This window comes from Chionomys nivalis, chromosome 3, assembly GCF_950005125.1.
Source record: "Chionomys nivalis chromosome 3, mChiNiv1.1, whole genome shotgun sequence".
NCBI lineage: Eukaryota > Metazoa > Chordata > Mammalia > Rodentia > Cricetidae > Chionomys > Chionomys nivalis.
The window spans coordinates 119,636,897-119,707,059 of record NC_080088.1 but is presented as its reverse complement, the minus strand read 5'-3'; the positions used below and the strand labels follow the sequence as shown (position 1 = coordinate 119,707,059).

Genomic DNA, 70,163 nt, shown 5'->3' with positions numbered 1-70,163 from the left:
CAAGAGAGGCTTTATGTCCTCCTCTGGGCTCTGCACACATGTATGTATCGCCTGATAAACTCACAGCATCATACACACACAAAACTGGTCAGAGACACTGGAAGTGTCTATCATACCGAGTATGATAGAGTCGTTTTTTTTTATTAAGTTTCCTTTCTACTAGAAGACCCTATCTGATGTCTAATTGACAAAAACTAATCTTCACAAACAAGCCCCTTTCAATTTGATACTCAAACACATTACTATAAAACCATAACTTTTTCTTTCTTACTTATTCCTAAGATCTCAAGTCAATATCACATCATAAAACACAATATAGGTTTAAAAGTCCCAAAGTGTTTTATTCTTTTTAATTTCAACACTTATAAAGATTAGTCTCTCAACTGTGGGCTCCTATAACATTAAAAACACAAGTTAAATACTTCTTTATTCCAAGATGGAAGAAATGAAAGAACCAAGACATTGTCACAATCAGATGCTGCTGCCTATGATTCCAGTCTTGCCCCTTCTGAAACACCCCCAGATACACAAAGGTTTGAATCAACAATGCCCAGGGGTCTCCGATGTCTTCTACCAAGCTGAGGGCACCCATCATATCACTCATCATGTACTCCACGCTAAAGCAAGTCCCCTGGACACATGTCTCCATGAAGCAATGGCCTCCTTGTGTGAGAGAAGAAAGGCAGCAGGGGTGTGGCTCAACTGGGAAGGACTTGTCTGGAGTGTTCCACTAAGAGACTGTGGGTGTGGCTCAGTGGCAGAGTGCTTACCCAGCATGCATGAAGCCTGACATAAAAGAATCATCCTGAGTTGTCTGTGGTTTTGATGTCAGAGCCAATAAAACAGCCGAGGTCATCATGGCTAAGATTCTGTTTTCTAGGGATTTCTGCTTCCATTTTGGATGGTCTTTATACACGCCCAAGGTGAGGGTGGGATTTATTCCTATCAATGGAGATCCAGATTTCTCAGTTCCTTCTGCAGAAGAGCCCTTCTTCCCAGTTATGTGTTCTTGGTAACCTGGTCAGAAGCCACTTAACCATTCTGATAGTTGGTCTTCTCAAACACCGTTCAGGCCGTGTGAATCCAGAGGAAACTCCACAGATGGGGAGGAGCGCTGACAGCAGGCTGTGAGTGTTGCTCAGTGAAGGAAGCTGTCAGAAGACATTTCTACAAATGCCCTTGACATGCCCAGAAGTGTTTCCACAGAGGGTCTAAGGTTGGTGAAGTTGGTCATGAAGATGAGCCATCATGGGCCATTAGAAGGAACCACAAGAGATAAATAGAGGGTGAAGGCAGTGACCATCACAGCAGCTTCCTCCCCACAACCCCCAGTTCCTGATGTGAATTGAGTTTCAGAGTTGAACCCATTGAGTGTAGATGAAGTGGCTTCCTGGGGAACTGAACCCTGTGGTCAAATGGTGGACAGAGCAATGCTTCCCCCAATGGACATACACTCCTTACTCAGTGGGGGCCCTGGAGAGGAGGGAGCTCCCGACCTCAGGCAGAAGATTAAAGTTGAAGACTGGGCTTGAAACCCAAAGTGTCTGTCATCCAGCCTTGGCATTCCCCTGGCCAGGATGGATGCTAAGTCAGAACCAAGATGGCACCCACAGGAAGAGCATGGTTGAGCACTGTGCTTAGGGCCAAAGGGCTCTTGGACAGGTCCAGTCTGGAAAAAGCATGACACTGCTCAACATGGCTGTCAGACACAGTGGTATGAAAGTGTCAGTTGTGGTCATCTTAGTCCATCGGAGAGATGATCTTCAGTCTCCCTGTTGTCACGGAAACCTGACCCAGGTACCTTATGGCTCCTCCGTAAGGCAGCTCATCACTCATTCCTGTAGCCTGCTGTTAGCTTCCGTGGTCCTTCTCATTGGGAAGGCTCTGCGGGGCCACACCAGGGGTCATTCCATCATAGAGACATGGGATGTAGTCATTATATATCACATGTAGACTTGCTTTATAGTGTGAGGTACATGATGGGTCCCCTCAGGTTGGCAGGATATATGAGGGATCCCTGGGCATTGGTTGTTAAAACCTTCTCTGTGTGTCTGGAATGTTTCAGAAGAGGTAAGATTAGAAGAGTAGATCAGCATAACCAGGGTCACCAGGGGCTCAGTCAGAGCACAGTGCAGAGGGTGATTTGTTCCCAGGTCTAGGGGACATGCATCTTCTCACACTCCGGGACACTGGGGCTCCTGGTTCTCAGGGCTATTAGAGAACAAGGGCTGGAAGGACACACACACATACATGCATACACACACACACACACACTCACACACACACACACACACACAGTTATTAAGAGAGTGGGCACTGGGGACAGGAGCAGGCTTTGGGAGCAGGTGCCCTGTGCAATGCCCTGAACTCTTAAGTAAGCAGGGTACAAGAGTTGAGCACACATGGTTGTCTTTGGATCTGACAAATGAGCCGCTGGTTCACAACACTGAACTATAAAACCATTAGGTCTCTGTGTGGAGGGTGTGTGTGTGTGTGTGTGTGTGTGATTCCAGAGCTCAGGAGACTCAGGCAGGAGGATGCCTGTGAGTTCCAGGTTAGACTATGCCACATAATGAGGTCTTGTCTCAGAAAGAGTAAAAGGAAGCAGACACCCACTGTGATTTAACTCAGTGCATCATAAGATCATCGTCACTGTAGACAACCATGTGTCTGTTTTTGTGACCTCCAGTCTCACATTTTTGTCACGCACCTCTTCAAACCCCAGCCTGCATGTTGCAGCCACCATGCATCTTCATGTGCACTGCTCACACTCCCATGTCCCCATAGCCATCTGCAGCTGCAGAACAGCTTCTGAGTAGATGAGGCAGGTCTTGAGTCTTATCTTGGGGACATGGACAGAAGGAACCAAGGACACTGTTTTGAGTTTAGATGTAAGAAACCTGGAAGGAACCAAACCATGTGGCATCATCGCTGTCGTGGATTGGCTCTGCTCTGTCCACTGATAAGTGTTCAGTGTCTGGACCCCTGGACCATGTAGTATGTGCTCAATAAATGCATCTAACTGAACCATGAAAACAGAGAGAGAGAGAGAGAGAGAGAGAGAGAGAGAGAGAGAGCGAGAGAGAGATCTGGCTCGTCTCACATACCCTCATGGCATCTGCTGTGGTTTATTGTTGTTGATCAGACATTGGACAGAACAGGTGCACAGACAGAAGTCAAACTTGAGTTCTCCCCTCCCGTTCCGAATCTCATGTCCCCCAGAGAACACTGTCAGAGGATAAGGTGAATGAAGCAGGCTATGAGGAAGGCTATCTGTGATGGGACAGGATGGAAGAGTCGGCAGGCAGGATCAGAAGCCTGGAGTCTGACCCCAGGTTAAACATTCCCCGGGGCCTTGGGCAGCATCCTGCCCTCTCTGGTCAAGGCCTGCACATCCCCTGACTCTGGAGCCTTCCGGGCTGATGCTGCTGTGCTCACAGGAGATGAATGCCCTGTTCTCGTTCACCTGGGGAAGAAGAGAGGCAGAGTACATCAGGCCTACACCTCAGTCATTCCAGCCCTGAGGCAGGAGGATAGTGAGCTCAGGGTAGCCTGGTCTACATAGCTAAATCCCACATCAAAACAAACAAAAACAACAAAGAAAAATAACTAACCTGTTATTGTGGGACAGGAACTTCCGTCTGTAACAGAAAACGCACAATCGTGTCATGAGCCTGCACTGCTACTTGGAGGAGATGAAAATGAGCCCTGGGGGTGTATACCGTGCCTGGCCACCTGGAGCCCCTCAGAAGAAGGGACAGTGCATCCCCATATTGGGAAGATGGCCATCGGGACTTTTGGGGATGGACAGAGTCTTAGCTGGTTGAAGGTGTACATAGCCCTACCCGAGTTTCACTCATTCAGTAACAGATCTGCCAAATGAGAGACAGGGCCAAGCCACAGTCTGCTGTGTGACAGTCCTTAAGGCCACAGCAGACACAGCTGTCTCCTTCCTAGGTCCCTTCTCCTTTTTTTCCTGATCTTCTGGGGTTTGCTTCCCACATCCATGCACCCATGCTAAGCTCCATCCTGAGTTCACGCATGACCTCATCTCTTCCCTAGCATGAGAAAATCCCCTGCCCCATGAAAGGAAAGGTCCAAGTGCAGGTCCCTCTGTGTCTCTTTGACTGTGACACAGTCTTGTTGAGTCCTGTTGGCCACATGACAACGAGACAGGAAAATGGGCTGCTTTAGAGCACTGGCTGCAGAGTCCAAGGGAATCCCAGCCCACCTCTCCTTAGCTAAGCATCCCTGAGCCAGTAGCTTCAGCTTTCTTCCCTTCTGACTTCTTCTTTTTGTTTGAATATTCTATGCTTGTGTGTGTGTGTTTGTGTTTCTGAATACGTGTAAATTTGTAAATATATTTGTGTGCAATCAACAGAGAAGTCCATACTTCTCAAATGCTGTCCACCTTAGCATTTTGAGGTGCACTGGACTGGACTCACCAATACGCTATGCTTCCTTATCAGTGAGCCCAGGGGTCCTTCCAATCCTGCTTTCCAAAATTGGAATGGCAACTGCACATCTTCCTGTCTGAGTTATTTACATGGTTCTGGGGATGATATGAGGCTCCTTATCTTTACTTATGTGGCAAGTGTTTTATTGGTTGAGCCATATCCCCAGCCCTGAGCCTTCTCGTATCACCAGAAAGACAAGGATGTTATTAAGCACACCTTGTAGAGCCCTAGTGAGGATCCAGTGAGCTACTCTATGATACAGAACACAGGACGAGCGTGTGTGCAGATCCAGAGAGATACTGTATGATACAGAACACAGGACAGAGCATATGTGAGGATCCAGTGTATAATAAAGAGTACAGGAAGGAGTGAACACAAAGCAGAGAGTCAGAGGAGAGGCTGTCCTTCCTTAGGAGGCCGAGTGACAGGAACTCTGCAGGGGGGATGTGACAATCTCTGAGAATAACTGTAAAGCAATCAATGTGGCAGAAAAACCTATAAGCCTGGGCATCTTTGTCTGAATATTCTTGAAATGACTGCGTGACTAGATCTGTGTGCAAGAGGACAAGACAATGATAATTTCTCACCGGCACATCCCAGGGTCCCACTAGGGAACCACCCCCTCTTTTAAAGCATGCGTTTCCCAGCCAGGCTGCAGCCTCTTCTGCCAGCTGCTGCCAGCCCTCTGAGCTGGAACCAGCCACGTTCCCTGTTGGGTCAGCCGGGTCCAGGATCACAGGCCTGCAGAGCAACATTCAGAGAAGGAGCTGACCAGCTGACCAATTCTACAGATACCACTGCACAGGGACAGGGGAGGAGCCCAGCAGAGCTCTGCTATCCAAAGTTTATCCTGAGTTCCTGTCCCAGAGCATAGGGAAGGCCTGGAGAGATCCTTGGACATGACTTGGAAGGGCTGTGTTCCGATCCTCTACCCTTTAGTAGCTCTGTGTCCTGGGTCAGGCCCCTCAGCCTCTCTGGTCTGTGAAATGGAGAGAGTTGAACCAGCCCATCTCAAAGGATGAGGTGTGAGGGTAGAGCACAACACACAATCAAGACATCTAACAAGTCTACTGCATTGTTTACTGTTCATTAGTCCAGCACTGTTCTGTGCCTCGCAGCCCTTACCATACTGTTACAGCTGGAACAGCTCAGTTCTGGCTCCATGCGCTCCCTTCTCTGCTGTTTGGGTCTGGACAAGGTCAGAGCCTTGGTTTCCCCATCTGCACACAGGAGAACCCACCCCTGCCTCCCAGGGCTACAGGTCCTCAATCAGGTGACAGCAGAACAGAGCCCAGCACAGTGACAGAACAGGAGATGCTCCATTGACATGGAGCTCCAACCTTCCCATTTCCACTGCTATAGACTGGACCCCCTGGTGAGGAGCTGAGTCATGAGGGGAGCTGAGTCATGAGGGGAGCTGAGTCATGAGGGGAGCTGAGTCATGAGGGGACAGGCTACCTGGTTCCTCTGAGCTGTCTATGCATGTAATTGGAGATTTCTTTGTCTTGAAAGTCATAATGCTTTGTCCAGTAGATTCGAAGCTGCCTGTACTTGGTGACCAGTTCCAAGACTGTCCGGAAGCCCTGGGCTGTGTTGAACTCAGTGTCTCCACTCCCACGTTCCCAGGCGTAGACTGTGAGCAGCTCCAGGGCATACTGTGGGGGCAGCGGCTTCCTTAGCTTCTCCTTACACTGAGAAGAGAAAGGCGATGAGAGAAATGGGTCTGTGAGGTGTTGTGTGGGGACCACTGATGTCACTACAGGCTTACTGACACACAGTCATACCCGTTCTTGTAGATTCGGTCTATGTGCACTACCACACTATAGCCAAGGGCTGTGTGGTTGACATGGAGACCGTGTGGTCCATAGAGACTGAGCATTTACCAGCAGGCACAGGAGGAATCATGACACAGTGATTGACAGCCAGGGAGTGAGGATAGGGGCGGGATAGTAATGGTGCTCACCATTGATGGTTTTATCACAGGCTCTGAAGTAACTGGGAAAGGCTAGGGAGATGCCCCATGGGTAAAGTTGCACCCTCTCCTTGCAAGGGTGAGAACCAGTGCTCAGATCTCAGCAAGCACATGACTGTCAGGCTTGTTAGGAAACCCACTCCTCATCCCAGCCTAAGTGGATGGAAATGGGGATCCCCAGGACTATATGATGATCCAGAAGTGTTGATTCAACACACTGTGGGCTCAAGTGTGAGACCCTGTCTGGATATAAAAGGTGGAGAGTGACTGAGGACCTGGCATCGCTCCCTGATCTCCACATGCTTATGTACACACATGCACACACATAGACAGGTGCGCCCAAGAGCAGGTATACATATACCACACCCGAACTATCTCTCACACATAAAAAAACTCCAGAAACATTGCAGGATGGATATGTAAAGAAAGCATAGCTTGACACATCAAGAAAATCTAAGCCATAGTAGGTACCAGTGCATGTTTAAGAAGAAAGAAAGAAAGAAAGAAAGAAAGAGAGAGAGAGAGAGAGAGAGAGAGAGAGAGAAAGGAGAGAAAAGAAAAGAAAAGAAAAGAAAGAAGGAATGAAGAAAGAACTAGAAATCCAAAGATAAAGTAGGGTGAAATGGTGTACACCTTTATCCCAGCAATGGGAGGCAGAGGTAGGCAGAACTGTGGGTTCAAGGCCAGCCTGGTCTGCATAGTGAGTTTCAGGACATCAATAGCTTCCTAGTGAGACCCTGTCTCTAAATAATGCAAGAAAGGAAAAGAAATCCAAAGTTCACAATGACTCATGAACAATGAATTAGCTGCAGCTGAAGAGTGAGTTAGCTGAACGGAAACTGAACTAGAAGAAACATTCCTAACAACATGGGAAGCCCTCCTTCCTCCCAGGTCCTCCCTCCTTCCCTCCCTCCCTCCCTCCCTCCCTCCCTCCCTCCCTCCCTCCTTCCCTCCCTCTCCTACAGCATCTCCTCCCTGACTTCCCCTTCACCTCTCAGCTCTCTTTCCCTTCTCACCACTCCTTCCCTCCCACCTCGCTCCTCATCTTTCTTCCTCTGCATCACCCCTTCCATTCTCTGCCCTGTAAGATGGGGTCCACAGTGGCTGGACCAGATGCCATACCAGTCGGTACCAGTGCTTGACCAGGCGGATGAGACTCTTCAGCTTGGGTGGACGATCCTTCAGGAAGTTTCTCTGGAGCTCAGTGAAGCAGGTGGAGAACTCGCCTTCCTTCCTCAGGGAGGTGCACTCATGGATGAGGCTTCTGTAGATTTGGGGGTCAGGTTTCCTGTCAGTGCTGACATGACCTGTAAAGGAGGCTTTACTCAGCTAATTCTCCAGCCCTTCTCTTGCATTCCTGGGTCTATCGTGGGGTGACAAGTTCACAGGGTATGGGGTTCAGTGAAGCGATCAGAGTTTTAGCAAGCATCACTCCCCATACATCCATGTGTCGTCCCTCACCTCAGGACTGCATACATCATGTGGCCCTGGAAAGTTCCTGCCACCAACTGGTCCTGGAGACAGTGGTAGGAGGAAATAGCACACTGAGGTCACACACAAGAGAGCCACACGGTCATTTAATAATGGCCAACCATGCCTTGTGCCAGCATCTTCTGCACACACACACAGAGGAAAAAAATGAGAGAGAGAATGGAAGGGGGCGCTGAGACTCTGACTGCCTTACCCAGGACATCATAGGCTGGCAGCACATCAAACTCCACCTCCTGTTGAAGTCGGGGGAAGCTCAGTGTGAAGCTGAGTGCCCGGGGGTTGGGCAAACATGAACTCTGATCCTCAAACTTCACTCTAATATGTCCCTCACGCTGCAATGCATACAGCTGTTTCTGAATTTCCCAGATGAACTCTCCGCGTCGGTTTAACTGCTCTTCGAAGCTGGAGAGATTACTAAGGAACACTACCAGGTCGGCGTCTGACCTGCCCTTGAGTGCTGTGCCTTTTCCCGAGGAGCCGCCCTGAAAGACAAGGATGAGAATGACAGGCGACAGGCAGAGCCGTGGCCAGCAGTCCAGGCCCTCAGCAGCCTAGGGGTCCACAACACAGGGAAATGGTTGGGTGGAGAGAGCCGGCACATGCGCAGTGGAATACTAGTCAATCCCGCGCGTGAAATCAGGATCTTCTATGTAGGAAAATAGATGGTTCTGGATGTCCTCATGGTAGGAGAGAGAAGCCAGAATCAGGATGACAGACATCAGTGTTTATCTCTGGAGTCTAGATTTTAATATGGCTCTGAGTGTGTGTGTGTGTGTGTGTGTATGTGTGTGTGTGTGAGAGAGAGAGAGAGGGAGAGAGAGAGAGTCTTTGTCTTGCTCAATACTGTTCTCCCTTACTATTTTTCTCAAACCCTGTTTAGTATATATGTGTGTGTAATTTAGATTTAACCCTATATATGTACATGTAAGCTAGCTTTAACTCTGTGTGTGTATATATGTAGATATTGTCTAAGAAAATGATCTAAACAATCCCAGTGAGCCCTGTTCATGGTGTCTACTTCTAGACTAAGAAAAAAGTCCCAAGTACTTCAAATTAGCATGTACTTTTAGATGATGATAAAAATATATGGTTAGATCTGCTACAGCATACTGCATATGTGATTCAACTCTACTTTAAAATATATTCTATATAATGATAAAAAATTTAAGGTTATAAAGATCTATCTCAGACTAACAAAAGCTAACTTAGAGATGTATACCACCCGTCCTTCCTGTGAGCTGTTTACAAGGGAGCCCTAGCAAAGCAAAATTAAATTAAATCAGGTGTAAACTAAACGTAGAAGATTATTCCCTCCCTACTGTGTGACCTTCACTATTGTCAGTTTTTAGTGTTACACTTCTAACAAATAACTACTCAGATAAACCCAATGCACAGAAGTCCTCAAATGCTCAGAAATCTGCAGAATATTGCATTTAAAAAGTTTAACTAAAAGGTTTGTCATAAAAAAGAGTCATGCCAGCTCCTGGCCCCCCATTCCCTCCAAAGAAGACGGATCTGCACAGAAGAACCTCCACCTGGAACTTGCTTCATAAGTGGCAGCGCTAGTCACTGAAGGAAAAAAAATGTCTTTCACCTCAACTGCTGCAAAACCCTTCTCAGACTGTGATCAGCAGGACCCTGGGGAATAAACTGCCTCAGGCCGCCTAGAACAAGGGTCAGCTGCTCCCCTGAGTAGCCCTTATTCCACAGAAGTCTGTGGAGTCTTCTGGGGCCTTGCAGGCCTGCCTCCTCCAGCCAGAAGATGGATGCTACCCTGAAACCTCTGTGACCATGGGGGACCCTGTGGTGGCCACCTAGGTAGCCAAGCAAGTAAGTCTCTGTCATTTCTAATCATTAATTCAGGTAAAATTTATTCCTCTCAGGACCTGACGCTGTTTGACAACTCTGCCACTTTTACAGCAGCAACCAAGGCTTCAGCCGCCTTCTCAGCGCTCTGTATAAAAATTCAGGTCCCAGGCCTCACTCTCCTGGAGCTAATGCTAAGTCTAGACACAGCTCACCTTGCTCCCAGACTCAGAAAGAGAAACTCATAAGACAGATTTCTCCTGGGTGTTAGGGAGATGCCATGATGACAGGGAAGGAACAGGTGCTTTAAGAGCCACTTCTGTAAAGATAGAAAAGCTTAAGATATGAGGATCTCAGAATGTTTTAGGGCCTAAGAAGGTGTTTTAAGGTGGGTAAATGCAGGGTATTAAGGTGTGTAAATGTAAGTTATAAAGTGTAGGCAGGGACTGCTTATTCATTTCCTGACCACCCAGATCCAAAATAATCACACAGAAACTGTATTACTTAAAACACTGCTTGGCCTATTAACTCGGGCTTCTTATTAACTAACTCTTACATCTTAAATTAACCCATTTCTATTATTTTGTATTTTATCACAAGGCTCATGGTTTACCAGTAAGTTTCTGGGGCAGGCGTCTGTCTCCTTCGGCAGCTACATGGTGACTCTTAACTCAGCCTACCCTCTTTGTATATCTGTGTTCAGATTTCCCATCTGGCTCTATTCTGCCCTGCCACAGTCACAGAGAAGCTTCCTTATTTTACAATGGTAACAAAACATATTCATAGTATAAAGAGGGGAATCCCACATCAATAAAGCTCTGAGGAAAAAGGCTTAAGAGCTGATAAAGAGAAAGTGATTTGAGACATTTAAAAGAATGAACCACATTCCAGATCTCTCTCTCTCTCTCTCTCTCTCTCTCTCTCTATCTCTCTCTCTCCCCCTCTCTCATTACGCTACTGTTACACTAAGACTCCACAGCTCATAGTCTTAACAGTAATCAATACAATTCTGATAAGCTATCAACCTAGCTTGGGCAGAGTACTAACCACTGGACTATGCCACTATATTATCATAGCCACAAGCTCAGGATGCTGAGTTCCCTTTGGTTGTTTCCTAACTATAGACTTAAAAGGTCCTTTTCCTTGTGCTAAAAACATCTGTCTCGGTTTTCTGGATAGAAGAAAGAGCATTAATGCTTTCAACCAGCATCACTTCTGGTGAGTGTGCTGCTGTTTCTATGATTTAAATTCCAATACTGATTATATGCAGTAAAAATTCTGATGTGTCTAAAACTTATGTGTTTTTGCAAACTCAAAGAATTCTTGTAAGTTCCAGGAAGACGACTTGGATTCACCTCAGACAGGTCAGACGCACTCCAGATAAGTACTGCCAATGGACAGCCTGTGCCTCCCCAGCTGTCCCTGGTCTTGACACTCCCCTCTCTCAATGACCAGAATCCAAGAAAAAAATCCCCTAAACTTAACCTTGTCCTCTGCTCTGCCAGCATGTTGCCAGGTCCAAGAGGCGCAGACAGTTCCATAGATCCTGGACAGCAGTGAAACCACCAGCTACCCCAGGACATGGCCAGCACTCCAGCTTTCTCAGGTTCCCCACATATGGTTGACACCCCACGAAGCAGCAGGAAGCAGTCTCGAGAAATCGTGCCCTCACTTCCCTAACCTGTAACACCTAACTCCTCAACCTTTTAATAAATAAAGGGAAGGAGTGTCCGCATCCAGACACATATGGTCCCTGCACCCCGGATACCCGACAGAGTGTCACCCAGGCAGTACCCGGTTCCTTTAAGAGGCAGAACTCTGCCTACTTCCACCTTTCCTTCCTCTTCATCTTTCTCTCTGCATCCCTCTGTACTGCTCTCTCTTTCTCTCTCCTTTTCTCTCTCTCTCTTTCCACAAGATCGCTCTGTGTTTTCTTCCTCTCTTCTCTCTCTCCCTTCCCTTCCTCCAATAAAACTCCCCATGTAAGCTCTGTCTGAATGGTATTTCTGTCTCTCACCTGCCATGTCGCCCCTTGGCCGGCAAAGGTCCAACCTCCCACCATTTCATAACACCTCCCTAAATTAAATGCAGAGCACACTCACTAACACACGTGTACACCCCACAGAGCTCAGTTGGCATTACAAAATGACATTTCAGTAGCCATGACAGCGACTATGGGTTAGGTACTGTTGTCATGAGGTCCCATTTGGCAGGTGGGAAACATGGACAATGAGGCTCCATCAGTCCAGTCATCCAGCACGTGGGGCCTCTGTTCTGCTCTCTACCCTGTGCCACATCTGGGGTGCACATGAGAAAACTGGGACACAGAGAGGTAGGTGACCCACCCCCACTCAGGGCTGCAGCCTGGCTCCTGAGGGTCCACTTCCTCCCCACCCGGGTCAGCTCAAGCAGAGGGGGACTCACCTTCACCACCTTGGAGACCCTCACAGGGTGGGTGGTACCTCGGAAGCATCTCTCCTTCAGGAAATCACATATGGTGTTGATGGCTGCTCTGACCTCAGTTCGGAAGATGGTGTCAGGTAGGAGGTGGTCCTCTATGAACTTGTCCAGATCTCTGGCAGGGGTGTTGCTGAGTTTCTGGGTCATCCTCGGGCAAGCTGTGTTTGCTGACTGTGGCACTGCCGCTGGGGCCAGCTGCACCTTATATCCACAGCTAGTTTCTGTTTCCCAGAAGGGGCGGGGCTATGCGGTCACAACTCTGCCTCTGGGGTCTATGGCTCCTGGACTCCCTGACACTCTGGTGCTTCAGCGAGGCCTTACTTTTGGATTCTCAAACCCTCATTCTGCAGGAAGCATTTTAACATATTGTTTTATTTTTTCCTTCTTGGTCTTCTACTGTTACTGAAAGAAGAATGGTTTATAGTCACCTACACATTTAACAGCAATACAGACACTCACTAAAATGTGAAGCGCAAGTGAGAAACATCCAGAAGATGCTGGCATCCAGTTTCACCACTGCTGTGGTCGGTGTGTGGCACATGACTGGTCCATACCATGACAATACGCAGGCCATGGCGAGCTTGTTCAGCCTTCAGGTCCTGCAGTTCCCTGGGTTCTCAGGTGCACGTCCATGTGGCCATCATCCAAGACATCATCCACAATGGTTTCACTGCCCCCACACCCCATCTGTCCATCATACAGGACAAAGGGTTCATATTTCTTTAATGTGGGGTCTCACTATGTTGCCCAGGATAGACACGAACTTGGGTATTTGCGGCATTGGCCTCCCAAGTTCTGAGGTTACAGGGGTCTGCCATTCTGTCCAGCTGCCATTATCAGTCAATTTCGACTCCTAACTTCAATAATGTAAAGTGCTGACTTACACCCAGGACAAATCACCATGAGGAACTAGCCTGTCTCCATCCCTAACTCTCCCTGCCCAGCAGGAGCGGATGTTCATCATGGCAGGGTGGCAGTTGGTCCATACTTGTGATCCCAAGTCCTGGGAAGCTGACACAGAAGACGAAGAGTTTCAGGCCAGCCTGAGCTACATGATGAGACCCTGTCCCAAAAAACAATCATGCATTCACGTGCACACACACACACACACACACACACACACACACACACACACCCTGAGTCACTGCTGGAATCTCTGCAGAGAGCAAGGGATGGAAGACAGAGGAAAATTAACTCTGTCTTGGTTGGGTTAATGCCAAGTTGACACAAGCTAGTTGTCTGAGAGGCGGGATCTTCAGTTGAAGAAATGCCTCCATCATAGTGGACTACAGCCAGGAAGCAGCACCCTCCATGGCCTCTGCATCAGCTCCTGCCTCCAGGTTGCTGTCCTGTGTGAGTTCCTGCTCTGACTGTCTTTGATGATGAACTGTGACAGGGAACTGTGAGTGAAATAAACCCTTTCCTCCCCAAGTTGCTCTTGGTCACTGTGTTTCATCCCAGCGATAGGATCCCCACGACACTCTCTGTGCACTAATGGCCACCACTGCCAATGGCTCCTCACCAAGGGAGAGGGTTGTGAGCGCCCCTCCCATCCAGGCTAGAACGTTGACCTTCTTGACCTTGTGCAGGTGACCACAGCTGTGTGACTTCACAGTGGCAGCTGTCCTGCTGTGTCCAGGAGACTCTGATCCGCCCTTGTCTTCTCCCACCTTCCAATCTTTCCATCCCCTCTTCCTCGATGTCCCCTGAGATGGGAGGAGGGGGTGCAATACAGACGCCCCGCTTGTGGCTGAGCACTCCACAGACCCTGTTCCCTTCTTCAGTTGTAACTCTGTATAACCACCATACACCACACAGAGAGACCTCTCTGTTGACGTCAGAGAGCTGCATCCGTCCACAGGAGCAGAGATGCAGAGGGCAGCCTGGTACTGTGTCCATTTGTCAAGATAGCTCCAGTAGCTTCATCCCTGGGGCCTTTGAGCTCAGCCATAGGTTCTCGACCAGATGTGCAGAACCAGGTTGGAGTTTGCTCTCGTGGAGTGGCTCTCAAATCCAGTCAGAGTGTGGCCAGTGACCCCCATAACATCCATGCCACTGTTGCACCCATGGCTGTATCTTGCCAGGCCAGTCCTTATTGGTAGGGTTCACAGACTGTTGATGACTTTAAGGACAGAAAGATCGAACAGTGTTGTTCACCTGGAATGTTGTGGCTGGAAGATGATGATGTGACTTTGTGACGAGTAGATTCCTTTCTAGTCGGGGCAGAGATGGACTCATTGACCTGGAAGTGCCTGCTCCGTGGTTCATAACTGAACCCTGGTTTTGCCAGAAGAAGGCATTTCTCCTGCACAATTCCCTTTCATTGCTGTCTGGTTGGCATCGCTTTCTGCTCATTTATGGGTCAATGTTAGCTGGAAATGAAGACATTTCTCTACAGCCTCTGCAGTTTCTTGAGTTCAGCTTCAAAAGTGACACAGCTTACTGTAAACACAGGGACACGCTCACCTTTTTCTACATAAGATTGTAGCAGTCAAGGTGACAAGGGCTTTTACAGAAGGAAATGAAACTGTCCCACAGAAGCCATCATCCTGTGCTTCTTGTCTTTCCTTTGCCTTCCGAGGAGTGAAAGAAGAGAGAGGTTTTTGTTTTGATTTGTTTTGGAGCAGTTAAATTCTTGGGCAGGGTCAGGCATAGTGGCGCACGCCTTTAATCCCAGCACTCAGAAGGCAGAGGCAGGCCGATCTCTGTGAGTTCTAGGCCAGTCTGGTCTAGAGAGTGACTTCCAGGGCAGCCAGGGCCACACAGAGAAACCTTGTCTTGACAAAACAACAAAACAAAAATAGTGATTTTTATTTTAACCTCAGGCTGTAAATCTTAAATTATTCTTGATGCTCATCCGTGGTGAGCCTGCCTTAGTGTCAGGGACTGGAGGACTTGGACTGCCTTTTGTAGTAACGTGTTCAGGTATGTATGGAACATGCACAGTTTTGCGGGTCAAGCAGCGTGAGGGATGTGCCCATATGTCCCATCTGTGAGACCTACTTCACTGTCACTTGGCCACCTTAATGTTTTGGAGAATATGCATGGAATTGAAATAGTTGTTTTCCGACTGAGAACCGGTCAGGCTGAAGGCTCGAGTTCATTTGGAAGGGCAAGGTCTAAGGATTAGGAGTTCAAGGCCAGCCTAGGCTATATACACATAAATACTGTCTCAAAAGGAAGATGGATGAAGGCCTACTCATCTGGCTTTCTTTAAGAATCTCAATGTGAGTATCATAGCTAGAAGATTCTGGAACACAGGGGAAGGAAGAGGTGGTCTTCTGGTGTGTTAAACATCAGGCTGGGAGGGTGGTCGTCCAAGCCCTTCCGGTCAGCACATTTGCAAGTCATGGTTTCCTTATCTGTGTGATAAATGAGTGGACTGTACAAAACATGCACTCAGTTCTAGACTCTCATGTGCATGCACACACATGCCTCTGTGTGTGTGTGTTCGTGCGTGTGTGCAATGGGAGCTTATGTGGAGGCCAGAGTTTGACACTGTTAAGCCCTGGGCAAGCACTCTGCCAACCGAGCCCCATGCCCATCCTGGCCTTGCAGAAATCTGAGAACAACAGAAGTCACTGCTCAGATGGTGGTGCACAGCTTTAATCCCAGCACCGGGGAGGCAGAGGCAGGAGGATCTCTGTGAGTTCAAGGCCAACCCCCAACCTCAGAAAAAGTCACCGCTCTACCTGCCCTTTGCTCAGCTTCATTTGTGACATCACACCAAGTACCAGGCTCACAGGTGACGTTAAGGGGTGACATCCATTCTCTCCCTGTCGGCATCTCTCAGGTCTTTTCACATATTAATTTCCAACATTTGTTCTGTTGCTATGGAGATTCATATACCTTCTTTGAGACCATGCTCCCTAATAGCCTAAAGTCCTTCCATGAGGTCCTTCCTCCTGGTGCCCTCCCCCCATTGCCTAAATAGCGCTAACTAACCAATCAGGGACCGGGGACTCCACATCTGAGATATAGGGGGTTCCAGGAGGCACTGTGGGTGTGAACAGAAGGGGATCATGACAGGACAGTTCACAGGCAGAGTCCCCAGGGCCAGGGTTCACTCTAACCTCCTGACTGCTGAGGAAACAGAACCCAGACCTGTGAACGTTCAAGCACCTGGGAAGAGGGTGGTGTTCCTGCAGCGAAATCGGACATAGAGGTCAGGAAGCCTTGACAGGAAGTTACCAGATGAGCCCCACATGCTGACACACCCCAGCTCAAAAAGAATGTCCTGCTGCTGACTTTGACCCCTAGGGTGAGACGTCCCAGTTGGCCAGTCTTCATACAAACCCTGGCACATACGTGTGTGCTCACAGCCCCCTCTCTGCACTGTGGTATCATGCCTAAGCCTCCCTGCCGGTGTGTCAGAGCCCAACTGGTCTGGATCCAGGGTCTTAACCCTGCTAGAGGCCGTGACCTTAAACCAGACCCTTTACATCCTCCCGGCAGGGAAGCAGCAGGTGCTCCATCCCACAGGGGTAAGGAAGCAGTTCCCTGGCTCTGGCAAGGATTTTTGTTATTGTTTTAGAGGCAGTCTCTACAGTAGCCCAGACTGTCCTAGAGCCCTCTACGTAACCAGGCTGGCATCAGGTCACCAGAGATCCTCCTGCCTCTGCCTTCGGAGTGTTGGGATTAAAACACATGTACCACTGTCAGACCATTCCAAGGGTTTGGCATGATGGTTCCAAGGATGTAAACCAGACACGGGGGTGACCAACAACTGACTTCAATGACTGACTGAAGAAAGGCCATGATAATTTGGCTCTGGATCTGCAACATCCCAACTCTCCCTCCCAAAGTTCTACTTAGTTCAGCCTTGCAGAGTCTTAACCCCTACACCCCCCATGACCATGGCTTTTCTTCTCTTTCTTTCTCCCCTTCCTCAGGACAAGATCCTGGGGAAGGGAGAAGCAGGGTATCTTACTCTGCCTGGGACCTAGAAACTGCTCCTGAGTTGCTACCCCAGGAAGGGATGTCTTAGCCAAGGACAAGAGCACACAGAACCTCCAACCAAATGCAGAGGTGGAAGAGCAGGCAAGGTCCTGGGAGCAGCCTCTGCAGAGACCCAGAGGTGGATTAAAAACCAGAAGACACATAGCAAAGGAATCGGGGGGGAGGTACAGAGAGCCAGGGAGATGGCAAGGGGGCTGGTCCATTCCCTAGGGCTGCAGGGACAAAGTGTGTAAATCTGCCTGCGGCAGATTGACAGTGGAGAATAAGGAGACCCATGTCAAGACATGAGCAGGCTGGTCCCTTCCAGTGTCCCTAGGGAGACTGCTCCGGCTTCTATCTTCTGGCTCCTGCTGTCCACTCCCTGCCTCCTCCTCACACCACAGCGCCCTGTGTACACGGCTCTGTCCAGTCTCTCTGTCACAGGAGGAATCCAGTGGCCTCAGGCCAGGACCCATTCTCATGACCGTCATTTAGCACAGCCCCATCTCTTAATAAGATTTCATCCTGAGGTCCTGAGAGTTAGACCTAGGTCTCTGTTCTTGGAGAAAAGCTGGGAACATCCCAGATCCTTGGTCCCTCTCTGGACCTATGTAGGCCCTGGACACGACTGGTCCTCTAGGAATTACACGGGCTAGAGGAGGTAACCTGAGCTAGCAGCTCTAAAACAGGAAATAGATCCCTGGGTCCCAGGCCCAGGAGGTGCCCACAGCATTTGTTTCCCCCACATCATTCACCCCCTAACTGTTGTGCACACTCTGAACCCCCTTAGCTCTTCCCCAGCTAAAGTGATATCAGCAGACCAAGGAAGTCTGGTTTTTATCTATCCCCAAGGCCACAGCCCCTAGAGAGAACGGAATCAGGGTGTGTGATGCCTGAAGCAAGCTTCAGGGACAGATATCAACACCATCAAACTATCTCCTAAAACCATATGCTCTCCTGGAGTGCCCAAATTGTGCCCCCCAAAACTACATGCAGGTCTAGGGATGCCCATATTAGCTTGGTGAGACCCAGATCGCTCACTCTCTCTCTCTGCCTCTCTCTCTCTCTCCCTCTGCCTCTCTCTCTGCCTCTCTCTCTCTCTCTCTCTCTCTGTCTCTCTCTCTGCCTCTCTCTCCCTCTGCCTCTCTCTCTCTCTACCTCTCTCTCTCTGCCTCTCTCTCTCTCTCTCTCTATCTGGCTCTGTCTCTCTCTCTGCCTCTCTTTGCCTCTCTGTCTCTGTCTCATGTGTGTGTGTTGCTGTCTTTCTGTCTTTCTCTCTCTCTCTCTCTCTCTGCCAGCTATGATCACCTTTTGCAGACATCAGGTTTCCAGCATAGACAGGAGCCCAATATCAGACCTGTCTGTCCCATGCTTGTGCAGTCTTGGCACGTGTGTGTGTGCGTGCGCACACACACACACACACACACACAGCAGAACCATGGCTGCCTTGCCTTAGGCCTTCACTCACACACACACACACACACACACACACCACACACAGCAGAACCATGGCTGCCTGGCCTTAGGCCTTCACTCGCCAGTCAGTACTTAACCTTGACTCTATCTTCAGCCTCACAGTGGCTCCTCCCACAACACGGTGCCAACCACAGCAGCTCCCACTTCTTACCTAGGCCTGTGTGCGGCCCAGGCTCACACTCCTCAACCCGTCACCTCCTCGTGGAGCGACCTTGTGCCTCAGCAGAACAGGGAGCACAGAGTCAAGATGGAAGTCCTGGGTTCAAATCCTAACTCTGAGAGTCATGCTGTGTGGTGCTGAGTAACTTATTCAACCTCTCTGTCCCTCAGCCACCCTGTCTCTACTGTAGATGTCAGTGCAGTCACCTTGTGAGACTTCGCAGAGGACTGAGTGAGTTGATATTTATAATTAGACCATCACTGAGCATTTAATGGTTATTTACAAATATAGCCCCATCTTACAGACAGAAAAACTGAGGCCTGGAGAGTCTATCTCATAACCACAGGGCCTTACAGCAAAACAGAATAGATGAGAACTGGGGCATGGGTGGAGGGGATCGGCTTCCTCAGGCCTGGTTCTGGGGTTCTTTGTGGCAGCTTATCCGGGGTCCCTGGGTAAGATCGAGGAAGCCTCCACTGACCCAGAGAGCCTGGTCTCTAGGGTGTCCGGGCTACCCAGGGGTTCAGAAATCACACTGAGGCAAAAGCATAAACTGGTAATCTCAACAACGCCCTGAGCTGCTGGAAGAGGAGGAAATGAGGGAGGAGGAGGAAATGACAGCCCTGCCCATCAGGGCACGCCCCAAGAAGCCAAGGGAGAAACGAAACTCTCCTGGGGACACAGGTCAACATGGACCTTTACCAGTCGCCAGCCAGTGCTCTGGACAAACTGGTGGCCCACAACCTGCAACCATCCCCTGAGTTCACGGCAGCGGTGCGGGGCGCTCTGGGGTCCCTGGACATCTCCCTACGGAAGCAGGGAGCTCCGGGTTCACAGAGAGCAAGGGTGATAAGGATCGCCAAGGTGAGAGGTGGGACACCCCAAGATGGTCACCTGCTTGGTCTTCTGACGGACGGCTCAGATGTTGCTTTAGCAAGCCACTATGTGGGGAAACTGAGGCATCAAGATGCCAAGTAAAGCTTCCAGTGTAAGAGCCCGCCAGCAGCGCACAGGGTGGCTTGATTGCTCCCATGCTCTCTTAAAGGCTCCCTCATTCATCCCCACACTTATTCAGACCCTAGGCCTGACGCTGCCTGAGTCTCACAGCTCTGAGACTGGGGGATCACACTCATACCCACTGTGGCCCAGTCTTTGAGAAAACGCTAAGAAGCCAATGGACATGACCTGGTTAAGCCTGCACCGACTCCCTCAGCTCTCACGGTTCCTAAGGGAGGGATTATTGCCAGCTTTATGGAGGGGGAAACTGAGGCTGAAAGTAGTTAGGCTACTTCTCCAAGCCACATTATGCCACCTGAGCGTTGTGCTACTCTGCGTGTATAACCTTTAAATGCTCAGAGAGCTGGGAGACACACTGTGAGCTGCCTTAATCTGGGTAAACCTAGAGATGTGGGGGCGTCATGGAGACCTGGGGGTGGGCAGTGAGTCTAGAGATTGTCCTGAGTAGGTCGCAGGTCACCTGCCAGTTCCTGAGGCTACGTCCTAGCTGAAGATGTGCAAGGAGTCTTGGGCCCTGGGAGATGCAGAGCTCACTTCTCCCTCTCAGCTGTGGCTAAACCCGTCTGGAGAGTGGGGGATGGGAGCAGTGTGTATCCCTCCTCCTAAGCCCCAAGGACTAACTGAGGCACAAACCCACACAGGTCATTCCAGGAACCAATGACCCTCCTGGGGATCCTTGCTGAGTCTAGGGAAGGGGGCATTTACAAAAGGGGAACTTACTTTCAAAGGCCAAACTGGGAAGTCTTCACCCAGCAGGGACAAGGCCTTCTGAAAGCTGCACAGACCCCCACATACACAGCCTCCCCAGCCTATCTACCCTAGCCCTCCCCAGGCCACGTGCAATTAGGGCAGAATCACACACAGCAGGTGTTAGGGGGCTGCTGGATACTCAGGTGAGCATCCATCATGGACATAAACAGCCAAGAAGCCCAACTGTGGTGATCTGTTGCACACAAGCACAGTGGAGCTCCTGAAGATGGCAGTTGTTTGGCTCTGAGGATTGTTTTGTACAGTACAGGGTTATGAGGCATCCTGCAGGGCAGTAGCCAAAGGCTGTCTAAAGTCTTGGTATCCACAGCTCTCTAGAAAACCCCCACAGGACTTCAAAACTGACATCCACCTGTGGCTTCTGACAACTCTGTCTCTGAGAGAGGAAGGTCAGCTCCAGCTCCAAGGCCCACACTGAGGTTCAGGGGCATCTCTCTCCCACTGAAAGGGCTCTTGGAATGCTGTGGTTCCCAGGTTGGCCAAAAAGTCAAGATGAAAGGCACAGGGTTTAGGAGTCACAGACCTCGGGATCGATGTCAGAATGGACCCCTATCTCAGGTGACGAGCAGTCCCAGAAGCGTCTGTCTGCAGTGCAAACTGCCTGACCTGTGGGGCACAGTTACCTGCTCTAGAAAGCGAATATTTCAGATCTATCATGTCCCCTCAGTACTGGGGTTAGGGAGGTGGGCCACCACAGGCCACCACAGGCCACCACAGGCCACCACCACCAGGCTAGAAATTTTCTTTTTAATCACACAGAGAGGACAGGGGTAGAGGTGGAAGGAACAGGGTTTGTGGGTCAAAGCCTCTTTAAACTCCCCATGGTATGGGTTTGAAAACCAAAATTGAACCCAATACCCTATGGGAGGAAAAAGACCCTCTCCCTGCGCCACTCGGGACAGCTGAGACCTCAGTCTCTGCTTTTGACTTGACGAAAGGGAGATGGAATTATCCCCTCCCTGTTTTCCCATTTTTTTTCCCTTGTGAGGTGAGGATCCCAGCATCCTTAGGGAGGGTGAGTTGCCCTCCACACAGCAGTGAGGGGCCTGGAGTCATCGTTGCGATGGCAAGGGCCTCAGACTGAGTTGGGACCTGTACCACAATCTGATTCTTGTCCTGTGGTCAGGCTCAAGCGCCTGTATCTGCCACCATACGTGGCCACACAAGGGTGGCTGTGTGCTGGGAACAGATAATGTGTGGCAGATGTAGGGCACAGGGCACAGGGTGTGGAAGTCTCCTTCCTGGGTCCTCAGGCAGGAAGTCTGACATCAAACCACCGGAAACACTAGGCCTGTCACAGCACACTTCTATGCTTGTGCCACAGTGAGCGTGAACGTACCGGACCACACTTGGTTCAGTTTTGAAAGGACTGGGAATGGAGCCTGGAGGGGCAGCTCAGTGGTTAAAGCATTTGCCACACAAGCATGAGGGCTGGAGTGCAAATCCCCAGAGACCACATAATTCCAGTCTCTGAACGGGGAGACAGAATCCTCAGAGCAAGCAGGCCAGCAAGACTAGCCATATTGGCGAGGGCTGAGTTTGATCCAGGGACTCTGCCTCGGTGAGTAAGGCGGAGGAGTGACTGGGAATGATTCCTGACATCAACTTAGTGCATCCCCAGGCACACACATGTCCACATGCACGTGTGTGCCCACACATTGCAAATATACACACATGTGAAAATGGAAAAGGGGGCTGCAGAGACAGCTTGGGGGGTTCATAGCTCCGGCTGTGTTTTGCAGAGGACCTGGGTTCAGTTCCTATGACTCACCTGGCAGCTCCCAAATGAATGTAATTTCCGTTCTAAAGGATCCAGCACTCCTCCTCTTGGCTCTGTGGACTCTGGGCACACATGCACCACACATACATATGTATAACAAAACACTCACAGACATGAAATGAAAATCTTTTTAAAATAGAAAAGGAACAGGTGTGGGCTGGTGCCCAGCATCAAATGACAATCACAAGTTTACAGATTAAAGTCCCTTCTTCCAGAGCTCAGGCTGGCTGCCGTGAGCAGGACCCGGGTTCTGCCTGGTGTCGGATGCAGAGAGCTGCCTCCTCAGCCCACACGGCCCACCCAGCCCTTCGTGAGATCCCCGGCTGTCTTTTCTCTTCACAGGGAGGAGCCTATGCCCGGGGCACAGCTCTCAGGGGTGGCTGTGATGCTGAACTTGTCATCTTCCTCAACTGCTTCAGGAGCTTTGGGGACCAGAAGACCAGACGCACAGAGACCCTGGGTTCCATGCAGGCGTCGCTGGAGTCCTGGGGACGCCACCCTGGGCCTGGACTGACCTTTCGGTTTTCTGAGCCAAAGGTGGCTGGCGTCTTGCAGTTCCGGCTGATGTCAGCAGATCAGGAAAACTGGATGGATGTTAGCCTGGTGCCTGCCTTTGATGTGCTGGGTGAGGGGTCCTCGGCCTGATTCAGAGTTGGAGGAGCCATTGTTAGGAGAAAAATAGGTTGTTGCATTCTGACCTTCCACCTCTACTTTCTGTGTGACCTAGGAAGGCCACTAGCCCTCTCTGAACCTCAGTTTCTTGCCTAAATGTATCAAATTTAGACACCACAGGAGTCAGGAAGGCCTGGTCCTGCTGGTCTGTGGTCCTGAGCTCAGTGCTTGTCCCTCACCTCTGACTTCCCTCAGTCCTGAAAACTAAGACTTATGTGAACAAGGGGCTGATGAAAATGTTCTCTTTATGAGAATTTTGAATTCTCAGACACGTTCTAGCTAGGCTTTGACTTATTCCAAAATACACCTCCATCTGCAGCTGAGAGCGGGGACAAGCTGCGGGCCATGGTCGCCTGTTCTTCGCTGAGACCAGCTCCTGACCACAACAGCCAGGCCCCAGCATCTCTGACTTAGCCGGAAACTCCTCTCTGTTCAGCCGCCTTGAAACCCATTCTTCCTCTCAGGCCCCCACACCCCTGTATCCAACCCACTCTCTCCTCAAGCCAACTGCCTCCCAGGGACAGGCTGAGCTCAGTGCCCAGTGTCCTTCCTAACCCGCCTCCCTTGCTGCCCCTAGGACAGCCCCGCCCTGGAGTCAAGCCCACACCTGAGGTATACTCCTCCCTCCTCAGCAGTGGCTGCCGGGACGGGGAGCACGCAGCCTGCTTCACAGAACTCCGAAGGGACTTTGTGAACACTCGTCCAACCAAGCTTAAGAACTTAATCCTGCTGGTCAAACACTGGTACCGCCAGGTGAGGCCGCTTGGCTGGGTCCCGCCTGCAGACTGGTTGGTTTATCTTCTTAGTGACCGTTTTTTATTGTCTTTCCAGGATGCACTTGCTATGTTCTTTGTCTGTGGTTTTCTTTTGTGAGCTGACCTCTTGTTGGTTCACTTGTGCTCTTCACATATTGTGGATGTTGATCCTTATTTATTTAGAGTGATGTGAATGTGTTCTCCCAGTCTGTGGATTGTCTTTTTGTTGTCTTTAAGAGCCATTTGTCACTGGAAATAGTTGAATTTGAATGTCACCAGGCATATTAATTTCTCTACTGGGTCCTGACACTCATTTCTTCCCGATCCCTTATGTCAATCTGAAACCCCACAGGCTGATGAGAAAAATGAGAGGGTAGGGGCTGGGTCCTGGGGTAAGTGGATGAATGCCCTAGGCTCAGGCTGTGGGGTGCTGTGAGCCCCAGTTCTCTCCCCCTCACCCAAGCCCTCCTTGCTCCTCACAGGTGCAGACACCAGAGACCACGAGGGCCATGCTGCCCCCTAGTTATGCCCTGGAGCTGCTCACTATCTTTGCCTGGGAGCAAGGCTGCAGGAAAGACAACTTCAGCCTGGCACAAGGGCTCCGGACCGTCCTGGCCTTGATCGAACAAAACAAGCACCTCTGTATTTGCTGGACAGAATACTACGGCTTCCAGGACCCTGCGGTTGGGAAGTTCTTGCAAAGGCAGCTTAAGAGACCCAGGTATCTCCTCAGCTTCCCCGCCCACTCTCCTGTCACACGCATTAAGGAATGACTTGGTCCTGGGGAATTTGGGGAGGGGGGGTTAGAAACAGAACCATACCCAGGGCTTATGTAGCTGTTCCTGTCGAACTGACATGTGACATGCATACGCTGATGACAGTTCACACCTGTGAAGCCACCGCTGAGGCCACAGAGTATGTCCAGCCTGCCGGTAGCCTCCCGCAGGAAGCAGCACCCCACAGGTGTCCCTGCTTTGATTTCATCATCAGAGTCTCTCCTGCTCTTAAGTCGTACGGAATGGAATCTGGTGGCTCGCATGCCCTCTTGGGTCTGGCTCCTCTTCCTTCATATTAAGTCTTTGGGATCCACCCACCCATACAGTTGCGGCTCACTCTTTCTTGGTTGATGTGAACTCTTCCTTTGTGCGAATTATCATGATATGAACTGCATTCTTCTCCTTGGGGACTTGGGGCTTATGAACACTTGTGTGCGCATCGGTGTATATGAGCCAAATGAACGCACATACCTGGAGCCCATATTGCAAATCATGGGGTGACCACATTTCCAGAGGGTGGGAGCAGGCAGGCAGACAGGCAAGATGCTGGAACAGTAGGAGAGAGAGAGGGAGAGAGAGAGAGAGAGAGAGAGAGAGAGAGAGAGAGAGAGAGAGAGAGAGAGAGACTACTGGGAATGGGAAAGGGAGAGTCTTTTGAAATCTCAAAGCCCGCCCACAGTCCCAGTGACACCCCCCTCCTCCAACAAGGTCACACCTCCCAATCCTTCCCAAATAGCTCCACCAACTGGGAACCAAGTATTTAAATCTGTAAGTCTGTGGGGGACAGTTCTCATTCAAACCGCCACACAGTTCTGGACCTGGCTCCAGCAAAGCAGCCGATGTCACCCTTATGCAAATGAAAAACCCCGGGCTGCAGGAAGGAGGTCTCTGCCCTGGACATGAAACCGAAAGGGACAAACCAGAGTGAGCACCAGGTCTGCCCTAACTCTGACCCTTGTCACTGTTCGGAGTCTTGTTCTCTCTGGAATTGCAGGCCCGTGATCCTGGATCCAGCTGACCCAACTTGGGACGTGGGTAACGGGACAGCCTGGCGCTGGGATGTGCTGGCCAAGGAGGCTGAGTCCTGCCTTAATCAGCGATGCTTCCGGCAGCCATCTGGAGCCCCTGAGCAGCCTTGGGAGGGGCCGGTGAGTGAGAAAACACCAGGGCCCCCAGGCTTGATGCTAATGTGCCCAGGGCTGTAGGGTTCAACAGTTGAGGCAATGGGAGTATCACCCAGCTCGGGTTTGGAGGAAGAGCACTGGGGCTGTCTGTGGTGTCTCCCTTTCTCTGGGTATGTCCGTCCACCTAGAAGTTCTCACAGCTATCTCCCATCTGGGCATCTGTCCTGCTCTACACCAAGACCAACATCTCCCTTGACTCTCTCCCCTCCCCAAGCCTCAGTCACCTCAGCTGTGGTCAGAGGGACTGAGAGAAAGGCTGGGTGCTGAGACAAACCTCAGTTCTGGCTGATAAGGCTCAGTCACCCCCTTCCAGGGCCTGCCACGTGCTGGCATCTTGGGTTTGGGCCACCCCATCCAACAAGACAACCCAGACCACAACGCTGTGTGTCCAAGAGTCAGCCCGCAGCCTTTGAATCCATCTCCAGCACCTGCCATGCCAAACACAACAGCCTATAAAATCAGCAAGAACCTCGAAAAGGTAGCACCTCAAAGAACTGTCCCTGAAACCGTGTCAAAAGTCTCCATCACCCAGACCACACCATCCTTAAGTGTGCCTCCAGCCAGCACCTCCACTGCTAGGTCAGTGATGGGCCCACATCTGTCACAGATCCCCAGCAAGGAGCTGGACTCCTTCATCCAGAATCACCTGAGACCAAGTGCCCAGTTCCAGCAGCAGGTGAGGCAAGCCATTGACACCATCCTGCGCTGCCTCCGGGAGAAGTGTGAGCACAAAGCCTCCAGGGTCAGCAAGGTGAGTCCTAAGGTGAAGGTGCCGTTGGGATGCCCCCAGGGAACCACGGTGGGCAGGGAGGCAACAGAGCTGAGGTGCCCAGGGAAGCTGGATATCCTTGGAGGTGTAGTTTGCCGGCTGGGTGTAGACAGAAAGTCGTCCTTCCGCTTAAAATGGAGCTGTACCCTAATCCAAGCTGGAAATATTGCAAATCAAAACTACGTTTATAACTTTAGGTATTTCCCATATGTCCTATGTCATGGTTAGCCTGGATTGTCCTCCCTGTGTTCCCATGCTTTCAGAAGTCAATGCTGGGCACATCAATCTAGCATGGTGGTCATGCTGCTGGGCCATCCAAAGCCAAGCCAGCTGAGCTGAGGACCACTGTAGGTTTAAGTAACTGTTTTTGCTTTGGTTTTGTTGTCTCTTTATTCTTTTTTAAAATTTATTTTATGCTTGATTTTATATATATATATATATTTTCAGTGAGGGATTTTCTACATTGTGTTGGTCTATGGGCATGACAGCAGACCTGGAGGCAGGCCCCACTAATACAACTCAATTCTTGAAACTCCTCGGGGTTGGGCCCCAGGTCTGGGCTGAGGTCCAGATCCAACATCAGCGAAAGCCACATCCTAGGCCACTGCAGGGGATGCTGGCATAACTCCCAGGTTCCTGGACAGTTAGGGTTCCTGGAGAGTCCAAGGTCTGACTGCACTTCCTTCCACAGGGCGGCTCTTTCGGCCGCGGCACGGACCTCCGGGGTGACTGTGATGTGGAGCTTGTCACCTTTTACAAAGTCCTCAGGGACTTCAAGGGCCAAAGGTCCCAACAAGCAGAGATCCTGTGTGACATTCGGACCCAGCTGCAGTCCTGGTGGCAGGAACCAGTGCATGGGCTGAGCCTCCAGTTCACTGAACAGAATAGACCCAGCGCTCTGCAGCTCCGGCTGGTGTCCACAGACCTCAACAGCTGGGCGGACATCAGTGTGGTACCTGCTTTCGATGCTGTGGGTAAGAGAGTGATGGGACCCCAGGGAATCAGGGGCCATGGAACAGGGGTACCTGCCGTACTCCTTGGAATTCACCAAGCACTGAAAATCTCTCTAGGAAATCTTGAGGCAAACCTTCCCCAGAACCAGTCACCCATGCAGCTGTTTCAATACTGTCTCCCTGTTTCTCTCTTCTCTGCCCTCAGACCATCTGCCCCATCTCTTGATTTCTCCACTCATTTTATTTTAAACTGGATCTTGATATGCAACCCAGGCTGGTTTCAAATATGCCATCCTCCTGCCTCAGCTTCCCAAGTCTTCTGGGATCATAGGTGTGTAAGTGTAGGTATAGTTTCGAATTGTTGTTTCTTTTTAATTTTTGTTTTATGTGTATGGTAGCATTTGCCTGTGTGCTACATGCTTGCAGCCACAAGAGACTGTCAGGTGCCCCAGGACTGGAGTTACAGAAGGTTGTGAGCCACCAGGAATCAAATCCAAGTCCTCTGCAAGAACAAGTGTTTTTAGCTACAGGGCCATCTCTCCAGTCCCGTTTCAAGTCATTAAAGTGCTAAATCTCCCATGCTTGCGACATCCCCCGCTATCATGGGGAACTACTTCTTCATCTGTAATTTGTTACTGAGAGCCCTGCAGGTAGATAGGTCATTCCTTTCATTCACTGAGCCATCTCCCCAGCCTCATGAACCCCTTTTACAGGTGAGAAAGCCAAGACCCAAAGAGGTAGTACACGCAGTCTGGATTCAAACGCAGGCCTGTCTCACTCCAGAACTCATTGCAGAGTTGGGGGAGGTAGTAAAAATTGGGAACCAGGTGCCATATACCTACAATCCCAGCACGTGGAAGGCTGAGGCAGGAGGATTGCTGCAAGTTCCAGGTCAGTCTGGGTTACATCTTGCATGGATGCTAAGACAGATTACTAGTTCTGACGTTATTCGGTGTTTACGTGTTGAGTCATTGATGAGGAACTTAATTACACCAATAACCGTGCACGGGTGGGCTGGCGGCTCACTCACATTCTCTACTTCTGTAGGGCAGCTGAATTCTGGGGACAAACCTCAGCCGCAGGTGTACTCCTCCCTCCTCAGCAGCGGCTGCCAGGCCGGGGAGCACGCAGCCTGCTTTGCAGAGCTGCGAAGGAACTTTGTGAACAATCGCCCTGTCAAGCTTAAGAACCTGATGCTCCTGGTCAAACACTGGTACCGCCAGGTGAGCACCCTACACCTCCCGGGAAGCCGCCACTGTCACGGTCGTCACCGCCAAGTGCCTATGATGGTCCCCATCACCGCCTCTTTTCAAGTTGTGCTGCACCCTGGGCAGCTTCTAGAACCTCCTCTTCTGAAGGCCATCTCTCATTCATGCCACTGACAAGAACAAAAACCAGCAGCTCTCCCCTCAGAGGGGATAAAAGTTAGTATAACCTGGACTGGAATACGAGCAACCAGGTTTAGGTCACCAAATTCCAGGTTCCATGGGGACAGTTATTTTATGGGAACAGAATAAAGAAAGCCTAAGCCAGGTGTGGTGACACACACCTTTAATGCAGCACTCAGGAGGCAGAGGTAGGCGGATCTCTGTGAGTAACACTACATAGAGAGACCCTGTCTCAAAAATACTACAAAAAGAAACTAAAAGGCATAAATCAAACAGTTCTGAAATACAGCGGTGGGTGACAGCAAACAGGGTTAGCTCTGCTATAGCCTCCTATGCTATTGATAACAGTTTTAGCCTTTGGGCTGGTGGAAGCTAGCTGTTAAATCAACACATCCCAAAAGGCTCTGTGGAACAGTCGTAAGGATGCCAAGTCAGACCCAGAGTTGGGCAAGGGTGCTAGAGATAAACCCTGGTTCTGGACCTGCAGCGTTGCAACCTCCTCGGAGTCTCAGACATTCTGGTCAGTGCAGCAGCCCTGTAGGTGGTCCTTAGTCCACAACCACTGTGTGTTCGACACGCACCGCCAGAGCCCACGCTTGCCGCCTGAGGGTGATGAGATACTATGATGGACAGATTGCAGCCCCTATTCCCATACAGCTCCTCACACTCCTTGAGGGAGGTCTCACCCAAATCTGAGCTCCCCAACTCATGGTCTGACCTGGGACAAGTCACAAGCCCCCTCGAGATCTCAGTTTCCCCAATCTGTAAAACACAAAGCATCATCCAGGGAGTCTCTGCGACCCGGTTCTTCTGAGGTTCTGTTTTACACACCCCCTGCCTCTTCCTAAGTCCCAAGAACCAGCCTCCAGGTGGCCACCCTGACTGATCTCTGCTTGGATGACAGGTTGCCTCTCGATATAAAGGAGGAGAGGCAGCAGGTGCTGCTCTGCCCCCAGCCTACGCCCTGGAGCTCCTGACAATCTTTGCCTGGGATCAAGGCTGTGGGAAACCAGGGTTCAGCATGGCTGAAGGCCTGCGGACCGTCCTGAGGCTGGTCCAGCAGTATCGGTCACTCTGTGTCTACTGGACAATCAACTACAGCATACAGGACCCGGCCCTCAGAGCGTATCTTCTCAGGCAGCTTCAGAAAGCCAGGTGCATACTTCCCCAGCGCCCACCTCAATGCCATCTTCCGCCTCCCTCCTGGAGTCTGGGTACCCAGGAGGAGCCATGGTGGGCTTTGGTTCACCTATCCCACCCTCCCCACTTGTCTCTGCATTCTGATGAGGAAGCAGGTACATTGGATGCCCCAAAGGACTCCAGAGCCCATTTGATTAGCACAGTTAAACGTAATTAGAGTTAATTGGCCCAAGAGCTCTCTGATTGAGGCAGTTGGCTTGGACTCCATCTAATATTCCTTTTGGCCCCTCCCAGCTGCTCATCGCTGACTGTACCTCCCCACCTCCATCTGCTTTGTCCCCAGGCCTCTAATCCTGGACCCTGCGGACCCCACCTGGAATGTGGGCCAGGGCAGCTGGGAACTGTTAGCTCGGGAGGCATCAGCTCTGGAGTCACAAGTTTGCCTTCAGAGCAGAGATGGGACTCCTGTGCCACCCTGGGATGTGATGGTAAGAGATGGTGCCCTGGGGCCACTGGGATGACCTAGCAGGGAAAGACCTTGACTACAAGGTCGACAACCTGAGTTCATTCCCGGAACCCATGTGGAGGTGGAAAGAGGGAACTGACCCCACCAAGTGGTCCTCTGACCTTCACAGATGATCTGCCGCGCACACACACACACACACACACACACACATACACACACACACCTGGTGCGAGCATTGTATGCCACATATTTAATGTTATGTTTTTCGTTTTTTAAGGAGACAGGACACCGGGGTGGTGGGCTCACTGGGGTGGTGACCTCTGTAGGCTCCCCTCCAGGTCTCTTGATGTCAGGATGCACCTCCTCAGTTTCTAGGAATGCTGACGGTGACAGCTGCCCTTTCTCTGGAGCTCTGACCTCAGCCCGTGCCCTGGTGACACTCAGAAACAATGAACTGCCTTTATCTGGGGTTCAGTCCCCACCCCCGACCTCCCTAAGGCCCAAGCCTGTGCCTGGCTGAAGCCTGGCTTCTCAATCCATCCACCCTCTGCTGCCTCCCTGTCATAGTTGGCTTTCTGTGCTGGGATAAACACCATGGCCAACAGCGTCCTGAGGAGGGGACAGCATTTGGCTCACACTCGCATTTCACCATCCACCACTGAGGGAGGATGAGGGAGGAACCTGGAGGCAGAAGCTGAGGCAGAGGCCATGGAGGAGTGCTGCCCACTGGCTTGTTCCTCGTGGTTTCTCAGACCAACCAGACCGCCTGTGCAGGGGTGGCACCACCTCCAGCAGGCTGGGTCCTCCCACGTCAATCATTACTCAGGAACATGCCCACAGGCTTGCCTACGGGCCAATGCCAGGGTGGCATTTTCTCAGCTGAGGTTCCCTCTTCCCAGATGGCTGTGGCTCTTGTCAAGTTGACAAAACTAAACTGAGCAGCATCCTCCCCACGTCCCATCTCTACATAAGGCCCTAGTTAAGTATTTGGGCTTTGCACTTGGAGAAGAAAACCCAAGACATAAGCCACCTGCAGCTACTGTCTTAATCCATTTCTGTGACTGTAGAAAAGACCTGAAGCCAGGCAGCTCTATAGGGAAGGTGGATCAAGGTGATGGCACTGGCACAATGGCCAGTGTCACCACTGGGGTAGTATGTGCCAAAGAAATACATCACGCTCCGAGACAAGATGCCACAGGGCTACGTAGGGCCAGGCTGGCTCTTGCCACATCTCCCTGTCAGAATTCACTCAGGATTTCCTGAGGACTATCTCAACTCCACCCTGAGGCACATTCTGCAGGGCTCCACTTTAAAGGCACCCCTCCCCACTGATGACCCAGCATGCAATGCACGAATCTTTGAAAAACAAATCAAACTTAGGCCACAGCCAATACAATCTAACTCCATTGGCTTAACACACAAGATCCACTGAGATGGGGAGGGGAAACCGAGGCTCCGTGTCAGGGGTAGAAACAGATCTGGAGCTCAGGCCCCGCTATGCTACTTCGGGACACACCAGTCAGAGGGGAAGGACCGTGGGTGCGGGAGATGTGGGAGACTGTGGGAGCAGCATCATTCCGGAATGCTGAAGCTCGACACGTGGGTTTCCCCGGCATCCTGCTTCAGCCAGCACTGGCCATTTCTTTCTACAGCCAGCCCTTCTTCACCAGACCCCAGCTGGAGACCTGGACAAGTTCATCAGCGAATTCCTACAGCCCGACCGCCATTTCCTGGATCAAGTAAAGAAAGCCGTAGATACCATATGCTCCTTCCTGAAGGAAAACTGCTTCCGGAATTCTCCCATCAAGGTGCTCAAGGTGGTTAAGGTGAGGCCTGGAAAGCTGCAGGTGAGGGAACTCCTGTGGGCTGGACCCCTCTCCAGTCACCTCGTGGGCTCCAGTGATGTCCATGTCTACAGCAATGGAACAAGGTGGCTGATTCAGCTGGAGAGCGGTCTGCTTACAGGCACAGCGTGATCCAGAGACATCCACAGAGTACCAGGGCTGGCTGTTTTCTCTGGTTCTTGGATCTGCCTTTATCTTTCTTTTTAAACTAAAAACACAAGAAATTTATCAACAACTCTAATGACAGTCAGTCATCTGATTTCCATACAAATCTGCAAAACTGGCTTAACTGTGTATGTTTTCCTATGTGGCAGACCATGGGAGTGCTAAACCTTCAGAAAGGGGGATTCTCTTTTCTTGGAGGGCACGTTGCTGGCAGAGAATTTAACTGGCATACGGGAATCCCTGAATTCCAACCCTAGCACTGCGTGAACTTAGCATCATGGAGACTGCCTGTGATACCCAAACTCCAGGGTAGAGAGAAGACCACCCCTCGGGTTCCCTGGTCAGTCAGCACAGCAATATAGGTGAGCTCCAGGCTCAGTGAGACCTCGTCTCAAAATCATAACAATAATAATAATAGAGATTGGTGGAGACACCAGTGTCGACCTCTGACCTCCGCATACATACACACACACAGTCTGTGGGACATCAAAGGACACTCAGGGCTCAAGCCACCTTCCATGTCCTCCCCAGGGCGGTTCTTCTGCCAAAGGCACGGCTCTACAAGGGCGCTCGGATGCCGACCTTGTGGTGTTCCTCAGCTGCTTCCGCCAGTTCTCTGAGCAAGGCAGTCACCGGGCAGAGGTCATCTCCGAGATCCGGGCGCAGCTGGAGGCGTGCCAGCAGAAGCAGAAGTTCGATGTCAAGTTTGAGATCTCCAACAGGAAGAATCCCCGAGTGCTCAGCTTCTCGCTGACATCCCAGACACTGCTAGACCAGAGCGTGGACTTCGACGTGCTGCCAGCCTTTGATGCCCTCGGTGAGGTTCCAGACACAGGCAGAGTGGTTCCAGGCACGGTCCTATCAACGTCACAGGCATGGGAGATGTGGCAAGGCCCCACTTTTGTTTCCTACAAAGATGCTGGGTGAGGAAGGGCTGAGGTCCTGGCCAGGCGGTTAAGAGCCCGTACTGCTCTTGCAGAGGACCTGTCTTGGCTGCCGTTCTATTCCTATGAAGAGACACCATGACCAAGGCAGCTCCTCTTTTAAAAAAGCATTTAATTGGGGGCTTGCTTACAGTTTCAGAAAATTAGTCCATTGTCATCATAGAGGGAAGTATGGCAGCAGACAATACTGGAAAAGCAGCTGAAAGTTTACATTATGATTTCTAGGCATGGGGGAGCTGGGAACTGGAGTGGGTGTCTTAAACTTCAAAGCCTCCTCCAACAAAGCCACACCTTTGATCCTTCCCTAACATTCCCACCACCTGGTGACCAAGCATTTTAATATATAAGCCTGTGAGGGGACATTCTCATTCAGCCCACCATGGGACCCAAGTTCAGCTTCCAGGGAAGGAAGGAAGGAAGGAAGGAAGGAAGGAAGGGAGGGAGGGAGGGAGGGAGGGAGGGAGGGAAGGAAAGGAAGGAAGGAAGGAAGGAAGGAAGGAAGGAAGGAAAGAAAGAAAGAAAGAAAGAAAGAAAGAAAGAAAGAAAGAAAGGGAAAGGGAAAGGGAAGGGAAGGAAAGGGAAGGAAAGGACAGGACATGGCTGCGCCTAGGTATGGGGGAGGAGAAAGTTTATTGTAGATAAAAGGGAGAACACTGTCAGAGACAGGGACATCTGGGAGAGTCCCGAGTGGACTTGACCAGGCTGAACTGAGCAATGTAGCGGGGGGGGGGGGGGGGGGGGGGGGGGGGGGGAGTCAGGTGCAGCAGCCAGGATGCCAAAGGTACACAAAGGTTGGGTAAACAAAATGTCTGGATGGGAAGAGCCCCCCCGGGGGGAAGGACAGCCCCAATCCCCTGTGCTGGAGAGTTCAAGTTAGAGGGTGGGGTCTGCCAGCCATACCCTGCAACAGGTAGGAACTGGGGATTCTTGGAGAACCTGGAGGTCAGGTCCACTTGATGTTAAGTAGGCACCTCAGTCTTCTGCCCCGGGGTTTGAATCTTAACCTGGAGCACCCACATACTGAGTGAGACAGGCAGGCATCTAGATGCTATGTGGGCTCTGGTTCTACTTGCATGAACTGGTCTGGTCTGCTTCTGTTTAGGTCCTCAGAGCCAGCCGTGGTTCCCCTGCCCCCTGCAGCCCTGGCGTCTGAAGAAGGCTTTTTGTCTAATGACCATTGGAGCCCCCTGCCTGAGCGGGCTGAGAGGGCATCAGAGGGGGTTAGAGACGCCACACCCTAGGCTGACTCTCAGCCAAGACTTTCTCTCTGGTGGGCAAGCAGGTGGCTGGAAAAAAGCTGGGCAAAGAACTCCACTCTCGTGAGGGCTTTAAGATGGACCATGCCACGCTTATGCCCTCACTAAAACCTGGTGACCTCCCAGTGGGTCTCAGGTCACCCTTAGACAAGGGGTACTACGGGTCTCTCAGACCAGCTTTGTAAACTGGCTCACCCAGGCTCCCTAGATGACAGAGTGACTCTAAACTTTTCCCACTGTACAGGCCAGCTGAGGCCTGGCTCTAGGCCTGATCCCCAGGTCTACAAGGACCTAATCCACAGCTACAGCAATGCAGGCGAGTTCTCTACCTGCTTCACGGAGCTGCAGCGTGACTTCATTAGCACCCGTCCCACCAAACTCAAGAGCTTGATTCGGCTGGTGAAGCACTGGTACCAACAGGTTAGGCACAGGGGCTTTTGTCACCCAAATTCCCACACTCACACTCACAGTGATGCTGGGTCCCAGGAACTGTGTCCCAAGTACTTTCCTTGGAGGAGATGGTGGGAGTGGAAGGGAGGGGGTAGAAGGAGGGGTGTGTGTTTGGCCACAAGCAAGTGTGTGAGGTCAGTCACATTCCACCCAGAGGACCTTGGTTTGCGTGTTCATAAAGCAGGATCAAGCCAGGTCTGGTGCAGGCTTCTCATCTCAGCTACGCAGGAGGCTGAGGTAGAAAGATTGAAAGGTCAGGGCTAGCCTGGGCTACGGAGTGAGCACAAGGATAGTCTGGCCAACTCAGCAAAAACCTGTCTCAAAATGATAAGGAACTGGCATGCTGGGGTGCAGTTCATGGAGAGGGGCTGGTAAGAGCCTTGCCTGGAATGTGTGAGGCCTGAGCCCCAACCCCAGCACACACACACACACCCCCAAGAGTGGAGCTAACACATTGTGTCTCTGTGCCAAGGCACACAGTGGTGCTCGGTTAAGCTTTAGGGGTGCACCTGTCAATCCCTGGAGCCCCTCTGAACACCAGGTGAGGCATTAGCTGTTGTGTTGCCAACATGGACCAGCACATCTGCTTTCTCTTGCTTCCCCAGTGCAACAAGATGGTCCAGGGTAAGGGTTCCTTGCCACCCCAGCATGGGCTGGAGCTCCTGACCGTGTACGCCTGGGAGCAGGGCAGCCAGAATCCCCAGTTCAACATGGCGGAGGGCTTCCGTACCGTGCTGGAGCTGGTTGGCCAGTACCGCCAACTGTGCATCTATTGGACCATCAACTACAACGCCGAGGACAAGGCCATCGGCGACTTCCTGAAGCTGCAACTTCAAAAGCCCAGGTTTGGTCACCCCCAGACTCCTCTACCTCGGACACACAATATCCACTTCCTGCCTCCCTATTGGCAGAAGATGGAAGGGCAAGGCCCACTCTCAGAAACTGGGCAACTCCGCAGAGTGGTACTTTTAGTACCTGAGGAGAGAGTCAGTCAGTTTCTTGGCCACCTGTAAATGTGGTTGTCAGACGAAATAGATGCAAGACTCCAAGTTCAACTCAAGTGCAGACAAATCAGATCGCATGCTAGTTTGAGTGGCCCTCGTGCAAGATTTAAACCATACATGTGCTTTTTACTTTTTCTTTTTTTTTTTTAAGATTTATTTATTATGTACACAGTGTTCAGCCTCCATGCCTGCAGGCCAGAAGAGGGCACCAGATCTCATTACAGATGGCTGTAAGCCACCATGTGGTTGCTGGGAATTGAACTCAGAACCTCCGAAAGAGCAGCCAGTACTCTTAACCTCTGAGCCATCTCTCCAGCCCCGTGCTTTTTACTTTTAATGTGAGAGCTGGGACATGGCTTAGCTGATGGAGGGTTTGCCCAGCATCCATCCCCATCACTGCATGAACTGGGCTTGGTGGTTCACCGCTGTGAAAACTTATACTCATGAGGAGGTGGAGGAGGACTGGGAGTCCAGAGTCATCCTTGGCTACAAAACCAATTCAAGGCCAGCCTGGGCTATGTGAGACCTGTCCCCAAAGTGTCCAGATGCCGTGACACACATCTGTAATCACAACAAGAGGCTGAGGTAGAGGTGTGAAGAGATAGCTCAGCAGTTCAGAGCACTGGCTGCTCTTGCAGAGACCTAGGTTCCATTCCTGGCACCCACACGGTTGCTTGTGACTACCTATTCCAGTTCCTGGGGGTCTGACGCCCTCTTCTGGCTTCATGCCCCAGACATGTTTGTGTGCAGACACACATGCAGGCAAAGCACTGGTACACAAAAGAGAATGAAATGAAACCATGAGGCTGGGGTAGAGGGCTTCAAGCTCAAAGCCTGCCTGGGCTGCATCATGAGAATCCCGCCTCAAACTTCAAGCGCATTCGTGATTCCTCGGAAACTAGGATGCAACTGGGCATCTGGTATTCGCACTCTTTACACCTGACAGCTTCTCATCAGCAGCCTTCGGGTTATAGAAGCATGTGTCATTCTTCACCGTCACGCCCACCTCTGAAATGGGGACAGAGATAAGCAGGACTGTCCCCGAAACGCACGTTACACTGACCGTTTGCGGGCAGTGGCAGTGTATCCTGAGAAAGGGTCTGGTGTATGATGTATATTAGCTGATGATGTCTGCCGTGGATGCTGGGAGGGGCAGTGGCAGAATCAGGGCTGTAATCGATTAGCAATGCCTGCTTCAAGGAGGAAGGGCAGCACTGTGAGTGGTTAGTAATGAACACAGCCTGAAGAAGTGGTACTCGTGCAACTGCTTTTCCCTCCTTCCTTCTTTCCTTCCTTCCCATCTAAGGATTTTATGTGTGTCGTGTTTCGTCTGCGTATATGTCTGTGCACTGTGTGTGCAGTGCCCATGGAGAAACTGGAGTTACAGAGGTTGTGAGCCGCCATGTGTTTGCTGGGAACTGAACTCAGGTCCTCTGGAAGAGCGGCCAGTGCTCTTAACCAATGAGAGACTTCACCAATCCCCTCACTCCCAGCCCTTTAGAATACACTGTGTAGCCCAGGTTGCTCCAAACTCACAATCCCCCTGCCTCTGCCTCCAAGGTGTTGGGATTACAGGCATTGCCAACACACCCCACTCCATATGCCTATTCTCTCCTACCCCTGCCCTAGAGTGTGCACCTGGGTCACTGAGGAGCCCCGAGGTCCTGGCCCCTGTAGTGTTAGGGAGTGGAGAACAGCCCATCCAGTGTCTCAGGTGGGCGTTGTGGGGATGAGACTGACCTTGAGTACAATTGCAGACCCATCATCCTGGATCCAGCTGACCCCACAGGCAACCTAGGCAGCAATGCCCGCTGGGACCTGCTTGCTCAGAAGGCTGCAGCCTGCACATCTGCCTTGTGCTGCATGGACAAGGACGGCACCCCCATCAAGCCGTGGCTGGTGAAGGTGAGAGGCATGTGAGGTAGACAAGAGCATCCTTTGGGGGAGGACATGGTCATGAGCAGACATGGTCCTCTCTGAGGGACGGGACCCACCCATGGCCCCTAAGGACCTGTACGTGTGTGGTCTCAGCTCTGCAGAAATGCTAAGGTAACTAGCATGTCTTCCTTCCCACAGGCTTCTGTATGAAGTCCAGAAAGATCAGTGGTCACATCAGCTGAGAGAAAATGACACCAGCCCTCATATGGGAGACTTGGAGTATTGGGCCAGATGTGTGTGTGTGTGCATATGTCTGTGTGTGTGTCTGCATGTGTATGTCTGTGTCTGTTTGTCTATGTGTGTCTACATGTGTTCTCTGTGTATCTGTTGGTGTGTACCTGTGTCTGCATGTGTGTTTGTGTGTGTCTGTGTGTCTATGTGTCTTAGTTTGTGCCTGTGTGTGACTTCATGTGTACATATATGTATGTATGTTTGTGTGTATGTGCACATGTATATATATATGTATCTGTGAATATGTATGTGTGTCTGTGTGTGCCCTCTTCACACCATCTCCCATCTGATTGCCTGCTCACCCACCACCCTCTCATTCCTCCCCCATTTACCCACCTAGTGGAGCTTCATTGACCTCTGCTTTGATCACCCCAGTGTCCCTGACTCCCATGCTAGGCACCTGAGGATCCAGACATCTCAGGCTCTGCCAGTTTGCTGTTCAGCACCCACTGTGCCCTGCCTCCACCCCCACAGCCACACCCAGCAGCAGCCCAGCCCTGCCAAGAAGCCATGCTCCTCTCTGGTATCCCTCCACCTGCAGAGACCCCCCCCCCCCGCTGTGGTCCAGATATGTTCCCCGTGTAATGTGACCGTGGCCATCGTGGGGCAGAGGTTGTGATGCTGGCTACAGAATACCCGGGTCCACAGCATGATAATGACATGAGCAAACAAGTGATACCTGGGCCTTAGGGACATAGGAGGAGCAGGAAGGACCCCAAGCTCTCCTGTGATTCCACCCACTCCCTCAGGAGGTAGCGCCTAAGGCAGGGAGGGTGAGAAGCGCAGGGGTGCAGCTTTCCTAACTCATTAGCGATGAAGGCTGAGGCTTTTTGATAATGCAGTGCTTGGGGGTCACCCACACCCTGCAACCCCCAACTCATGCCGTTAGTAACCCCAATAAACCCATTAGCTCACCACTTAGACTCGGCATCTTTTCCTTACTCAGTCTTTGTACCCTGTCTGGGTTGAACAGCATTTATACACGTCTCCCCAGGAAAGGTCAGGCCACTCTGCCTCCTGATGTCTGATGTTCCCAAATACAATAGAAACAGGGTCCTGATGGGGACAGGAAGGGATGGGTTAGCAAGCCCTTGACCCAGAAACCGATTTTCCAGAATCTTCACCCTCGCCACACTATGGGTGGACTGTGGATGGGTTATGTTTGTCCCTTGTCATCTGATTCCCACCAGGGCCAGGGTGATGCCAGGCTGTCTCCAAGACAAATGTCTACTTATCTGTCTTAAATGGGAAAATGCCTCCAATCCCCTAGTCGAGTTAAGTGACAGCTAGGAACTAAGGGGTGGAGGGTAGGGAGACATATCTTATGAATGTCCCAGCCCTGCACACAGGAAGCAAGTGGCAGATACCTGGAGCAGTGTGGCCACAGCAGGGTCCTCCAGAGGGACCCCCTGAGGGGTGGACATGGTAGTGATCCTTCCACAGGAGAAGAATGAGAAACAGAGAAAGGTGGCTGCACTTCCCCATCCCCTACCAGGAGTGTCTCAGACAGCCCGGCTCTCCCTGGACCACGGTTGGGACAGAACAACAGGGATGCAGGAGGACCGCGCCTCCCTAGTATTTTCAGCCTTGCAGCCCATTCCTGCCTCCTCAGCTTAGCCCACAGTGGCCAGCCTGGGTGAGCGGCGTCTCCTGCTCCTGGCTCTAGGTAACCCCAGGGGGTAGGTCCCAACTTCACCTCACCTAGCCAACTCATGGAGGATGCCAACCAGATCCCAAATTATGTCTCTTGATGGCTGCTGGTCACAACATCCTCGGAGCTCTAGACCAGTGGTTCTCAACCTTCTTAATGCTTTGACCGTTTAATACAGTTCTGGGTATTCATCTGTGGGCATACCGGCATGTGGGTGACATGTTCCAAAGACCATTGGAAATATGTGTGATCCCATAATCTTAGGCGACTGTGAAAGGGTTGTTCGACCTAGAGGGGTCGAGACCCACTGCTTGAAAACCTCTAGTCTAGACAAATGTGACCAGAAGAGACCTATGTTTCCATCGAATCTAGCAACAGATAGGGCAACGACCTAGTATCCCAGCCCCTCTTCCCACCACGCAGACTTTGAACCCTTTTGCCAAAATGGCTCCAGAACTGGGGTGGCTGGTGGTTGGAGTGAGTGAGGAGTGAGGTTATGGCTATTTAGGCGCGAAGAGGCCTTGCTGACCTAAGCCCTTCCATCTCCAACAGCAGACACCATGGTGGTGGCAGTGAATCCTCTGAGCTCTATTCAGGTCATGGCCCTGGGGAGAAGTTCCAGGAAGGTCATAGCTAGGACTGGGTGAGGTTTTGCACATATACAACCCTAGCACTCAGGAGGCCGAGGCAGGGTCCCTGAGAGCCACTAGTTTCCGTCCCCTGCAGTCATTTTCTGTCCTTGGCCTCACTTAGAGGAACTTCAAGAGTCCTCCTGCTTTCAGGGTTTCTATAGAGAGAGAGCCAGTACTCTCGATGGTCCAGGACTCAGCGGGACTCTGCGGGGACATGCAAAACCAAAGTCGCTATGCCTTTCTCAGTGAGCTTCCCAGGACACCATCTGCAACATAGGACAGCTAAACACAATGTCCATCCTACCCTGAAGGAAGATGCTATAATAATGTTTATGAGAGGCTGAGGCAGGGGGATTACCAGTTCAAGGCCAGTTTGGGCTATATAGCAAGGCTCTGTCTCAAAACCAACACAAAATAGTTATGTTGAATTGGCAAAATTCCCCTTGTTTTTAATTTTATTTTTAAATTTTACTTTAAGTGTGTGTGTGTGTGTGTGTTAGGAAGCTGCTCTTGACTCTTCAGGGTCCCTTGTTCATCCAAAGGCAGAAAGGAAGCCTATATCTACCAGAGCACCTGCCATGCTGTGTGTCTTTGAGTAAGTCAGTAGCCTCTCTGGGCTCTTTCTCTACTGCTCAGCCTGGCACTGCGTGCTCCTGCCACTGTAAACAGGAGAAAAGGGCCAGTCTCCATGGACACCCTCCACCCTCTATCAAACCGAATTAGCCTAGTGATTAGTGAGCACTCGGCCAAGGGTTTGGTTATTTTTGAGATGAGACAGGTTCCCCTGGTCTACATACAGATGGAGGAGATAGAGACACCAAGAAGTCAGTCCTGCTCTGAAGGACACACACATCAGGCCTCTGCGGAGGTGTTCACCTCCGGCTCTGGAGTGGTGTGTCCCGGGAGAGGCTGGATAGCAGGAAGTTCCCCATGCAGTTGCTGGGAAGTGACTTCCAAACTTGGGTTTCGATTTCCTAGGCAAGGCTGTGATGGAGGCGGGGCAGCAGGTTTGGTCTCAACTTCCTCTATGGAGTCACACACACACTCTTCCCCCCCCCCCCCCCCCCCCCCCGTAGTGGGGCAGAATCCCCAGTACCTGATCTCCAGGGCCATCCCTCTGCCATTACAGCATTCCTGAGGCCAGCTAGCCACTATGGGAAACTGTCTGGTTGGCGGGTCATCTGCCGGGCCATCTGGGGGGTCACTTGGGGAGTCATCAGCGGGACCATCCTGGAGGTCATCCGATGGGTTATCGGGCGGGTGGCCTGACTTGCCCGCAGTGCCAGCACACAGGCTAAAAGACTTTATCCACGCAAAACTCAAACCCAGTGAAGAATGCCTGAAACTGATAGACCAGGACGTGGATGCCATCTCTGACTTCCTGCGGAGCAGTGAGCTCCCTGTGCGGGGAGTGGCTAAGGTAAGAAGAGCCAGGTTGGAGACCCAGGCTGTTCCCCTCCCCCACCTCCACCCCCCACGGTGATGCTGAGTACTACTCCACACCAGGCCCTGGGGACTGCACTTCCCGAGGTTTTTCTCCCTCTACGGACTCGAAGGCAGACTGTTCAGGGGCCCAAGCTGCAGTCAGGTAGCCTTCTGCCTGGCTACGCCTCTGGCAGGCGGCTGCATCTCTCTGTACCACAGTGTCTGGGTCTGTAGAATGAGATCAGCCTAGACCCCACTTCAGAGTGTTGTGATGGTGAGACACACAGTGTTCCCAGCAGCACAGGGTCCTGCTGTAATCCGTGCTCAGTAAATTAGTGGGGACTGGGTACGTGCATATGCGCATGCGCGCTTTGCTGTACAGCATCTTTGACTCAATCTGTGAGCATTTTGCTTGTGCCGCCGTTTTCATTCTTGTATGGTACTCCAGTGTGCCATGTATTTATCATATTGCAGTTTGCTTTGCCTCTAGTTTGGAGCTAGCATACCGACACGGATGCAAATTAGTGCCAGCAACCCGATTTTAAAATGATGGTGACATTTGGGAATTTCACTGGACTTGACAAATGTTACTGCTTGGAGCTACAGAAAGTCCAGACCTCACTAATGCTGCTTCATTCCCTGCAGGGTGGCTCCTATGGCCGGGAAACAGTCCTAAGAGGCTACTCAGATGGCACCCTTGTTCTCTTCATGGGTCGCTTCCGTAGCTTTCGGGATCAGAAGCAAAACCAACGTGAACTCCTCAGTGTGATTGAACAACGGCTGAAACACCACAAGAAATATTCAAAGTCAGTGAGCCTTGGGCACACCCTTGAAGTCCTACTGTCTGTACAAGGGCAGGAGATACTCTTGAAGGTCCTTCCAGCCTTTGATCCTCTATGTGAGTGCTCCAGGGACTGGGGTGGGGTCCCAAACTTTCTGGGGGTACTGGGGAGCCACTTGAGTCCTACAGGCTGAGGCTGTGACAGACAGACTGGCTATTTCCAAAATGGGGCTTGCAAACCCCTGTCTGAGTCACTGTTCTGTTACTGCCCAAGGCAGCTCTTTAAAAAAAGAAGCATTTGATTGGGGGCTGGCCTACAGACTCAGAGGGTTAGTCCCTCATCATCATGGCGGGAAGCAGACAAGCATAGCACAGGAGCAAGCTGAGAGCTTCATATCCTGATCCACAGGCAGCAGGAAGAAAGAGAGTCACTGGGTCCAGCAACACACCGCCTCTAACAAGGGCACACCTCCTAGTCCTTCCCAAACAATTCAACTGGGGACTGAGCATTCGAACATATGAGCCTCTGGGACTCATCACCACAGCCCCCAAGAGAGAAGAGCCTCCTACCCTGGGCATATTCTATCTAGAACTTCATTCTCATCTCATTTACTTTAGATAAAATGTTCCAAACTCTTTTTATAGGTGAGTGGGTGGATGAGAGTGGATGGCTGGGTGCTCACTAGATGTGTGGATGGGTGGGTGGATGGATGGGTAGAAGTGGGGGATCGATGTATGTGTAAGAGGATGTATGGATGGATGGATGAGTGGACAGATGGGAAATGGGTGGATGTGTGAATGTATGTTTAGATGGGTGGAAGGAAGTGAGGATGTATAGACAGATGGAGAAGTGAATGGATGTAGGGATGGACAGACAGATGAACGGGGAAACAGAAGGACAGGAATGGCTGGTGGCTATGCTGCCAATGGTAGATTCAACTAGTCTGACAGTCCAGGGCTTCTGAGCTAAGGGCTAGAGTGCCTCCATTGTCCACAATTCCGAGGAATTTCTGGGTTACTGCAACTGTGAATGAGCATCACCTGACCATTTTCTGACAAGATGGAGATGTACACACACCCACATGACAGCATTCTCAGGATGATGGCCTGAATCAGAGAGCAATGCAAGCTGCCACCATGGGCCCTTCTCATCTGTTAGGGTTTGAAGCACTTGGTCCCCAGCTGGTGGCACTAATTTGGGAGGGTGTAGACCCTGTAGGAGAAGGGTCCTTGCCACAGGAAGTGGGTGGCCTGGAATTGAGCCTGGAGGGTGGTAACCCCACCCTGCCTCCACTTCCAGTGTGTTTCCTGATCCAAGGAGGAAGCACTCAGCGTCAGCTACTGCAGCCATGTCTTCCCCAGCAGTGACCCAAGAGAAAGCTTTCCCCCACTTCGGTTGCTTCTGTCAGATGTCTCATCCCAGGGACCAGAAAAGTAACTGATACATGACCCCATGGGTCCCTTTGTCACCGACTCTAAGATCAGGGCAGCTAGCTTCCAGGTTTGTTTGGTTGTAGTGGTGTGCCTGCCTCAAAAGAATGGGAGTCAGCAGTGAGAGAGATGTGAGGCTCCATCACTGCAGGAAATTATGGCTTCTCTCTTCTAATGCCCAGGGCCTGGTGGCAGGAGACCAGCCCACCCTCTGCTTCCCTGAGAAGGGAATGCTTCACATGTAGCCCCAGGTGCTACCACCAGGTGGCGGTAGAGCTGAATCTTCCAAATCCCCCCCCCCCCAGCCCTAGCTGTCCTAGACCAGGATGGCCTCAAACTCCCAGAGATCCGCCTGCTTCTGCCTCCCGAGTGCTGGGATCAAAGGTGTGCACCACCAACCCTGGCAACATTTTTTTTATTACAAGGAAGCAATAAATGTTGCTTTCTGAGAAAATAAGACCCTACAGAGGGACTCATAAATTGCTTCCTTTACTATATAAAAATCCAACTAATCTGGTCTACGTGTCCCAAACAGATGAGGTAGGCTGCTGCTGCCGTGGTTTCTTTCCCAAGAACATTTAACCCAAAATTGGCTCCAGTTTATTTAACTTCAGGGCGTTTCTCTCAAGATAATTAACTTGATAGCTGCACAAGAGGTTTATAAGACTTTCATGTTACATCATTGTATAAAGGACTTCAACTGTGCCTGTATACAGTTGACACTCAATAAATGGTAAGGCATGTGCCCAGCTCCTTCCAGGGTGTCCTTCCCAGGGCTGCTTGCCCCAGGCTGTGTACCTAAATATATTTATGAATGGCAGAGCTCAGCAGGCAAGAATGGAAACTAATTGGCTCAGTGCACCTCCACCCTTCCCCACTCCTGCCACCTCGAGGTGTCCCTGAGTCTCTCTGAGAGGTACCGGTAGAAGGCATTCTGTGGTACAGACATCCGCCAGTCGTGCAGACACAGTTGCCTTCGGTATCACTCTGGGGCATCTGTTTCACATGTGTAGTTCACTGCCTCGTGGTCTGTGTGACTCCGCTGACCCTGTCTCAGGTCCACCCCATCCTGCCTTCATGTCAAACTTCCTGTTAGCCTTCATTAACTACCAGGGAGAGTAGCCCCACTGTTAAATAGACATCTCCCCAGCTCCAGCTGACTCAGACCGTCATCAGAGTCGAGCATCCTGCTGTTCTCCGTCAGCAGGCTTTGGTGAGGATTCCAGCTCCCAGATCTATCGGGATCTCAAAAGTTCCATGGATCAAGTAAGAGCAGCGCCCGGCGAGTTTGCAGCCTGCTTCACCACGTTGCAGCAGCGGTTCTTCCAGTGGTATCCCAGGAGAGTGAAGGAACTGATCCTGTTGGTCAAGCACTGGTATCAGGAGGTAATTTATGCCATTGCCTTGTTTCAAGAGGGTCTCAGGCTGGCCTCAAACTCAGGCTGCCTCTGCCTTTCAAATGCTTGGAACAAAGCCATGTGCTACCATACCCCACTGTGTTACCTTTTAATTGAGATCATTCACAGCAAGCAAATTTTAATAATATTAACAACATACTTTCATCTAATTTGATCTCCTCTGCATCCACAAACTAAAATTGAGTATTTTCTCAACCCAAGCACCTAGGGGTCGCACAACTGTGGCCCCAGTACTCAAGCAGTGGACGCAAGAGGATCTAGAGTTTAAGGCTAACCTCAACTATATAGCAAGACACTTAAAAAAAAATAAAATCCAGAGACTGATGAGATGGCTCCGCAGTTAAAAACACATATTGCTCTTCCAGAGGACCCAAGTTCAATTCCCAGCACCCACTTCAGGCATCCCACAACCAGCTTTAACTCCAGGGGGGTCTCACACCTCTAGCCTATGAAGGCACCTGAACTCACACACACAAACACACATAATAAAAAAATATTAGGGTGCTGGAGAGATGGCTCCGTGGTTGAGAGCACTGTCTACTCTTCTATAGGACCTGGGTTCAATTCCCAGCACCCACATGGCAACTCACAGCCATCTATCACTCCAGTCCTAGGGGATCCAATGCCCTCTTCTGGCCACCATAGACACCAGGCACACACATGGTACATGGACAAGAATACAAACAAAACACCCATACATATAAGTGATAAAAATTTGAATATATTAAAATAATTTCTAAATTCCAATAACCATCAGCACAGATGAATCTTATTTAAAAGAATGTGATGTGTGTACACGTGTGTGAGTGCACATGCATGTGTGTATGAGAGTGTGTTCATGTGTGTGTGTGTGCACAAGTGCATGAGAAATAGTGTGTGTGCGCGGGGGGGGGGGGAGAATGTGCCATAGTGTATGTGTGGCAGAGGACAACGTCCAGAAATGAGTTTTCTCCTTCCACTATGTGGGTCCTGGGGATCGAACTCTCTTCATCCTGCCAGCCCCCCACTTATTTTCCAACACTGTAAATGGATCATACAGCACACAGGTGGTCTCTTATTTCACTCTGTGTCTGAGAAATCCAGCCATGTCATTACATAGCAGCAGTTTTCATTCCCTCGTATGTTCCATTCTAGTAACACACCCGTGTTTTCCTCTCCACTGCTGACGGGCCCTTGGGTCATTTCCAGGTCGTGACCTCTGTGACTTGCGTTACTGTGGGTGTCCTCTGATATGTCTTTTGTGAACCTAAGCTCTCATTGTTCTTGGGTAGACATGCAGTAGAATTGCTGGAGGCCCAGACACAGCCCCAGACAGCATGTACGTGTGTGTCTATATTTGCATACGTGGTCTCTGTATGAAATATAGTGGAGCGTACTTATTTAGCTTTAATAAAGAGTGCCAAGTAGATTTTTTTAAACCACTCTACTGGGACTGGAGAGAAGGCTCAGTAAGGAAGGTACACGCTGTGCAGACACGGAAGAGCCGTGTAAAGCCAGGAGTGGCAGCCTGTGTCTGTAACTCCGTGTTCAGGAGGCAGACACAGGTGGATCCCCTGGGCTCACTGGCAGTCATTGCAGCCGATCAGTGAGCCCCAGGTTCAGTGAGAGGCCCTGTTCCAAAACATAAGGTAGAGAGTGACTGAGGGAGACACCTGACCTTGACCTCTGGCCTCCTCACACACACTCACAAGCACAGCTCATACTCACATGCATGCACACACTGACATACATGTTCACACACTCACACTTCTGTACTCACATATTTACTCACACACATTCACATAAACACATTCACGTGCACCCACACTCACACAGCATGTGTTCATGCTCACACACTCATGCACACTCATGCGCGGGCACATACACACGTTCACAATCACACAAACACTCGCACAGTCACACACACACTCACAACACATATACACATACACTCACACCCGCCCAGGCTTACACACTGTGTCACACACTCACACCCCTGTGAGGAGTGTGAACATTCCAGGTGTCCCTTCCATCCCTTCATCAGTGTCTGATGGTACTGACACCTTGACTTCCAGGCACGGGGGTGGCATCGTCTAGGCTCCGGCTTCCTGACAGTCTCGTCTTCTCTCCCAGTGCCAGGAGAAGTGGATGACTTCCTCACCTCCGGGGTTCCCCTACGCCCTGGAGTTGCTCACTGTGTATGCCTGGGAACAGGGCTGCCAAGATGAGGACTTTGACATCGCAGAAGGTGTCAGGACCGTGCTGGGACTCATCAAGCAGTCGTCAGAGCTGTGTGTCTACTGGATAGTCAATTACGGCTTCGAGGATGTAACAGTTCGCAATACTCTTCTGTGCCAACTCAGGTCCCAAAGGTACCCAGCTTCCTATCTCTCCAGCCGCAGGCCAGGGCCCCATTGAGAGTGAGTTCTGAGTCCTTGCTGATATGGAGGAGGGGGGATGAGAATCTGTCTGCAGAGGAGATTCAGTCAGTGCCTTCCACATTCCAACCATGGTCAGGCTTTGCCCCTCAAAGCCTAAGGAAGGGGAGGCGTTCACAGCAAGAACCATGAGATCGAACGTCTCTGGGAAGAGGAGGATGAGGAGTCAGTGTGGCTGGGTACCGCAGAGCCCTCAGCAGCCTCTCCCTTCTGTGTGTGAGCACACGGGCACTCGCATGTGTCTGTACAGATGCACTTGGAGGTCAGAAGTTGACTTCAGGTTTCACTCTCTGCTTATCGTCAAAGGTTCACTTCTTTTATGTGTATGTGTGTTCCCCCCTGTGTATGCCTGTAAACCACATGCACACAGTGCCTATGAAGGCCAGGAGAGGATGTCAGACGCCCCGGAACTGTAGTTACAGATGGTTGTGAGTCACTACGTGAGTGCTGGGACTTGAACCCGGGTCCTCTGCAAGAGAAGTCAGTGCTCTTAACCTCTGAGGGGGTTCTCCAGCCATTCCACATTATTTGTTGAGTCAGGGTCTCTCACCGATGTTCACCAATAGGCTAGACTGGCTCACCAGTGAGCCCCAGGACACACCTGCCTGTGCCTCCCCAGGGCTGGGACTACAAACACACCAGCATCTAGTTCTTATATGGGTCATGAGGGTCCCCAGCTCAGGGCCTTTTTGTAAGGCAGGTACTTGACCCACTGACCCATTTCCCCAGCCCAAATTCTTTATTAAAATTTGTGTGTCTGACCGGGTGGAGGTGGCACACGCTTTTAATCCCAGCACTCCAGAGGCAGAGGCAGGAGGATCTCTGCGAGTTCAAGGCCAGCCTGGTCTACAAGAGCTAGTTCCAGGACGGGCCCCAAAGCTACAGAGAAACCCTGTCTCGAAAAAAAATTGTGCATCTGTGCACCAGAAGAGGATATAGGTGTCCTCTGTGTATTATTCCGAGGCAGGGCTCTCCTCTTTACTCTGGGCTGCAGCTTTCTCAACTAGTCTGGAAGTCAGCAAGCCCCAGAGATCCCCGTGTCTCTACCCCTCAGAGGTGGGACTGAAGTCATGTGCAGGGACACCCATGTTGTTCGTGGGTCCTGAACCCTGGTCCTTATGACTGAGTTCTAAGCAGTCTTAGTTTCTAAACTATCTTCCCAGGTGCTGCTGGTCAGGGGGATGGACTGATGGGGACAGGCTCTCAGGATCTCACTGTACAATCCTGACTGGCCTGGAGCTCACTATGTAGACTAGGCTGGCCTCGAACTCACAGAGATCCACCTGCTTCTGCCTCCCAAGTACTGAGATTAAAGATGTGCGCTACTAAACTCGGCCCTGATTTCTTTTAATCTGATAAAAATTTCTAGACCGGTCATCTTGGATCCAACTGACCCAACCAATAATGTGGGCAAAGACAACGGCTCCTGGCAGCTGCTGACAGAGGCGGCTCAGGCCTGGCTGAACTCTCCCAGCCTGAATGATATGTCACCTGCACAATGCTGGGATGTTCTGGTAAGAGGATGTCCACGCTGGAGAGAGGGTCCTCCTGATGCTGACTTGAGAGAGTGTGTCGTGGCTGCCTGTGTGACTACTGTGACATGTCACACACTCAGTGTGGCTGAAAGCAGCAGAATTCATTTCCCCCACTGTTCTGGATGCTGGGGGTTCAAAGACAAGGAATAGGGGAGGGGTGGACTCTTCCCCGGACAGCTCTGATCCCTGGCTCGGCTTGTGACATCATCACCCTGTCTTTCCCTCCACTGTCACATGTCTGCCCTGTCTTCGCTCCTTTTCCTTGATGTGTGACTGTCTGGGGACCCCACTCCTCCAAGGATAATAGTCATATTTAGCTGGAGCTCACCCTCATGACCCTCTCCTAACAGCTTCTCTAAGTCCATTTCCTATTAGGTCATGATCACAGGTACAACAGGTCCAAATCCCTATATATTTTAGGGAGATACAACTCAACCAACTCTTAGAAGTCACAAAGATGGCTGTGAGGTAGAAAAGGGGGGCTATAAAGAAGGAGGGTTCCCCCAGAAAAGAGATGGGTTTATTTCAGCAAGAGTGAAATCAGGAGGCAGGAGTTGGGGGCAGACAAGGAGCTGAGCCTCCTAGAAGTGTACAGAACTCATGCCTGTGACTCCCAAGCAGACCCTGAGGCCCGGCCCCTGGGTGTGGGGCCAGCAGTGATGCAAATGTAATCTATCTGCCTGTCGGAGGAGGGCATCAAGAGCATTCCCAAACTAGACCAGCTGAGCCTGTCCAAAGGCTGCCTTGTTGGCCTTCGAAGTGGGACAGATGTGCCAATCACACCCCACCTGTGAGAACAGGTGAGGGGCAAACTTCTATCCAAAGTGTGGAGGAAGGGGCCACACTCCCTCTACAGAGCTACCAGACTCTGACAGTGTGGGACCACAGAAGGAAGCAGAGTCTGTGAATGGGGTCGTTCCCCAGGTAGATGCCAAGGACTCCACAATCGCTTCCATGTCCCCAACCCTGGGCTCCATTTTCACCACAGTCTGGTCTTTTACTTCCTTGGGACAACCTCCTTGGTTTCCTTCTGAGTTTTCAAACATCTGTCGCTGCAAGAAAGGATGCACAATGCCTGTGTGAGCTTCATAGACAGGAACTCTGGCACTTGCCATTGTTGGCTGGGTGACATCGCACACACACGCCCTCAGCTTCATCACTACGGTGGTGGCTGCAAGTCACCAGAGTCTCTTGAGGGTGCTTCACTTCCACAACCACTGGACTGCGGTCAAAACCAAATTTAAGTTCATAGTGCTGTCAAACTATAAGACACACACACATACACACACACCATCTTCATATTCTAACAGCCATACCAATAGCACCCCATAGATCCCCCTTCTAACACACAGGCACATGATATATTCAGCTTTCATGTTTCTCCTATACCCTAAAAAATTTTTTAATGTCAGGCAGTGGTGGCACACCCCTTTAATCCCAGCACCCGAGAGGTAGAGGCAAGAGGATCTCTGTGAGTTCCCAGATAGCCAGAATGGTTACACAGAGAAACCATGTCTCAATATATATATTATGTATACAAGTGTTGCCTGAATATATGTTGTGTTATATGTGTATAATACCCACAGAGGCCAGAAAAGGGTATCAGATCCCCTGGAGCTGGAATTACAGACAGCTGTGAGCCACCACCCGGGTGCTGGAAATTGAACCTGGGTCCCCAGACAGTGCACTTAACCAATAAGCCGTCTCTCTAGTCCCTACCACACCTTCTGATCCCTGTGCTCTTCACTAGCCGGGCCTTTCAGACCATGACGTCACCCCTCTCTTGATAGCCCAGGAACCAACACACAAGCAGGAATGAGCATTTCAGGCTTATCACATGTACGCACGCACTCACATGTAAACATATACACTCACATGAACACGCACCTTTGCACCTGGAACCTCACACTCTCACAGGTGCTGTACAATGCCGTCACCTGTGAACATACATCAGCACTCACAACTGCATACACTCACGTTTGCATGCACTCATGTGTGTACATAATGTGCATACTCGCACATGCAAACACTCGTATTCTTGAATATTCATCTATAGCCTCTCATATGTGTGCATTCCCGTGTGTACACTTGCATATGATATAAACTCACATATGCACACGACACATGTACACTCGTGTGCGCATGCCCACCCTGTGCACCATCTGAGCTGTAGGAGCAGAAAGACTGAGTATGCTGTCACTGTCAAGGGGGTCCAAGGGTCACAACATCTAGGGGTGTCCAACCAAGATCAGCTAGCCTGCAAAGCTAAGCCCCCTCTCTTGTTCCCAGACAGCAGCACTGCTCTCTGCCAATACTCTCCAGGAAACTTATCCACTTAGACTTGTCTTCTTCCTCCCTCCCCACTGTTTAAAAAGTGCCCCCTAAATCTATAACCTTATCGTTACAGCAGTGGGCAATCCAAATGCAGTCTCACAGAGCTGGGATGGAGACACTTGAGGCCTCATTCCCTTTTCAAGCTCCTTGACCCTGCCCATGTACCCTAGTTCCTTATCCACCTTCAAAGCCATTAGTCCAACACCCTCCAGGCCCTCCTCTCCGTGTCTGAGCTCACATCTACTTTTCCAAGTTTGACCCTCACACCTGCCTCTTGGAAGGTCTTTGGGGATCTCCTCATGCTGTCCGAGGGTGCCTCCCATGTCTGCATCCCACAACCCCTGCAGAAGGTTCTAGATCTCTCCCAAATAGCCCATGAGGAACCAGGAGAATTTCTGCTTGGAGAGGGGGTGAGCCACATGAGGTAAGGATTGCCCAGAATCTCAAGAACATTTTTAGAGTTTATCTGTGTAAGACAGGAAGGTCTCTGACAGGAAGGTCGCTGCCCACTGTTGGAACAGGCTAGCAGGAGGAGAGAGGTGAGTTTTGGGGTGGCTTCTGGGCAGAGCCCACCAAATCTCTCTCCTCCCCAGCCCACATCACTCTTCATCACCCCAAGCCATTTACTGGACACGTTCATCAAAGACTTCCTCCAGCCCAATGAAAAGTTCTTGGAGCAGATCAGAAAAGCTGTTAACATCATCTGTGAATTCTTCAAAAACAACTGCTTCAAGGACTCAAGCACCAAAGTGCTGAAGGCCGTCAAGGTGAGCGCTGGCCTGTCGCTGTGCCAGCTCTTGGGAGCCAGGGAGACAAGGGTGAGGGCAGGCAGAATCTCACCTTCTCTTTCCTCCATAGGGAGGATCCACTGCTAAAGGCACGGCTCTGAAGAATGGATCAGATGCTGATATCGTAGTGTTTCTCAGCCCCCTGAAGAGTTACGACTCACAAAACAAGGAGCGCACATTGTTCGTCCAGGAAATCCAGAGGCAATTAGAAGTCTTCCGAAAGACCCAGGAGCTGGAGGTGAAGTTTGAGATTTCAAAGTGGACGGCCTCCAGGGTGCTGAGCTTCACCTTGAAATCCAGGAGTCTCAACGAAAGTGTCGACTTTGATGTCCTGCCTGCCTATGATGCACTAGGTAGGAGTCCACAGACCCTAGCTCCTGAGAACATTCTGGAAAACGTGGAGGAAAAGCCAGGGAGGGTTGGATAATTCTCTCCCAGTTCTTGCCCAGGCCCCCAGCATCTACCTGCAATTCCACTCTCATGTATGCAGTCCAGGCAGCCTCAAGGAGCTGCTGGCTCTGTTCTCCATGGTGTGTGAGGGAAGACACATACAGTTACATACAGATCATAGATAACATCCCTTCATTTCCTCTGTGGAGAAGGGAACTAAAGAACAGAATGTGGGGGGATTTGTGAGGTAAGAGACAGGAAATTGGGTGAAGAAAACTCCTCCTCAGAAAGCCCATTCACAGGTGAGAGACACAGAAATATATGGATGAATGAAAGATCTCAAAGTAGGCTGGGGAGATGGCTCCGCGGTAGGAGTGTTTGCCATTCAGTCATGGGGACCTAAGTTTTATCCCCAGCACCTGTATAAAAAGCCAGGCTCTAGTGGAGGCACACTGGTCACCCCAGTACTGCCTGTGGAGGGGGTGCGGGTGGAGAGAGAAAGGGTCTAGCTGAATCAGATTGAAGTTCAGGGGGAGACCCCGTCACAGTGGGATAAGGTGAAGGATGATGCACTAAGACAGCCAGCACCCTCCTTTGGTCTCTCATGGGTGCACGCAGACAGGCACATGCACCCACATTCACAAAGCAACTTAGAGGAAAAGGGTTTGTTTGGCTTACACGTCCAGATCTCAGTCCATCATGGAGGGCCATCACGGAGGGAAGCAGGGCAGAAACTCAAGGAAGGAACTTGAAGCAGAAACCACGGGGGAATGCTGCTTGCTGCCTCACTTATAGGTTTATCTTAGCTAGCTCTTAATCAGTCAAGTGGGCTGGTCCCTGCATCAAAATCAACTTCTCAGATTGACTCTAGACTGCTTCGTGTGTTCTCTCTCTCTCTCTCTCTCTCTCTCTCTCTCTCTCACACACACACACACACACACACACACATTCTCACACCCATGCACATACAGAGGCCAAGATACTATATGTGTGTGTATGTGTGTGTGTGTGTGTATTTCCTATATTAGAATTATGAAGACTATATATCTTCCACATGAAGGTTCTTGGGGCCCAGGGGTAATCAGGGTAAAACATTTGCTTAGCATGTACAAGGCTCTGTGTTCAATGTCACCACCCCAAGGTAAAGCCCCATTGCTTGGGGCTGGAGCTCAGAGGCAGAGTACTTGCCTAGCATGGGGATCCTGGGTTTGACACATCTCTCCCCAACTGCAAACAAAAACCAGCTGTTTTGATTTCTCTCAGATAAGAAACAGGAGTCTATATAGAATGGGCTTCAGACCACTTTTGTCTGTTTGTCTGTTTGCTCTTGAAATAGCAGCTGTGCTAGTCTGCCCCCTATCACTGTGATAAACGCTTACTGGCCAAACTGAGCGGTGGTGGCACACACCTTTAATCCCAGCACTCGGGAGGCAGAGGTAGGCAGATCTCTGTGAGCTCGAGGCCAGTCAGAGCTACACAGAGAAACCCTGTCACAAAACAAACAAAACCAACCACTGACCAAATCATCTTGGGGAGGAAAGGGTTTAGTTCCTCTCACAGATGTGTGAGTCATGGAGGGAAGTCAGGGCTGGAACCTGGCGACAGGAACTGAAGCAGAGGCCATGGAGGAACACTGCTCACTGGCTTGCTCCCTCTAGATTGCTCAGCCTGCTTTCTTATACAACTCAGGACCCCCAGAGGGCTGGGCCCTTCCACATCATTCATCCACTGAGAAAAAGCCCCCACAGATGAGGCCATAGGCCAGTCTGGTGGAGGCAGCTCCTCGGTTGAGACCCCCTCTTCTCAGGTGTGCCTAGCTTTGTGTCAAGTTGACAGAAAACTCACTGTATAGCAACACAGCAAATGTTTTCAGCCTAGCAGGCCGCAGTTTTCCCACTACTCGACTTTGCCATTTCAATCTGAAAACAGCCTTGGGCGATAGATTTACAAACAGGGGCAACTGGGTCCCAGTGAAACTGTATTCACAAAAGTGAGAGGTGGACCAAAGATACCTCAGCAACGGCAGTGTGCGAACGAGCTCAGAACTGACAGGAAGGTCTTTCTCCAACACGGAGAAACATCTAGACCTGTGTTCTGAATCCACTGAGAGCTTGAGGTGGGGCTGGAGCTACCAAAGAGCTGAATTTTTGTCTCTTTTCCTTTTAATTATCTCAAATATAATCAGCCACAGTGGCTGGTGGCTGCCCTAGTGGGTACCACAGGTGTGTGTGCTACTGTGAAATTACCAGCACCCACCAGACCATGGAGTCACTACTGTCTGCATCTTGGATACCCATCAGTAATTCAAATATATATACATGGTTCAAAGGAAGTTCCCCCCAGAATGAAATTGCACTTGTCAATATATATATATATATGTATATGTATATGTATGTATATGTTTGATGGGTTCATTGGCTAAGGGGGGCTTGCTGCTCTTTCAGAGGACCCAAGTTTGATTTCCAGCACTAGAGTCCGGTGGCTCACACCTTGTAACTCCAGCTCCAGGGGACCTGGTTCCTTCTTCTGACCCCTACAGCCTTTCACATGTGCATGTGTGTGAACACATCACACCCATACAAATAAAAATAAAGTTTTTGAGCCAGGCGTTGGTGGCACACACCTTTAATCCCAGCACTCAGGAAGCAGAGACAGGTGGATCTCTGTGAGTTCGAGGCCAACCTGGTCTACAAAGTGAGTTCCAGAACAGCCATGACTACACAGAGAAACCCTGTCTTGGAAAACCACATAAATGAATAAAAAAAGTTTTTTGAAAACCCACAGTTTTGAGGTCTGTAGAGAGTTTGTCTAACATGCCCAAAACCTGGGTTCAACTCCCATACACTGGGCACGGGAGTACTCACCTGTGATCTCAGTAGTCGGAAGGTGGAGTCAGGAGGATCAGAAATTCAAGATCAACTTTGGCTACATAGCAAGTTCAATGCTAACCTTGGCTACATGAAATCCTGTCTCGAAAAAGATTGTTTTTTTTTTTACTCTGTTACTTACCATATACAATAGGACTAACATACACTTTGCTCCCATGTCAGGTCAGCGGCATCCTGGCTTCACCTCCAGACCCGAAGCTTACAAGGATCTCATTGCATTATGTAAATCATCAGGCATCAAGGGAGGAGAGTTTTCCACCTGTTTTACAGAGCTACAGCGCGACTTTATTAAACCCCGACCCACCAAACTGAAGAGTATGATTCGCTTGGTCAAGCACTGGTACAAACAGGTCAGCCAAACCCTGCTTTGACCAATGGTGTTGCTGTTTTACCAGCAAGCTAAGATACCAGTTTGCCAACTGTCCTGAACCCCCAAATCCTCCCGTGCTAGGGGCTGGGCCTCTGTAGGGAAGCTGTTGCTTGTTTAGCCGTGGGTCTTCTAATTGCATTCCGCTACTTGTGTATTAGGTCAGGCCTACAGAGCCTCCTAACATCAGAGCAATGTGTGGCTTGTTCTCACCTCACACTGGTCAAAGAATTCAGGGGCAGCCAAGTTCTCCTGAGAAGCACGGATGGAAGTTAAAGTTGCATGCCACAGGTTACCAGTACAGCTGTATGGACACCATGTTGTCTCTCAGAAGGCAACAGGAAGCTGTGGCTGAGACTCAAATCATCATGACTGGCTGAGGCCTAGGGGACTGGGGAGCTCTGATTTAAATTTCAGCAAGTCACATGACTCCCTCAAGCACCACCCCTCTCCCTCCCCCTCCCCCCACTAGTCCACCTACCTCCCCATCCCACAGCCAATCTTCCTCTGACATGGCAATCCATGGTACAGGGCTCATAGCTAGCCTGCAGAGGGTCCTATCAGCCAGTAGTTACATTGCTGTCCAAACACAGAACACCGTGTGTACCACTCTGCCTGCTGCAGAGTCTAGCAAGCCTGCCTAGGACTCAGGGGCTCCCTCTTTCAAGTTCTGTTTCATACCCCTGTTGCCCGGCTGCAACCCAAGCAGTCCATGAGACACACTGGGCCCCTCTGCCTCGCCAAGGTCACCTGACATCTCCACTCTCCCCATCAGTGTGAAAGGAAAATGAAGCCAAAAGCATCCTTGCCCCCGAAGTACGCCCTGGAGCTTCTCACGGTGTACGCCTGGGAGCAGGGCAGCAGCATGAATGATTTCAACACTGCCGAAGGCTTCCGGACGGTCCTAGACCTGGTCATCAAATACCAGCAGCTCTGCATCTTCTGGACAGTCAACTACAACTTCAAAGATGAGCCGATAAGGACGTTCCTACTGACCCAGATCCAGAAAAAGAGATGCCTGTGCCCCAGTCCCCCACCCTGTTCTGAATTAACCCGATTCCCTTCTGTGCTATTTCTTCCATGACCTGGATTCTTCTCCCCAGGGTCTTGTTCATTCCCAGTGTGAAACTGAGGGAGAAGCTGCCAGAGGAGTGACTCCAGGGAAAAAACCCAACCTCGGGAGTGGGAGGGGCTGGCCAGCCAGAAGGGACTCAGAAGCGGGGGAGGGGGGCAGGCAGAGGGCGCCCTCACTGCTTTCTTTCTTCTGTTATGTGGAAACGTGAAATGTATGCATTAGCCGATCTGAGAGGAGTCTGAGGTGGCAGGATATCCCTGAGAAACAGCATTGCCATTTCCAGGCTCAAGTGCGCATGGAGGCGCACATACCAGTGCTATCCAACTTAGCAATGCTGTACTGTGACATCTTGTGGTTGGGTGAGAGTCTCTTGAAAGGGGTCATCACTACAGTTCACTGTGAGAAGTAAACAACAGCTTTCAGAAGAGTTTTTGGCTTTCAACTACAACAATTCTAGGAAGTTACTTTGACTCAAAGTAGATTCAAATTGCTTGACCTAGGCTGCCAGGATACATTGTGTCTTTGATGGGAACAGAGCCATCTGCAAATGCTGAGGCCAGCAGTCTTGTAAACAGTCTTTTCCTAGTCTCTAACTCTCAACTCTCCTTTAGACCAGTAATCCTGGATCCAGCTGATCCCACAGGCGACGTGGGAGGAGGTGACCGCTGGCATTGGCATCTTCTGGCCAAAGAAGCAAATGAGTGGCTCTCCTCCCTCTGTTTTGAACTGCAAAGCGGAGACTCGTGGCAGAAAGTGCAGCCGTGGAAAGTGCCAGTAAGAGTGCCCTGAAGAATGTGGGTGGCTCTGTCACAAATCCAGTCAGAGGGATTTTCTTGCTATAGTGATTTGGAATTATGAGCCTCCCAAAGAACCAAAAATTGGACTCCAGGAGTTCTTTCCGGGTACCTAAAGACCCAGATAACTGAGAGTTGGGATCGTGAGGCACAGACAAGGGGAAGGATGGGGCATCTGAGGAAGTAATTCAGCAGAGTTCATTTCCCCAGAACCAACATAAATGCAGGGTGGGTGTGGCAACCTCCTTATGATTCCAACCTTGGAAGGCTGACTCAACAGAATCCCCAGAGCAAGCCAGCTAGCAAAGCTAACCATATCAGCTAGCTCTGGGTTTGATTGATAGAGCCTGCCTCAATAAATGAGGTGGAAAAGTGACAGAGAATGAGTCCTCACAGCATCCTGGGGCCTTATACATGTAGACATATGCATGTACATACAGGAAAACATGCATACAAATGACATATGCATGTGTACGCATGCGTACACATGCATGCAATACAGAGAGAGAGAAAAACAAAAACAGAAGAAAAGAGGGCACATAGTAAGTAGATTAGACTAAAAGCTTCATTGATGAATTTTTACACTTTTAAAAACCTAGAATTGTCGTTTGAGGCCAGCCTGGCCTACAAGAGCTAGCTCCAGGACAGGCTCCAAAGTTACAGAGAAACTCTGTCTCAAAAAAACAAACAAACAAAAAACAAAAACCCTAGAATTGTCACATGGTCACCTGTAGCTTTGAAAGTGGCTACCAAGCAAAGGGTAAAATTGTACTATCGAAGGTTGGAATTTCCTCCCCCTCCACCCAAGATACACCAGGCACAGCCTTCCAGGCTCCCCTCCCACAGGCAGGCACACTCCGTTCTTCCTTCTGTGCCTCCTTGGCACTGTTGACTTCCGGGGACAAGGTGAGAAGGCTGTACTGTGCATTGTGAGATGCTGAACACTGTCCCCAGACTCGCCTATGTATTTCCCAGTTGGAACCTGAGACATTGTGTTGTGTCTTCTGGTGAGAGAGAGTTTTGTTGTTGTGTTTCTCAAATAGCTTTTCCAGATTCTTTTCTGGAGACAGGTTCTCACCGTGTGGCCCTGAATGATTTGGAACTCACTCTGCAGACAAGGCTGGCCTCAAACTCACAGAGATTCACCTGCCTGTGCTGGGATTAAAGGCGTCTGCCACCACACCCTTCTTTAAGTCCCCACCCCAACTGTCTTTTTCTCCCCAGGTAGTACAGACCCTAGGAAGCTGCGGAACTCAAATCTACCCCACCGTGGGTATCTGAGTTGGAATCCATCTCTGGGATGAAAATGCTAGATGAAGCCTCTAGAGTCGACTGACCATTGATTTAAAGACTCAGGTCATGTTACAGAAGGGAGCGGGTCCAGTCCTCCCTGGCTGGTCCCACCTCTCCGCACTCCCAGACAACTCTACTTGAAATCAAGACTTCGGATCTGCCCCCCCTCCCACCCCAGGGTCTCACTTTATGGACACCATTCTGTACAAGTGACCTTCAGAGATGCTTGCCCCCAAGCAGCGTGCTGTGTTCCTATTCTATATGTTTTTTCCCTGTTTCCTTCTCTCCACGCCTCTCTTCAGCTCCGGACTCACCGCGTGTCACCAAGGTTGAGCCCCTCCCTTGCCCTTCATTTCCGGCAATCCCATTTAGCTCTCAGACTCTCACTGCGTCTTTGCTGAGCTCTTCCCTCCATCCACAAGTCTTCCCTGCCTGTGTGGATGCAGAGGTGTCCATCCCAGCAGCCAGCCAACCCTCTCCCTCCACCCCTGCTGTTAAAACCCTTTCTCTAGGGGAAATGTAAACAACATGTACCCCTCCTCCTAAGGTCCCGGGACAAACCAAGGTCTGAGGAACCAAAGAGTTCATTGGGCTTACCTGCAGCATGTGGGTGAGGGGTCAATGGCGGGGCTGAGGTGACTCTAACTCGGCTGTACTGGAATGTCCTCACCCACCATGAATGGTGGCTTCCCCTGGGCTGCCTAGAGGGCACCCTGTCCCCTCATCTTTCCCCTTATATCCTCTAACCCCTCCTGGAGTCCACATGTAAATAGTGCAGAGCAGCATACAGCTGGTTGGAACTGGTTGCTGAATTCTCAAGTAAGAGTCCTTAACCTTCCCACGCCCCTCTTCCAAGGGGGAAGAAGAACAGTCAGCAGGCCTTGAGAGCTGCCCTTACCTTCTTGGCTGCCCAGGGCCCTCACCCCAGCATTTCAACTCCATTGGTGCTTAGCCCCATGCATCCTCACGCAAGGTTGTCCCTTCTCTCCCTGGCTCTGTCAGACATGCTGCCGGCCCCTGTACCACTTCTCATCATAGAACCGCAGCACCTAGGGAGTTTACTGCTGTAGGACTCCTTCGTCATCTCTGGATGTAAGCTATGAGGTGACTCAAGTTGGGCCCTGAGAGAGTTTCAAGGGAGGGGCTTGCCCAGGCAGGAACCCCAGGCAAGTGATTAGAGGGCCATAATATGAGACATGGTCCCCTCTGCAGGGAAGGGGTGGGGCTAGAGTTCAATCCTATGACCAATGATGGGACCAGGCACCCCTAAGTGTTGAGATCCCATCAACATCTCTGGATAAGAAGGTTCTAGAAGTTGTCCCATCAATAAACATCCCATTATATCAAGAAGGGTAACATCATGCCTCCGTGGGGACAGATGCTTCTGGGTCCATCACCTCCCTGCACTTCTACACTACATATCATATTTGGCTATTCATTTCTATGCTTTATAATAAACAGTGACCTTGAGTGCATCCTTTCTTCCCTCCTCAAGCTATTCTGATAAATTGTGAACCCAGAAGGGGGTCGATCATGTGTGCAACGCACAGAAATACAGACCTACAAGGAACACAGTGAGAGACTCAGAGGGGACAAAAGGAACTCATTCTCTCCCGTCAATGTCCTTTTAACATCTTGTAGGTAAGTTAAAGTCATGGCGAGCAGAATCAGAGAGAATTCACAGTGACTGGGGAACATGCCATCACTGGCTGTTGCTGGATCTAGGACGCCAGCACTTTCTCAGAATATTGGCAATTGATGATTATGAACAAGAAGTAATTAAACCCGGGCTAGGGCTGGAGAGATGGCTCAGTGGTTAAGAGCACTGTTTGTTCTTCCATAAGTCCTGAGTTCAATTCCCAGCAACCACATGGTGGCTCCAAACCATCTGTAATGAGATCTGGCGCCCTCCTCTGGCATGTGGGTATACATGGAGGCAGAAAGTTGTATACATAATAAATAAATATATCTTTTTAAAAAAAAAAAAATTAAACCCGGGCTCACCTGTGCAATCATGTCAAGATAACTAGTGAGGAAAATGTATTGTTATTAATGATTTTCAGGAAGATTTGATTCAGTCAGTGCTGGAATACAAAGTCAGAATCATCACCATTTTGTACCTCTGGCGATGTAATGTTGTAGGAGTGGCTGTCGCTGCATGAACTCATTGGATGCAATGTTGATGGGGACGCTATAGCCTGGGTCTGGATGTCACCTCCCAGCCCACAGCTAATCACATCAATGGGATGGGGTTATTGCTGTTGGAGGTGGGCCCTGGGCTCCATTGCACTCAAACAATAAAAGATAAAAACTAGAAGGGAGATGATCAGTCTTGGCATGTAGTCCACAGCATAAGCCATGTGTTCTTGTGAATTTGACAAAATCGTTTTGGGTACAAGAAACAAAAGAAGGGGCTATGGCAATAGTTCAGTAGGTTAACTGCTTGCTGCACAAACACAAGGACCCAACACCTACATAAATGCAGGGCGTGGCGGCATGCCTGCAACCTGAGAGCCAGAGGGAGGAGACAGGAGGCACTCAAGAACTGTAGCCAGGGCTGGAGAGATGGCTCAGAGGTTAAGAGCACTGACTGTTATTCCAGAGGTCCTGAGTTCAATTCCCAGCAACCACATGGTGGCTCACAACCATCTGTAATGAGGTCTGGTGCCCTCTTCATGTCCAGCAAGCATACAGACAGAACACTGTATACATAATTAATTAATTAATTAATTAATTTTAAAAAAAACTGTAGCCAGCCAGCCCAGCCAAAATAACAAGCTCTGCATTCAATGAAAGCCCTTGTCTCAGAAAAATAAAGTGGGTTCAGTGAGATGGCCTCGCTTGTGAAGGGGCTTGCTACCAAGGCTGATGACCTGAGTTTGACCCCTAGAGCCTAACACTGTGGAAGGAAAGATCCAACTTCAAGTTGTCCTCTAACTTCCACGTTCATGCTACACCATGCCTATGTGTACGCGCCCTGGTTAAGCCCCCGGGACCCATTCCATAGGCATCAGTCTTTACTCCTCTGTAGTCTACCAGCCCCTCAAGACTGCGGCAGAACCATCCAAGAACCGCATTCAAGGGTTGGCAGCTCTGCCTCTTTCATTGGTGTTCGAAGGGGAAATGTCAGCATGCCAGGGACGGGGCAGAGGGGGAGCGGGAGAGAATGAAAATACCCTGTCCCGTTTCTGTGGGATTTTGTCAAAGGAAAACTGAAGGTACCCTAGGAGCCCCCAAGCTAGTCATGACTATTCTCATGGGCAGAGTCCCAGGAATACCCCAGTAGCTGGGTGAGTTGGGCTTTCAGGATTCTCAGCACAGTTGCATGGGCAGACCGAGTCGGGATGAGATGATGTCTCCGTCCTGTTCTCTGGGATCCCGAAGACACCTGAGAGGAGGGAGCAGAGAACAGAGAGGAGGAGGACTTGACTCCTTTGCTCTCTCTCTGTACACATCCATGTGTGCATGTGTGTGTGCCTCCCCATCCTGCTCTCTGTACACATCCGTGTGTGCATGTGTGTGTGCCTCCCCATCATGCTCTCTGTACACATCCGTGTGTGCCTCCCCATCATGCTCTCTGTACACATCCGTGTGTGCATGTGTGTGTGCCTCCCCATCCTGCTCTCTGTACACATCCGTGTGTGCATGAGTGTGTGCCTCCCCATCCTGCTCTCTGTACACATCCGTGTGTGCATGTGTGTGTGCCTCCCCATCCTGCTCTCTGTACACATCCGTGTGTGCATGTGTGTGTGCCTCCCCATCCTGCTCTCTGTACACATCCGTGTGTGCATGTGTGTGTGCCTCCCCATCCTGCTCTCTGTACACATCCGTGTGTGCATGTGTGTGTGCCTCCCCGTCCTGCTCTTTGTCTACTTGAAATAGTAATGCACGGGATTGGCCCCCTTTCTTCTAGTTCCTCCTTTGTTCAAGTTCAAGCCCTCATGTGGAGCTTTTCAGAGTCTCAGGGGAGACAAGGACAAGACTTTGAGGGGTCAGCAAAACTCGTCTGGGTTTACTGAAGTAAGTAAGGGGTGGGCAGTCTATGGCTCCTGGGGTAATGCAGTGCAGCTCTGAGGCAGGCCCCCAAGAGGTATGCCAGCAGGGTGAGCACACACAGACTGGACCATAGCAAGAGTCTCCAGCTGAAACAAGGGATCCCAGGGGCTGGGGTGGACACATAGCTGAGGACCTCCTGGAGGGGGACCCTAAGGGTCACATAGGCAGAACAATACAATCTCTGGGGATCCTCATAAGTGGGAGAGAAGCACACCCCCCAAAATCGAAGTAGAATTTAAACAAAACTACACCAACTAAAATAAAACAAAAGCATTCCTTGCTCCTCACACCCCAGAACGCCCATGCTGCAGCCTGGGAGACGTTCCTACCCATCCTGGAACCATCTCGTTCTGCATTTCTCTGTGCTTCCCCGCCCCTTCCACCTTTACTATTCCCATTTTGGGAAGATGAGACTTCCGGGGACTCCAGGGGCAGGGGGTTGAAGAGTGATGGGCCTTTTGATTCAATTGTCATTGAACGTAAAAGTAAACTGAGGCCTGGAGAGCTGGGGCCCAAAGTCAAGGTCAATCATCAAGGACGTGGCTAGGCTGGGACTTGAACCCAGCCTCCCATCACATCAGCACCATGGTTTCTCATCTGTCTCTATAGCAACCTTCAACAATGACTCGGCAGATTTTGTTGGTCCAGTGGAGGACACCACTATGACCCAGAGCTGCCTGAGGAGCCCTCCTTCTTGCTCTGGGTGGCATTCTGGGTGAAACACTCCTGGCATCCAGAGGGTTGTCCTAGACAGGATGCTGAGACCCACCAAGGACAGGCACACTGTCACCGGGGAGCTGCAGTCTCCCATACCTCATGTTCCTCTCCCCTCTCCCTGGGTCTCTTCCTTCCTTCACTGTGGTGCTCCGGCTCTTGCTGTGGCTGTGCTTTCTGCCACCTTGTGTTGTTGAAGAGAATAATTCACCACACAGGAATCAGGAGAGCCCTAAGATGTGCTCAGGGGCTGGGAGAAGACACTGAAATGGGATGGGACCACAGAGGGCCATTCTGAGCATCTGTCTCCGCACGGAAGCATCTTTCAGTAGCCCACAGGGGTAGCCACTAGGAGAACAGGGGGACAGGTCAGGACATGGCTCAGAAAGACTTCTTATTCTCTTCCTTGGTATCTACATGCCCAAAGAACACTGGACAGGTATCTGAATTAACCCCAATTAACATGGTGGCTTTTCCGAAACCACTCTTCTTTTTTTGTTGGTTTTTTTTTTTTAGGGGGGGGGTTTCTTTGTTGGTTTGTTTTGATTTTTGAGACAGGGTTTCTCTGTAGTTTTGGAGCTTGTCCTGGAACTAGCTCTTGTAGACCAGGCTGGCCTCAAACTCATAGAGATCTGCCTGCCTCTGCCTCCCGAGTGCTGAGATTAAAGGTGTGCTCCACCACCACCCGGCAACCACTCTTCTATCTATATGAGAAACAGCTCTTTCCCATGGATCTCAAATTTGACCGTGTGAGTTTGAAGTTTCAAAAGAGTCTTAGTTGCTTTTCTTTGAGAAAGGATCTCCTGTGTAGTACAGGCTGGCTCTGTAAGTAGCCAAAGATGACTTTGAACCCTTGATCTTCCTGCCCCTACATCCTAAAGCCTGGGACTACAAGTCTAGACTTCCTGTTTTTTGATAATTGTCTTCCAAGATTTGGGGAAGGGGATTGCCCAGTACCTGACTAAGTTTGAGTTTGAATCATCGGCATACTCTTGTGTGCCTGCAACTCCCCCACTGGGATACAGAAGGCAGGAGGATTGCAAGCTCCATGAGCGGCCAACCTAGCCTCAGTGATGAGTTCCACAGTCGTCAGTCAGAGACTGCCTCGAAAAATAAGGTAGAATGGTCTCCACATAGACACATGTATATCATCCACCCTTGTGAGCACACAGTGTGGGTAGAGAGAGATGGAGGGGAGAGAATTTTATTCCAAGATTGTTAACCTCACAAGATCTAGAGCCACACAGGAGACAAACCTCCAGCTGTGTCTGTGAGGGGCTTTCTTGGCTGAGTTAGCTGATGTGGAAAGACTCACCCCAAATGTGGGCAGCATCACCCCACGAGCAGGGGTCCTGGACTGAATACAGAGCAGAAAATGAGCTGAGCCCCGGCGTTCATCTTTCTCTCTCTCTCTCTCTCTCTCTCTCTCTCTCTCTCTCTCCCTCCCTCCCTCCCTCCCTCCCTCCCTCCCTCCCCCCCCTCTCTCGTGTGTGTGTGTGTGTGTGTGTGTGTGTTTCCTGATTGTGGATGTCATGTGACCGGCTGCACCTGTGGCATCCTTCCTCACAATAGTGGGCTACACCCTCAAACGGTGAGCTATGAGCTGAAATAAATCCTTCCTTGCTTCTTCTTCTTCTCTTTTTCTTTTAAAGACAGGTTTTCTGTACCTTTGGAGCCTCTTTTGGAACTCACCATGTAGACCAGGCTGACCTCAAACTCACAGAGATCCACCTGCCTCTGCCTCCGGAGTACTGGGATTAAAGGCGTGCACCAACTCTACCTGGCAAATCCTTCCTTCTTAAATTGTTTCTTTTTTGTTTTGGTTTGGTTTGGTTTGGTTTGGTTTGGTTTGGTTTTTTTCAAGACAGGGTTTCTCTGTGTAGCCTGGGCTGTCCTGGAATTCACCATATCAACTAGGCTGGCCTCAACCTCAGAGATTCACCTGCCTCTGCCTCCTAAGCACTGGGATTAAATGTGTTTGCCACCACACGGGGCCAAACCTTTCCTTCTGAGTTGCTTCCTGTCAGTATTTGCTCACAACACCAGGAAAGCTACAGGAGCTGAAGGGCATTGGCAGAGACCCCAGCCGCTCATGGATAGAAGATGCCATCTTGCTAAATTGGCACATCGGCACACAGCTCAAGGCTGGCCCTCACAAAATCCCCGTGACACTTCTTACAGAAATGAACAAACATATCCTAAAATTCAAGCGGAACTTCAAAGTCCTCCATAAACACCAAAACAATATTTCAAATTGTTTTGAAGAGAAGAAACGGGACCTCTATATGACCCCTTCCAAGGCCCAAGCAACATCAGTGGAGAAGGAATACAAAGAATTTAAGAGCTGGAGACAGCAGGGCCAGGGAAAGCCAGCTTTGGGGCCTGGCGGGGCTGCTACATAGTTGAAGTCACAGCGGTTGTGATTATCCACACAAGGCCTTCACAAGACTGAGTCCATTGACATCCTGTCATGGAAGGGATGAGGGACTCATGAGGCCACACCCCTTCATGAGGATTTCTGTGCAGCTAATGGTTGATGGGGAAGGGGAGGAATCTTCTTCAGTGATGAAGACATCGGTAAGGTGCCCATGCTCCTGTAAGTACGTCTAATGAAACACATGAGAGAGACAGACAGACAGACAGACAGACAGACAGACAGGGACACAGAGAGAGAGAGAGACAGACAGAGAGACAGACAGGGACACACACAGAGAGAGAGAGAGAGAGAGAGAGAGAGAGAGAGAGAGAGAGAGAGAGAGCAGGGAAGGGCCCCTCGACTGAGCCTGCAGAAGGGAATGGCATTGTAAGTGGGAGTGAGAAGATGGGTTACTTGAAAGCAAGCTCATTTTAAATGACATTTAACTTATTTAACAATATGATCCAATTAGCATATTTTACATTGCGTTCCAATTAGCATATTTTACATTATGTTCCAATTAATTACCAGCTCTTCAACAAGACTAAATCAAGCATTTATTTTTTCCCACTAGAATTATATCGTTCACTTCAGACACTCCCCACATCCCCACATCTCTCAGGGCAGGAGGACATTTGAAGACAGCCTCACCACGATGGTCAGCTCACTGGAGACAGCTTTTGCATCCTGTGGCCTTTTGCTTCCTGAGGATGCCATATGGAACACTGGGGACCCCCTGGACTCTCAAGGGTATCATGCCAAGCTCCATGCTGTGTGGGATCCTAAGAGTATCAAGATGTCACACAGAGCATCAAGGCCATAGTGTTCCTGATCCAAGGGTCACCAGGTGACTCCCCAAGTCTCACATCCAAGAAGCTGGTCCAGGCAAAGGCCAGCAACTTCTCAGTACCTGGAAACATATGGGGCAGGGAGAGAAGAGCGAAGCAGCAGGAACATGATTCTAGGGCACCAACAGAGCTCCTGCAAGTGGGTCACCAAGCCTTTGTCACCCCCAAAGCCTCCCTTTTGACACATCTCACTACAGAACTCAGTCACTCCGCAGGACCGTGTCCAGCCCCCTCCGCAACTGGCCTGACTCTGCCCTGGGTCTCAGTGCTGAGCAGTGGAGTTGGGAGGGAGGTCTCCTAGGATGGGGGAGGGATTCAAAAACATGTATTTTCCTAAGGAAGGGGCAACCTTGGCCACCCCACCCCCGTTCTCTTGCTTGGCCATGAACATCTATATGTGTCATTTCAGCAAGATGGCAAAGATGAGGAAACAAACATGACACCCAAAAGTCAGCATGCTGACCAAATACAGCTGTCCGGTAACACAAACACTGATCCACCGTGGTATTATGAATGATGAGCATAGCCGGGCATCAACTGCCACTCACCCACTTCCAAGCTCTCGGTACCTGAGGAATCATACGTGGATAAATAAGGCAGAGAATGACTGAGAACCTGACACCAATCTCTGGCCTCCACGTGCTAATTACACACATGGGCACACATATATCTTCCCATGAACAGATATGCATATACCTATGCTGCACAAATTAAAAACAAAAAAACAGAAAATAACTGGGAATCCCACATTTAAAGAGATAGCAGCTTGAAGTGTCAGGTAAATAGAAGCCATAGGAAGTGACGTGAAGGGTTTGCTAAAGGAGGAAGCAGAAATCCAGAGCATGAGTTGGACATGGCTGAAGAGAGAGTTAGCTGATTGGAAAGTGGACTAGGAGAAATCGATTAGAGCAAGCATGGACAGTCCGCCTTCCCCCCAGGTCCCCTCCCTCGCCTTCCCTGTCCTCCTCCAGTGCCGCCTTCAGTCCTTGCTTCTCTCTCATCCCCTCCTCCCTTCTTCCTTTACATCCACATTTCTTCTTCCATCTCTTTTTTCCCAATCCTTGTGTCAACTTTTTCGTTTTGGTTGTTTTTATCTTTTTAACAACCTGACCCAAGCTAGAGTCATTTAGGAAAAGAGAATAACAGATGTGAAAAGGCTCCCATCAGACTGGCTGCGAGCTAACCTGTGGGAGCTCTGTCTTGTGATTGATGGGGAGGGCCCAGCCTATTGTTGGTAGTGACATCCCTGGGCCAGTGGTCCTGGGTTCCATAAGAAAGCAGGCTGAGCTGAGGAACAAGTCAGTAAGCAGCACCCTCCATGGCCTCTGTATCAGCTCCTGCCTCCAGGTCCCTGCCCTGACTTCTCTCAGTGATGAAGTGTGATGTGGAACAGTGGGCTGAAACAAACCCTTTCCCTCCTCAAGTTGACTTTGGTTTATGGTGTTTGTCACAGTGATAGTAACCCTAAGTAAGGCAATCCCAGATGAGGAACCCCGGCATGAAGGTTTTCCAGGCTTCTCACATCCCCACCAAATCACCTCATCCATCTCATCTGACTTTGGCTCAGCTTTGGCACCTGCTGCATGCAGAACCATCACTGAAGGTCCTGGGGTTGGGTCAGTATACATTGTCTGCCTGGATTTGGGGCACAGCAGCTGCCTCCTCATCCCTCCCCAGGAACCATTTCCTCCCTCACAGCACACACACCCTCCTATGCTGGCTTCCATCAGCCCAATTCCAACCCAAGGCTCACTTCCAAAAGGGGACCACTGGGGTCTGATGGAGAGGATGGCTCCACCTCCCCAACCCCACCCCACCTACCCCACTGGCTGCAGAGCCCAGAGGCTGAGATAGAGGTGCCTGCCCACATCCTTAATCCCAGAGCAAGGCAGGAAGCCAGCCATATTGAGTGTGGCCTTGAGGGTCGGTCTGTTCCCGAGAGAATCCTTTTGTTTCATCTCGTTGTCTTGTTGAGACTATTGTCTTAAACACTGGAACATTTAGGCCCTGAAGTTCAGGGCCAGAAGAGAGCAAGGCAACCTGGTGGATGGTAAATGACAGAATGTCCTCTCTTCAATAGTGAAGTGTTTTTTCAAACCGGGTTTTACCAAAGTTATTAGCAACTAGCTAGTGTTTTCAGAACTCAACATTGTTGAAGCAACCGAGTCCTCACACTCTAAGAAATATGAGTTAATATCACCATGTGTTACAGATGAGAAAACAGGTTCAGAGAAGTAAAGCAACTTGTCCAAAGTCACACAGCAACTTAGAGTTAAAGCCTTATTTAACTGGAATAGCAGGACCCCAGGGCCCACGGTCTCATCTCTTGCCTGAAAGTGGTATATTCATTGCTTTATTATGGCCAAATGCCTGGCAGAAGCAACTTACAGAAGGCTCACAGTCTGAGAGGACACAGTTCGTCATGATGGGGAAAGTGTGACTGAGCTCACAGTGGTGGAAACAAGAGGCTGAGGTTCTCACCTCTAAGCGGAGAGCCCAGACTGGAAGTGGGTCCAGGTTACAGCTCTCGAAGGTCTACCTCCAGGGCTCAGGGCAGAATGGCTCAGTTGATAACATGCTTACCTAGCAAACATGAGGGCCTGAGTCTGATCCTCAGAACCCATATTTAAAACAAAAAGTAAGCCGGGCA

At 50.5% G+C, this 70,163-nt stretch overlaps 3 protein-coding genes across 3 annotated transcripts; 2 read left to right on the top strand and 1 right to left on the bottom strand.

Annotated features, from left to right (window-relative positions):
- Positions 1-2,752: 2,752 nt before the first annotated feature.
- On the bottom strand, positions 2,753-12,350 carry LOC130871422 (2'-5'-oligoadenylate synthase 1A-like). The gene is made up of 7 exons (XM_057764755.1): positions 12,151-12,350; positions 8,114-8,402; positions 7,552-7,736; positions 5,916-6,148; positions 5,045-5,198; positions 3,404-3,466; positions 2,753-2,842 (listed from the first exon to the last, which is right to left on the bottom strand). The coding sequence occupies exons 1-7, from the start codon at positions 12,331-12,333 to the stop codon at positions 2,753-2,755; spliced, it is 1,197 nt and encodes a 398-aa protein (XP_057620738.1). The 5' UTR covers positions 12,334-12,350.
- Positions 12,351-19,450: 7,100 nt separating this feature from the next.
- On the top strand, positions 19,451-38,879 carry Oas3 (2'-5'-oligoadenylate synthetase 3). The gene is made up of 16 exons (XM_057764754.1): positions 19,451-19,624; positions 22,668-22,950; positions 23,575-23,750; positions 24,235-24,473; positions 25,523-25,676; positions 26,026-26,463; positions 27,173-27,455; positions 28,482-28,657; positions 29,727-29,977; positions 30,306-30,450; positions 32,081-32,254; positions 32,969-33,254; positions 34,882-35,057; positions 35,693-35,931; positions 37,849-37,996; positions 38,829-38,879. Exons 1-16 carry the CDS (start codon positions 19,451-19,453, stop codon positions 38,877-38,879), a joined length of 3,393 nt encoding a protein of 1,130 aa, XP_057620737.1.
- A 2,817-nt stretch (positions 38,880-41,696) lies between these two features.
- On the top strand, positions 41,697-59,467 carry Oas2 (2'-5'-oligoadenylate synthetase 2). The gene is made up of 11 exons (XM_057764753.1): positions 41,697-41,963; positions 42,614-42,866; positions 45,388-45,566; positions 47,711-47,949; positions 49,385-49,529; positions 52,478-52,651; positions 52,743-53,025; positions 56,113-56,300; positions 57,093-57,337; positions 58,004-58,166; positions 59,411-59,467. Exons 1-11 carry the CDS (start codon positions 41,697-41,699, stop codon positions 59,465-59,467), a joined length of 2,193 nt encoding a protein of 730 aa, XP_057620736.1.
- The last annotated feature ends 10,696 nt before the right edge of the window (positions 59,468-70,163 follow it).

Excerpts from the sequence above, each read along its gene's own strand:
- LOC130871422 (XM_057764755.1), bottom strand. The coding sequence starts at position 12,333 with ATGACCCAGAAACTCAGCAACACCCCTGCCAGAGATCTGGACAAGTTC. Across the intron at positions 8,403-12,150 it reads GGGTCTCCAAGGTGGTGAAG|GGCGGCTCCTCGGGAAAAGG; the intron begins GTGAGTCCCCCT and ends CTTGTCTTTCAG. Across the intron at positions 7,737-8,113 it reads GCCAGCCTATGATGTCCTGG|GTCATGTCAGCACTGACAGG; the intron begins GTAAGGCAGTCA and ends CCTCCTTTACAG.
- Oas3 (XM_057764754.1), top strand. The coding sequence starts at position 19,451 with ATGGACCTTTACCAGTCGCCAGCCAGTGCTCTGGACAAACTGGTGGCC. Across the intron at positions 22,951-23,574 it reads GCCTGCCTTTGATGTGCTGG|GACAGCCCCGCCCTGGAGTC; the intron begins GTGAGGGGTCCT and ends TGCTGCCCCTAG. Across the intron at positions 28,658-29,726 it reads TCAAACACTGGTACCGCCAG|GTTGCCTCTCGATATAAAGG; the intron begins GTGAGCACCCTA and ends CTTGGATGACAG.
- Oas2 (XM_057764753.1), top strand. The coding sequence starts at position 41,697 with ATGGGAAACTGTCTGGTTGGCGGGTCATCTGCCGGGCCATCTGGGGGG. Across the intron at positions 52,652-52,742 it reads AAGTGCTGAAGGCCGTCAAG|GGAGGATCCACTGCTAAAGG; the intron begins GTGAGCGCTGGC and ends TTTCCTCCATAG. Across the intron at positions 58,167-59,410 it reads TGCAGCCGTGGAAAGTGCCA|GTAGTACAGACCCTAGGAAG; the intron begins GTAAGAGTGCCC and ends TTTTCTCCCCAG.